The 72,089-nt window shown below is 40.4% G+C and overlaps 3 protein-coding genes across 4 annotated transcripts in view; all 3 read left to right on the forward strand.

Moving 5' to 3' along the window:
• The first annotated feature begins 4,947 nt into the window (after positions 1-4,947).
• LOC137866237 (alpha-2-macroglobulin-like) lies at positions 4,948-34,747 on the forward strand. Its single transcript, XM_068702053.1, has 36 exons — positions 4,948-5,031; positions 5,171-5,351; positions 5,763-5,919; positions 7,191-7,243; positions 7,636-7,656; positions 10,236-10,401; positions 10,485-10,569; positions 10,658-10,805; positions 11,171-11,288; positions 11,395-11,504; positions 11,587-11,754; positions 14,871-15,098; positions 16,206-16,269; positions 16,374-16,519; positions 17,336-17,485; positions 17,768-17,911; positions 18,010-18,103; positions 18,221-18,398; positions 21,226-21,451; positions 23,113-23,239; positions 23,332-23,453; positions 23,538-23,589; positions 24,357-24,440; positions 24,808-24,984; positions 25,185-25,260; positions 25,719-25,875; positions 27,013-27,087; positions 27,807-27,969; positions 28,058-28,245; positions 30,143-30,355; positions 32,821-32,939; positions 33,062-33,152; positions 33,754-33,822; positions 33,916-34,021; positions 34,126-34,167; positions 34,571-34,747. Exons 1-36 carry the CDS (start codon positions 4,952-4,954, stop codon positions 34,573-34,575), a joined length of 4,383 nt encoding a protein of 1,460 aa, XP_068558154.1. The 5' UTR covers positions 4,948-4,951; the 3' UTR covers positions 34,576-34,747.
• A 3,724-nt stretch (positions 34,748-38,471) lies between these two features.
• On the forward strand, positions 38,472-52,939 carry tbcela (tubulin folding cofactor E-like a). 2 transcript variants are annotated; one of them, XM_068702165.1, is made up of 11 exons: positions 38,472-38,595; positions 39,490-39,685; positions 39,762-39,842; positions 41,279-41,446; positions 41,533-41,672; positions 42,713-42,894; positions 43,242-43,498; positions 46,837-46,963; positions 48,317-48,433; positions 48,817-48,928; positions 49,523-52,939. In XM_068702165.1, coding segments are annotated over exons 2-11 (1,413 nt in total). In that variant the 5' UTR covers positions 38,472-38,595; positions 39,490-39,684; the 3' UTR covers positions 49,751-52,939. The 2 variants fall into 2 exon arrangements, with proteins under 2 accessions (XP_068558266.1, XP_068558355.1); XM_068702254.1 differs by having other exon boundaries at positions 39,784-39,842.
• A 5,427-nt stretch (positions 52,940-58,366) lies between these two features.
• LOC137866424 (ubiquitin carboxyl-terminal hydrolase 2-like) overlaps positions 58,367-72,089 on the forward strand; it is a 28,676-nt gene continuing 14,953 nt past the window's right edge. Inside the window, 3 exon segments of the mRNA XM_068702379.1 lie at positions 58,367-58,625; positions 59,165-59,328; positions 66,650-67,488. Of these exon segments, the coding sequence (XP_068558480.1) occupies positions 66,712-67,488 (777 nt within the window). The 5' untranslated portion in view covers positions 58,367-58,625; positions 59,165-59,328; positions 66,650-66,711.

The following is a 72,089-nucleotide window of genomic DNA, read 5'->3' on the forward strand; positions in this document are numbered from 1 at the left end:
CAAATTTGTCTTTTGTTCTCTTTTATGCTGCGTCTCGAGGTCCTTTAATTCTTTATTAAGGTTTAGTAGTCGTAATTGTTTTTCTTTCTTTGCATAGGCACAGAAAGATATAATTCTCCCCCTGATGACTGCTTTAAAGGCGTCCCATACTATAGCTGAATCAACCTCCCCATTATCATTTTCTTCCAGAAACTTTTTCATTTCCTTTCTCATTTGGGTCTTAAATTGCGGGTTGTTTAAGATACTTGTGTTTAACCTCCACAGTGTTTTCCTACCTTATCGCTAACATGCACCGTGCAGAACAGAGGTGCATGATCAGATAAATCAATACTTCCAATATCACAGCTATGCATTCTATGGCGATCTCTCTTTAGCACAAAGAAATAGTCTATCCTTGAGTATGTATCATGGGGGCATGAGTCAAATGTATAATTACGGCCTGAAGGGTAAAAATCTCTCCATAGATCTAATATGCCCAGTTCTGCCATTAGAACATTCATTTTTCTATGCAACGATGTAGTGGTGACATTTTTTTATGAATCTAGTTTTGGGTTAAGACGGATATTCCAATCTCCACCACATATGACAATTCCTGGGGCCCCTATCATTAAATCAAATGTCTTTCTGTAAAAACAAAAATCACTTCCAGGGGGGGCATAAATGTTACATAAATGTATTGTAACTCCATCTATTATATATCTCCCCTCCTTGTCTGTTACCTTTGAAAGTAATTCAAATGATACTTTTTGTGATATTAAAATTGCTACCCCTCACCTACGGCCTGATTTATAAGATGAATAATATACCCTTGAAAACCCCATTCTCTTCAATTTTTCATGTTTTGATGAGGTGTGTCTCTTGCAAGAGCACAACATTTGCCTTTTCCTTTTTCATTTTTGACAGTATTTGACTTCTCTTAGCTGGGTTTAAAATCCCTTTCACATTAAATGAGATGACCTTAAGGACGTTCTTATTCATTGTTTCAAACATCGATAATCACAGATGCAACCTCTCCCAATATCCCTAATAACATACAAGTTGTATACTGAAAACATCTCTCCCAAGGAACAAACACAGAACAAAGAACGAGAAACAGCTTTTAACAGAACATCACCGGAACGGTTTAGAACAGCCATTTCTGATGTAGAGGCTCGTTTCAAATGAGCCTTAGAGGACTTTATAAAGTCAAAGCCCCCATAAGGGAAAGTCCCACGTCGCGTCAGTGGTGGGGCCCTAAATTGTGGCCGCATGTTAGCCAAAATCCACACAAAAGAAAATAAAATAAACCATGGATAATGAGCTAATTAACAAGTCCCGACTGCTTTAACTAACCAGAAACTAAACTTGTAGGAATAGTTGCCTATTTAGAACACCAGGGCAGTCCTCTGGGCAAACAACCAGAATAAGTATCACTCAGGAGTCCATTACAACTTATCTGCTTTTGTGTGAAGAATCATCAGTGTCCTGTCATGGGGATCGCCTTCTGAATTCATGGAGTTTATCCTTGTATCAAGAGTGGCGGGGTTTTTAGGGTTGTGTCTACCTGGCAGGTAACCGGGAGCCGGATCTCCTCTTGGTCCGGAGCAGCGGAGGACCTCATCACTGTCACTGGAAATCCTCGCGAGGCCATGTCTCTCGTCGCTTCTGCAGCATCCTGGAACAGCCGAGTCCCATTATCGTAGAAGACCCGCATCCTTGCAGGGTACGGTGTCTGAAACTTGATTCGTTTTTCTTTCAGGACTTTTTTGGCTTCGGCGTATTCAGCGTGTTTCTTCAGCACTTTGGGGAGGAAGTCATGGTCAACGTAGAAGCAAGCATTGTCGTAAGAGACTTCTTTTTTCTGCCATGCTCTCCGGAGCACCTCTTCCTTCGTCCGGTAACTCCCGAACTTGACCACTATCGATCGGGGCTTTGCCTGCGGCCCGTTGGGCTTTGGTGCCAGTGCTCGGTGTGACCGTTCTATTCTGAGGTCTCTGTCACGGGGGAGGTCGAGCGCGTTTTTCAGCAGGTTATCCAGAAAGCCAGCCATGTCGGTGCCCTCTTTATCTTCGGGTATTCCGTAAATCCTTAAATTATCCCTACTGCTCGGCCCTCCTGGTCTATCAGCCTGGCTTCCAGATTAGCTTGGCGCTGCATTAGCCGTTTAATTAGCGTTGATGTTGCTTGAAGCACAGTCTCAGTTTCATCTATTCTCTCCTCTGCCTCGTCCAGTCTGTCATTTGCTCTCTTCAATTCGTGTTTAATGTCAGTGAGTTGTACCCTGTTATCTTTTCTGAAGTCCCGAAGTTCATTGAGAATGCTTTGCAGGCTATCTTCGGAGTTATCCTCGCCATGTGCATATGGACCAGGAGAGTTGCCTCGGCTGTCTTGTCCCAGTTCGGGATCATATTCTGTCATGTTTGTGGTCATCCAACTTCTAGTAATAACCCCTTTCTCCATTATTAAACAAAAGTTGCACTGGGATTGACAAAACTACAGTTTTTTGGGGTTATTTCACAAAATCATCAGGGAGCTCGAGAATTAACCTGTCATCCTCTCAGTGGCGGAACCAGACGTCCATGCGATTCAGTTTTTAAAGGCTAAACGCTAACAAACACGGATTAAAGCAGAATACTTCGGTTTTTTAGAGACTTTTAATCTGAAAGTTAAATTTTTCTTTTCATCTGCAGCTTGAAGACTGATTTGTTCCCACTAACATTTTAATTAATTCTCCATTTCATTTAAAGATACATGTATCTTTTGTAGTTTCATGTCTGCTTGTGTATATTTGTGATAAACGAGCATTCATGACTTTTTTCTGTTTTCTGTTGATGAAGCTGGTCGTCCTGTAGGTGGCGCTGTTGTTTTCTCAGCAACACTCTCTTCACTCCAAACCGAACAAAACCTCACTAGTTTCCTGACAAAAAGCTTTTAGTTGTGATCAACTAGACAAACATGGAACTTGTTTTAATGTTGGTTTTTAAGTTGAGGAAAGGTTCTTTAATTAAAAATCACACGCATCACTTTTATCTTTTCTAGCTGTTATTTCTAACACATTTACACTTTTACATCTATTGTTCATCCTCTCATTTGGATTTGTCAAGATTGAAGTCAGTAAAATGCCTTAAATATCTGAGATCATTAAGATGTCTTGAACGTGGAGATATTTAGTAATTGTGGAATACTTAAATTAAGTTTTAATTTTGAGCTTGTGATGCAGTTCTACATATCCTGAGAGGACGGTGGTCAAAATAGCATTTTCTTTTTACAAAATAAAATAACATTTATTTAAGTCGTCATACATACAGATACATGCATGACATTTGACCTCTGCATGCAACCCGTCCTTAACTTTAGGAGCAGCTCAAGCTCACTCATTCAACTTCACATGTGGAATAAAACACTAATAGAGATATAATGTCTTTGATGATTCACTATAAAAAGATCTTCCCTAGGGCCGTCTGTTATCTAGAGACAGGCCTGCATACAATTAACACAAGAAGTTGCATACAACACCTATATTTTATAAAGTCTTTAGTTTTATTGTTGCCCAATTTTAAACAGTAAGCACATTTGTCACTCACAAAATGTAAGGAGGTCATGACATTAGATTCGCAAAGGAATCATTTGAAAGACTCTCGAAGAGGAACGAGTCAATTCATATCGCAAGCAGGATGGAAACTATCTAGAGACAGGCCTACAATTAATATAAGAAGAAGTTACATACAACGCATATATATACAGTATATATATATATATATATATATATATATATATACGTATATATATATATATATATATATATATACTGTATATATATATATATATATATATATATATATATATATAAGCCAATGCCTGAGTCTTGTGCAAATGCAAAAAATAAAAGTTTAGTCTTATTGTTGCCCAATTTTAAACAGTAAGCACTTTTCTCACTGTGTTGTAACTCATTTTTATCAGTTCACAAATGTTTACTTACTTTATCGTCAGGTTAAGAGCTGTTTGCAGGACAAAAATCAAACATCCCACGCTGGGTAAAGGGCACTGTTGCAAAACTTACGGTAACAGGTCTGATTGATTGAAGAGAATATGTGACGACTGCCCTGTTCTCCTGGCATAAGGATGGATAATATAAACAAGCTCTATATTAATATTTTTTTACGCACTCTGGAACCTTATTTACATATAAAAGTAAATGTCTAAATCATAAATCATGATTTGTTATTATAGATTAAACTACCCAGCAGTTTATAAAGTAATGAAATGAGCTCCATATTTACCAACTGCAATATTTAAGTGGCATTAGCACTAATGAGAAAAACTTACGTTAGCATATGTGACAAAGTAACATTAGCTTATATGAAAAAAGTCACATATGCATATATGTAAACAGTTATGATGACATTGATGACAAATTAACATGAGCACATAACAATAACGAAGTTTGCATATATAAAAACGTAACATTGGGATATATGAAAAAGTCACATTAACATTGATGAAAAACATTATATTAGCTACATACATATGTCATATATATTAAAATTATATTTTTGGGGCAACATTCAGGCAAAAGGATTTGTTGATGGTAACACAGAAGAGGCCCATGTGCCACGGCCCAATTTAACCCCGTGTCCCCAATGCAAAGAACGCACAGAAAAAAATGCTAAAAAGGTCTGTGCAACGTCTTAATTTGAGAAAGTACAACAATATGACAAAATATTTTGTAGAAAAAAAGACATTTTCATCATTATAGGTGGAGTGGGGATCTGATTAAGTCCTTAAAATTGCAGTCTGTCTTATGCTCTATGTTAAACAACACAAAGTCTATGAATGATTGACTCATGGGATACCTGGAATATCAGTGAAGGGTTGCATGATGATGAGTGTGTGGGTGTGGAGCAGGGGCGGGTGTCTTGGAGGCTATTTAAAAGATGCTGACTCAGCTTCCCTAGTATCATCACAGTCAACCATGGGTCTCCCCGGGATTCAGATGTGGACGTGGACTCTTTGTGTTTTCTTCAGCTGTGTGGGTCGAGCATTGGCAGGACCGTAAGTTTACCTGAAACTGTCTCAGAAAAATAATAAGCGTGTTTTTGATTTAATTGAACATGAAACTTTGCTGCCAGTTTTGGAGTTTCTTCCATATCAGATCCAATAAGATCTCTACTGTTTGTTTCTGTGGCTGTAGGCAGTACATGGTGGCCATTCCTGCGACTCTTGAAGCTGGGGCTGAGACCAAATTCTGTGCGAGTCTCCTGCAGCCCAATGAGACTCTGGTCATGACCGTCACTCTGAAGTCTTCAGAGGCGACTACAACCCTCCTTACGCGGACGTCCAACACAGAATTTCATATCTGCACTCAATTTAAGGTGAGCTCTCAAGATTTAATTTAATGAATTGGTTGTCCCAGAATGTTAACAGGCAGTATGGGTTAAAATCACAGAAGCTTAGAAAAAATATGTTAGTGTGAACATGTACAATATATGTTCCATTGGCATAAATGAAACAAGTGACAATAGCTCACATGAAAAAAGTTACGTTACCACATAACACTCAATTTAAAGTGAGCTCTCAAGATTTTATTTATTTGCTCATTTCCACAACATTCATAGAAAATGTGTTGATTAAAATACAACATTAGAACCTCAATGGGATTACGCAACACATATAGTACACACACAGATTTATAAACAAAAGCACACAAAATATTCCTGAATTATTTCTTCAGTAAGAGAGAGTAAGAGGTTCTCACCGTGTTCGTAAAATATGTTTTGTCACAGGTTCCTTTAGGGCAGAATGAAGAAGTGCAGAATTTTGAGGTGGAGGTACGAGGCGACACTTTTTACTCAAAAGAAGTCCGGAAAGTCCTGATCAAAGTTTATCATCCAAAGACATTCGTCCAAACAGATAAACCAATCTACCTCCCTGGACAAACAGGTAACCTTGAGTTGATGATCTATGATGTTGTATACAATATGGTACTATACTGTAATATAGACAGATTTCCCTTTAATAATAATTGGGATGTGAGTGCAACACAGGGTAGAAAATAATGCACCTTGCTTGTTTGGAGTTAAATGAATGCAGCAGTCATCCTTACTTTCCTGAAACTTTTTGTATTTTATGTCACATGTCAACATTAACTCTCACAGGTAGTGAGAAATTAATAGTGTGTGCTCTCAAGATTTGATTAATTAGCTTAATTCATTGAAAATGTGTTGATTAAAATACAGAGAAATTAATTGTGTGTGCCCCAGAATTTCAACAGGCAGTATGGATTAAAATCACAGATTAAAAACGAAATATTAGCGTGGAAAACTATTGTGAGCATGTGTGAAAAAAATAAACATTAGCTAATATGAAAAAAGGTACATTAGCATAGATGTAAAAAGTCACAATAGCTCATAGAAAAACAATAGAAAAAAGTTGCGTTAGCATATATGTAAACAGTAATGTTAGCATACATGAAGAAATAACATTAGCACATGTGAAAAAAGGTTAAGTTAATATATATAAATAATATTTCCATTCATAAAAAATGTGTACCTCAGCATTTATGAAAAAGTAGCATTAGCTTATATTAAGCATATAAGTTAAAGTAACATTAGCTCATATGGAGAACTTGATGCTAGTATGTATGAAAAATCAACATTAGTTCATAAGATAAAAGTTAGGTTAGCATGTATGTAAAATAACTTTAGCTTTTATGGAAACAATTAGGTTAGCATATATGAAAAAAGTTACGTTAGCTTATATGAAATGTTCGCTGTTTTATTGCTGCACCAGTTAAGATATCATATTAGTTATGTTACACTTTTTGCAATATTAATATAAAATTGTAACTTAGTATAGTATCTTACTTTTAGATTGATGTTTTTCATCATCACCAGTTTCTGTACAAAACAATCCATCACCAATTTAGTTTAAAATCCAAGACTGTGACCAGGTTATTAGATACTGATAACTAATAATGAGCTGAAAGGGAGGTTTTCCACTCATTAAATTTGCAATATTTGCAGTTTTATGGCAGACAACAGAGGGAATAACGTAAATGCTAATAGCTAATGATTCTCGCTTTTACTAACTTGTGAATTCAACAGTAATGATATCATTTCTGAGCAGTTTTACTAGCCTGTTAGGATGTTTAACACTGCTGTAAAAGAGCTGCAAAAGCTTCATGTTGAATAATCTCTCTTTATTCCTCTCAGTGCATTTCAGAGTCATCACACTGGACTCCAAATTGAGACCTGCCAACGGGCTGGTGAGAGTTTACACAGTCTTTCTTTTCTTTAGATCTCATTCACAAAACCAGTGTTAGTGATACTGTTAGATAACGGTGCAGGTTTTAAAGTTATGTAATGAAGTGATCGACATCGATGTGCTGTGGGTCAATAGTACAGCCACGGCCCTTTAGGTAAAACTGAATGACAGAGACTTTGAGGAGTTTTTATGTTAATGTAGTCCCACGTTTTATATTTACAAATCATGAATAAAGAGCTGAAGATTGTGTTTGCAGTAAATCTATGTGGATTGGGAAACACCACTGATTTCTTATTGAAAAATGTTGTGCAGTTTTTTTACATTCAGCTGAATTCATATGGACTCTGATGCAAACCAGCTTTAACAAATCTCCATTTTATTTTTATTTTGCAGTACAATATCATCGAAATTGAGGTAAGACTAATAGGAAAATATCCACACTTTAATACACAATATATTAGATTTAAAAGTTGTTGTTTTTAACTTTGATCTGTAAATGAATACCTTAAAGCAAGATGGTCCAGTTCACTTGTTTGTCTTTTAGAAATTCAACATGTTGATTTTCATAAAAACACCAACTGCTTTATAATCTGTGATGTCAACATGTGAGAGTAAATCCAAAACTCTACGAGGTGTTTGACAGAAAACATTTTTTTTTGAAAATCCTCTTTTACAGTCTGCATTTTCTTTCTTACTTGTAATTGACTGTTAACCTTCTTAAATCAAGTTCATTTAGTTTATCAAGTTTAACGTCACTGCATGAACTAGACAAGGTAATGACAGCTAGTAAGTGGACCTTAAGTTAAGATGTCTTTGTCCAAATACATTAAACTTGATTTAAAAAGGATTTGATATTAATAATATTATATATACTTTTTTTTTGCAGGAATTTCTCTTTGCATATTTGCAAAAGACAGAATACACTGATATCAATATATTTGTAACTGGGCACTAATATTAGGCTAGTAGTTTCAAATAGTTAATTAAAGCTGCAAGCAGCATTGATCGGGTCCTCGCAACTTCACGCACGTCGAGGGTACTGGCAGGACTCTGGTTGACGCGGCAATGCATTTCTGTGACCATCATACACTGCGTGCACAAGTTAAACGGTATTTCCTGCGTCAACCAGCAGCGTAGCAAGATCATGTCGCCAGGTCTTAAGTCTCAAATGTTTTGAGTGTACCTCCGATACAATCATAAATGTAAGCCTGTTAAGACCATTAAGAAAATGAATGTGCGTGAATTTGCTTCAGTGTTTGAAACATAACAGACTGTCAGTTTACTGGGATGGGGTTCAACTCCCTGCAGTGTCCTGCTGATTGTATTTGGACTTGCATGAAAGTTAACAGAACAGTAGTGTCATTTGCTTTTACTTGAACACTTTAATTTAACACTGTTTTCATTTTAAGCTCTTCTGTAACTTTAGATTATAGTGTGAAGCATTCATTGTAACACTTAACCTGATCCTCATGTAGAAGCTCTGGACTGATCATTTATACTAATGCCCACTGACATGGTTTGAGAACCACTGTTGTCTAACTTTTGCTCTCCAAGCATCTTAGTTTGCACATATTTAGATCAGAGATGTCTTTTTCTCATAGTGTGCCCACAAACCCTTTTAATAAGTTCAGTGTTTGGGCCGCTGTAATTATAGAATCCTGCTTAGGTTCGTGCTTATCAGTAGGTTGCGCTATGACTATTAGTTAATATTGGTATGCAGAAGTCCTAAAGTCATGACAGTAATCAAGCATGTCAAGTTTGGGATAGTTTTGACAAAGTACAGTTGAGTTACAACAGCTTGATGGATGATGGCGAACCATGTAAAATGGCCGCCACACCACATCCACGTTGTTTGATGAAACCTAATGCTTTCAGTAACTTTTAATCACAAAGGTCTTTAAATTGTTCTGACCAAATTCTAAGTTGATCTGGTTAATTCCCTTGGAGGAGTTCACAGTACAGCACCTGGAAATTGCAAAAATAACACGAGAAATTCATACAAAATTAAAAATGGCTGACTTCCAGTTGGGTTAAGACCCCTAAGACTTTTTTTATGTGATACATATGCTTACCAAATTTTATGTGAAACGTACTGCGAGGGCTTCATCGTCAAAATATTCTAGGGGGGCGCTATTGAGCCGACTTGCCACTCTGAAGCATTAAACTCACATCAGATAACTACATTCAGGATTTTAAATGTGTGACAAGTTTGATTATGTTTTGAGCATTTTTAGCCCCTCAAAAACACCTTCGTTTTTCATAGCGAAGAATGCGTCGCCACGGCAATGGCCTTTCACGAAACATCAAAAGCTTCATGAACTGGCATTATGAACTTCTTACATTTGTGTTAAACTAATTTGATGTTGATACTGACCGAATCTGAAGTCAATCGGAGGAATTTGTTAAAGCATGGCGCCTTGAAACGGTCAAAAAACGTCATCAAATTCAAAATGGCTGACTTCCTGTTTGGTTTAGTGAATAACTCCAAGAGGATTTTTTGTACGTCCATCACGTTACACATACCTACCAAATTTCATAGAGCTAGGTGAAACCCAATGTTGGGGCTACTCAATAGGGGGCGCTATCAAGCCAATATTTCATACCGCAGCTGGACACCCCAATCAGACAGCAATTTTCGCAAAAACTGACTTGCGTGCCAAATTTCCAAACATTCCCAGTATCCCAAGCACCTTTTTGCGATGAAACTGGCAAAGTAATAATAAACATTAGAATAACAATAGGTCCTCCGCTCCGACTACGTCGGTGCTCGGGCCCTAAATAGTAGGAAAACAAAGAGTACACATGCTGTGCGTTCCAATACCTTTACTACCAGTATGTTAGAAGACGTAAAAGTGTGATTTGAAATGCAAAATACAACTTTACACCAAACTTATGGCCTAGTTTCTTCTGCCATCTCATTGAAGGAGAAGAAGAAATGAGGTCCTTATGTTTGTCATAAATTTATGTTCTTCACATTTACTTTTATTTGACAGGATGTTGACGACAACCGGATTGGACAATGGCTGAATCAAACGTCCAACAGTAAGATATTGCAGCTTTCATACGACTTGAACTCTGAGGCCCGTCAAGGGATGTACCAAGTTATTGTGGCAATCGGGTCGGAAAAAATTCATCACAACTTCAAGGTGGAGAAATACGGTAAGTTCCTTCTTTTTTTTTACTTTCCATTTCAATCCATTTGTAATGAAGCAAGAATGCTAATAAACACATTTTGTCCCCAGTTTTGCCTAAATTTGACGTAAAGATAAATGCATCTGCTGAAGTAAGTATCGATCAGGAGGAAATCAAAGCTGAAGTATGTGCAATGTAAGTAAGCGCTCTTTTGCGCGTTACACTCTTAAATAATTCTAAAACTGGTCCAGTTTGGTGAGTGAATGAATGTCCTTCTCATCAGGTACACATTCGGACAAGCTGTTCCAGGCAGTGTTGAAGTTGAGATGTGCCGACTTCTAAATTACTACTATAGGAGGACTCCAATCGACCCTGAAGATCCGCAGGGAATCCCTGACGTGGTCGCCCCATGCCACAAGGAGACAAAGCAGGTACGGTTGCTATGGCTACAGTCTCATCTCTGCTATAAAAAAGGTGCATATAAGGGTTGACCCAGACAGCAGTCTTCAGCTCTTAAAAAGTGAAGTCAATGGTGAAGTTTCTTAAAGCCTGCATGGTTTAAATAAGCTTCAGGTGGTTCCTCAGGTGTCGTTGCTGGGGCCCCTGGACATTTGTGTGAAAGTGTGTGAGTGTATTTACATGTGTTGCATGTGTTTAGTATGCATACATCAACTTTTAAACATACAGTTTAAAAGTTGATATATTAAGGAGTAACAAGGGTGTTAAAAGGGGTAAGTTTGAAATGCCCCTTTGTTTTATTTCATTGTATTTGATCTTATTTCATTGCTCGTTCTAGACGGACAAAGCAGGCTGCGCCACGTTTATCTTCACAATGTCAACTTTCACAAGAATTTCGCAAAAGGCGCTGCGAGATGACCTGCGGATCCGGGCCAAAGTGGAAGAGGAGGGCACAGGCAAGTCATATAATATTCTATATCATATTTATATGTGGAAAAGAGAGAGAGATTTACACTGCCGTGTTATGAAACAGTTGTTGTAACGTGGAGGCTTCTTATACAGGTATTTCACGCGAACAAGAGCAGAGAATAAGGATTTCATATGTCGTTGGTAAGCTGTCCTTCACCGACACGCCCAAGATTTATGACGAAGGCTCAAACGTGGAGGGAAAAGTAAGAGCATGTGGCCTTCACTTCTTTGTCAGGATTTTAGACGCGGTGTATTCTCTGTGATACGACTCTGTGCTTCCAACAGATTCAAGCGGTTCATTACAACAACACGCCCATTGCCGACATGCCGCTGTACCTGTTCGAGGGTGAAAGCTGGTCAACACGCCGGCTGCAGAATCTCACGACCAACAGCGATGGAGTCGCCACTTTCTCATTCAGCACGACTGAACTTAAAGGGGACATCCAACTCCGCGTAAGTAAGAAGTAGCACTACACTGGTTTCTCAATATGTCGGACGGTGCCGTCATCGTAGCAAGTAGCCGTATTGGAAATGTTTGCAGTGCCAATAGAGAGGCAAAGTCCCGCCCCTTCCGGTGTTATCAATGAGACCTAATTCTGGAAAGAAAATATGAATGGTAGTCAACAGCGAAAGAAATATATGTTATTGATCCAGTTTGAATTCGGCCATTAACTACACATAGGATGTTTGTCAATTTAAAAGATAATTTTGATTGTCAAGAAAGTCTCAGTTTGTCGTAGTAACATTTAGTTTCGTGTGAAACCACTCAGTGAGCAACATCTTCAACTATGTATGTCCCCAACTAACATGGCCGTTAGCTTGGCTTACTAGCTAGCTAGCTAACTTAGCTATGTTCCAAATGTGACGTTTTCAGCATTACATTACAGTCATTTAGCAGACACTTTTATCCAAAGCGACTTACAATAAGTACATTCGACATAGGTATTCAAGAGAACTACTAGTCATCAGAAGTCATAAGTGCATCTCCTTTTCCAAACAAACATCTATCTAAGAGCATGAAGCTGAGCATAACTCAGAGCCAAAGTACAGTGCAGAAACAAACAAAAACAGTAAGTGCAAAAAGTAATACAAATACAATAAGTGCAACAAGCTAGTATGAATACAATAAGTGCTAAGTGGAAGGCTCATGGTAGCACTTCCTGAAGAGGTGGGTTTTCAGCCTGCGCCGAAAGATGGGCAGCGACTCTGCTGTCCTGACGTCAGTGGAGTTCATTCCACCACTGTGGGGCCAGGACAGAAAACAGCCGTGACCGGGTCGATCGGCCACAGGGACCTCTGAGCGAGGGGGCAACCAATCGCCCCGAGGCAGCAGAGCGAAGTGGTCGGGCAGGGGTGTAGGGCTTGACCATGGCCTGGAGATAGGAAGGAGCTGTTCCTTTTACTGCCCTGTAGGCTAGAGTCTTAAACTGGATGCGAGCTCTTACAGGTAGCCAGTGTAGAGAACGGAGAATGGAAGTTGTATGGGAGAACTTGGGGCGATTGAACACCAGGCGAGCTGCAGCTTTCTGGACAAGCTCCAGAGGTCTGACTCTCCAACGCCGGGGCTCCGGCGAGTAGTGAGTTGCAGTAGTCCAGGCGGGAGATGACAAGAGCCTGGATGAGCACCTGCACCGTCTCGTCAGTGAGGAAGGGCGAATCCTCCTGATGTTGTAGAGCAGGAATCTGCAAGAGAGTGTAACGGATGAAATGTTTGCTGAGAATGACAGTTGGTCATCCAGGGTCACACCCAAGTTCCTCGCAGTCCGAGTCGGCGTCACCACGGTATCATCAATGGTGATGGACAGGTCCCGGTGCGGGCAACCCTTCCCCGGGAGGAACAGTAGCTCGGTTTTGTCCAAGTTGAGCTTGAGGTGGCAGCGATGCGTGTCTCCACTTGGGTGTCACCGGAGGAAATGACAAGACCAGCTGGGTGTCATCGGCATAACAATGGTAAGAGAAGTCATGCGAGCGAATAACAGAGCCCAGAGATGTTGTGTAGAGCGAGAAGAAAAGAGGGCCCAGGACCGAACCTTGTGGAACCCCTGTTGTCAGCATGCGTGGTTTCGACACTGCCCCCCTCCACGAGTGCAAGGACTCCTACAGGAGGAAGCTGGAGGCCAAACTCCAGCAGAACAATGTGAGGGAGGTGTGGACCGGGATGAAGCAGATTACTGGCTTCAGGGTTGGAGGGAGACAACCAGGGTGCTCCCTGGAGAGGGCAAACAATCTAAACTGTTTCTTCAATAAGTTTAGTTCACAGCCCCCATCTGTCTCCTCCACACACCTCACCTCATAAACACCTCTGCTGCCATCTGGCCTCAACGACTTCCGACCAGTTGCCCTCACATCTCATGTGATGAAGGTGCTGGAGAGGCTCACCTCCGACCGCAGGTGAAATCCACTAGACCCTCTGCAATTTGCATACCAGCCTCATGTGTTAGTGGACGACGCCATCATCTACCTGCTGCATTGAGCTCAGTCGCACCTGGATGGAACCGGTGTCTCTGTGAGAATCAGTTTCTTTGATTTTTCCAGTGCATTCAACACCATCCAACCAGTGCTGCTGAGTGAGAAGATGCGGGTGGTGGGGGTTAACAAGTCCACCGTCTCCTGGATCACTGACTACCTCACAGGCAGACCACAGTTTGTCCGACTGGGCCGTGTGCTGTCTGACACGGTGGTCAGTGGTACTGGAGCCCCACAGGGAACTGTTCTGTCTCCCTTCCTCTTCACCTTGTACACCACTACAATACTCCAATACAACACGGGGTCATGCCATCCGCAGAAGTTCTCTGATGACTCTGCAGTGGTCGGTGTATAAGGGACGAACGGGAAGAGGAGTACAGGGCGGTAGTGGAGGACTTTGTGGAGTGGGCCAGTAGAAATCACCTGCTTCTGAACGTGACTAAGACCAGAGAGATTGTGGTCGACTTCAGGAGGAAGACGACGGCTCCAAAACCGCTGAGAGTTCTGGGAGAGGACGTGGACATGGTGGAGGAGTACAAGGTCCTGGGTGTCTCCATCGACAGCAGACTGAGCTGGAAGGCCAACATCAACGCTGTGGAGCCGGAGACACCAACAGACCTAATAAACTGGTTAAGAAGGCTGGCTCCATCATTGGCTGCAAACTGGACAGTCTGGAAAAGGTGGTGGAGAGGAGGACACTGAAGAAACTATTATCCATATTGGATAACCCGGATCACCCTCTCCACCACCTACTGCAGGGACAGCAGAGCACTTTCTCCAACAGACTGATCCAGCTCCGCTGTCACAAGGACAGATACCGGAGATCCAAATGTAACGTTATCTTACTTTAATCTCTTGACGTGCAAAATTATCTTTTAGATCGATAAACATCATACGTGTAATTTATGAACAATTCAAACAGGATCAAATAATTGTTTGTCTCTCACCATTGACTACCATTGCTATTTTTCCAGAAACTAGGTCCCATGGTGGTCAAACGGGAGGGGCTTGACTTATCTCTAAACCTTAACATTCACTTTGTTTGTAAAAACTTTCTTCTGCCTCTATGAGCTCCTTTACAGAGTTTCTTTTCTGCTATCTAGGTCAGCAGCTTGCCGACATATGGCTACCCCGGTTACAGAACGCCGTACTACGAGGCTGGAGATCACACCGTGTCGTTGGTCCGACCTTCAACTCCACACACTCAAACAGTCAGCTCCCTGAAGGTGAAGCAGAATAATAACCCACTTCCATGTGACACAGAAGAAGAATTCACCATCCAATACGTTGTGGTAGGAGAAGCCCAGGGCTCCGTGGATGTGATGTATCTGGTGAGTGAAATATGAGAGACAATGGGGGGAAGATGGTTTTACAATGACTTTTAACATCTGATAACTGACATCTGGCTCAAAGAAAACACACTTATGCCCTTTTGATACCAGGTTTCTGAACGCATCTCTACCTTCTGATAACATAAAACACGAAAGTCTCTCACTAGAGCTAGTTTGTCCCTACCCGGGCTTCCGTAGAAACATGGCGGTGCAAAGATGGCGGTGTTAGGGTTTCAACTCTCTCGCAGACAAAGGGTGGCCGCATGTCTCCTACTGCTGCATCTTTTGTCAGCAGAGCAGAGCCAAAAAATCAGCTGGTCCAAGTTAAAATCAAATCAAAAGAATTAATTAGTACAGAAGCTAAGCAATTACAAACTGAAGTACACTATTAATAACAAAACAAACATATTAATTTCATGAAAGTGACGCCCCGTCCGGGCCACGAGACAGATACGTATATCTTCATCATGGTCAGGAGAAGGTCTGAATCTCTCCTGGGATTTGCAGTTCTTTGTCTCCCAAGAGTCACATTCCTCAGCCTATCGATCTGCTCCACGATTGGCTGAAGTCTAATGGCTCTTGACCCATTGTCCTGGGCAGACACATCAGTCAACTACGTATACTTCCCCCGCATGTTCACACCTTCTGACGTTCCTCAAACCCCCCTCACAGACACTCAATATACATTCAATGCATGAAATGACCACACTCCCTGGTTCAAAACTTCTACAAGCAAACATATTATATAATAATTATACCTTTGGCTTAAACCTTAAGTAAACATTGACATAAAATATCCACCACTAGCAGTGCTTCAAAACATATTAGGAATGCTTCTAAACTTTAAATTCCTCACAGTGGACTCTGTAGAAGACCACGTCCGCTCCCTTTGAAGATATAAATGGCTCTTTCTAAGCTAAATAATACATAACAATTGTTAGTTTCAGGTGATTAGACAACTGATTAAAACACAGTTATGACTATTGTTTTCCATTGCTGCCAATTAATCCCCCTAAATGTTACTCACTGTTTTGTCCTTTAATAACAGCAGACAGCTGAAATCTACCGTTAAATTAGTTTCTTTCTACATTATTCATTGTTTTGCAGGCCTTATCCCGAGGAGTCATCGTCATGCAAGGAGTTCAACGGGTCGTCGTGCAAGAAAATTCAGGTGAGCAAAAAATAAAATTACCCTTTATAGCTAGCAAATAATTCTGTTTTATTGTTGAATGGAGGGGATGGTGGTTCATATATGAGTTGGTTTGTTTGTTTCAGTGAATGAGGGCGAGGTGTCCTTTAAGCTGATGGTGTCTGCTCACATGGCTCCATACATCCAAGTTGTGGCATACGCCATCCTCCCCAGTGAGAATGTGATCGCCAACAATGCAGACTTCCCCGTCGAGAAATGTTTCGGTCACAAGGTCAGTGTGAGCTCAAGATGTCACCGTGCTCTTCAATCAAACCGTATATTAAATATATATCAAATGTAATATGGGAAATGTAGATTTAGTGATAAACTTGAATAAATGCAGTAGTTTGAAGGAGATGTTTTCACATGAATATAAAATAGATATTAGAAATGATTTATTCCTAGCTCTAAACAGATTATAATACATCATGAAAACTACTCATGACAAGATATTGTTTCAGTAAAAATACAATCTTTTATTTCCTTATCATGTGAATTGCCTGTTTTCTGCACAAAAAAAAACGTTAGTTGACGATAACAATGTAAAAAGATATAATTAAAAATATTTGACAGTTTACATTGACTTCAGGATGGCTGAAATCATTCCTCACAGTTGCCATACCAGTGCTTTGCCCTACAAGAAGCATTTATATTGACATTTTAGGAAAAACAAATAAACCGTGATATTGATATTTTGCAGGCGATGCAGGTGCGACTCAATGAAAAGGCCAGTAATTTAGAGTAAAATACACATTTGTGTCATGTTGAAAAGATCATAGCTTGTCAAATACGCATAATTATGAATCCCACTGCTCTTCTTGGTAATACAGTGTAGCTGGTTGTGGCGGAGACAATTGGTTAAGGTTAGTAACTCGACTAGTCAGGGTCGGGATAGCTCATCGGTCAGAACACTGGACCCCCAAAAAGTCAGGTTACGGTACCTCGGCGAGCACGGGCGCCAAATCCTAGCGCTTGAATGCTGCCAGGAAGAGCAGTGAGATTCATGATAACGCCTCATCCACCACTAACTGTGTCTTTTCTGTGTCAGGTGTCCCTGGAGTTCTCTCCGTCCTCGGCCGTCCCAGGAGAGGAGACCACCCTGCAGCTGACGGCCCAGCCCGACTCTCTGTGCGGTGTGAGTGCCATCGACCAGAGCATCCTCATCAAGGAGCCGGGGAAAAGTCTGGACGCAGACAAGGTACCTGCTGGAGTCAAACCACAAATCCATCTGCATTTACTTCATTAACGTCATCAGCTTTTCCTCCTGTCATGGTCAATCTGTCTTCCATTTCTCCCTCTTGTCAGTCGTCCATTATACATTTTGAAAATGGAAAAAGTTTAGATCACATATGTGACGATATGAAGAGTCTGCCTGAAGGATAAAGGCACTGTTTAGACAAATGAAGTTCCCTAATTGTCAGATCTTTAAAGAACAAATGTTTTAATGTTTACAGCTTTGAACCATGCCTTTCCTCTTCAGATATTCAACCTGTTGCCCGTCTCAAAAGTCTCCTACATTCCATATATGGTTGAAGATTCCATGGAATGTTTGCGCGTGAGACCGAGAAGATACATTTTGCCGATGCCCGATGTGCAGACAGAGGACGCTTATACGACTTTTGCGGTACAAACGTGAATGCACAATATCTTTGTATTGTTTGTTGTAGTATGTTTTGCTGTTGCACATTTCAGTTGACGCCTGTATGTTGTTGTATTATCTAGAATGTGGGGATGAAGATGGCAACAAACTTGCTAATCCGAGTGCCTTCGTGCCTCAAGTACAAAGGAAGAGAATTCCACCAGGGCCACAACTATGGTGACTTATTTTGTTTTGTTATTTTGCTCTATTAAGTGACACATTGCTGAATATTTACCAGCATTAAAAACAGGTTTTTCTCTGCTTCTGATGGATTATGTTCTGCTTTTTTTTCAGGTGTTAGTTACAGGTATCACGCTGTTCCCAGCATAGCCAGAATGGACACACCAATGGTTGGTGCTGCAGGTCCCGCAGGTTCCGCAGGTTCCGCAGGTTCCGCGCCTGATAACTCACCAATAGAGACGGTCCGGACTTTCTTCCCTGAGACCTGGATATGGGACCTGGTGGAAGTGGGGTGAGCTTTTTTTGCACCACAGTCCTTCTCTCAGACCTGATGGCTCTGAGGACGCTTAGGAAAATGTATTAGTTCACCAGGGTGCACAGGCCACGCCACCAGAGGTCAGTCTCTACCATAGACACGCATTGGTTTGTGGACTGCAGTTTTGAGACCTTGGGTACATCCCAAGGTCTCTTAATTGTCCTTTCTTCGCTCCTCGTTTGAACCGGAAGTTGTTCTGCTCCGCCATATTGATGGCCGTCCCGATGCTCTTATTTGTGATCGGAGGATGGAGGATCGTGGAGCGAGGAGGGATCTCCGAGGAGCCATGAGCGAGGACACACGAGAACAGTCTTGCAGGAAGTATTTTAACGGCCGAAATGCCCCCTCATTGTTCATCAGTTATGTGATTGGACACTGCAGCCGATCGGACTGACTGGAGTTTCATGCCAGAGTGAAGACGGATCAGATTAAACTGTAGTTTATATTTGATATGTTTTCTGATTCAGTATCTGGTTTAAATAGATGTTCTTTGTAGACTGAACAACAAAAAGACCACAAACAACTTTCTTAATTTATTAGAAAGATTTGTCTTTTCATAACCTGATATTTCCCTCAATAACTTTTATTACGGAAACAATTAAAGTCAAAGAGAGCTGGAGAGACAAAACACTTTTCACATCATTGATCATCATTTCATTCAGTCACGTGAGGCTGATCATTCCTGAGTGTCTGTTTGATGAGTTTTATCATTTAAGTTTAACCTGAAACATGGAGCCTAATAAATTAATTCCAGTGTTCAAGAGAAACCATAATCATATTCTGGGTTAATTAATAATCACGTCACAGTCACAATATCAAAACGTACAAACGCTTTATATAATTAATATAATATAATTATATAAATAAGACAGAAGTCGGTAGAAATCGATCCTGCCCTTATAAACAGAACACAGTTTGTTAAAGAGGCAACAAAGAAAACACCTCTACATTGATGATTACTGTGTGTCTTTATTAGTTATTAGTATTATTAGTTACTATTATTATACTATTATAAGTACAGTGATCATGTGAACAGACACAAAATTATCAAAAGTCTCTCCAGCTGTTAAAGCCGACTGACAGCTGTGATCAGAAACAGCGCTTTAGAGGAAAGGACGTCTCATGTATCTTAAAACATATTTCCTCATTTCCTCTCTCCTCGCATGGTTTCCTTGCGTCTCTCCATGCATCCCTGATGGGAGGGACTAAGACACAAGGAAATGACGCAAGTGAGGGAAACGGGGATGCAATTAAGAGACTTGGGACCCCTTGAGTTCGGCATTTTGGCCGTCGCTATCTTGTTTTTTTTGCAAGCAGAAGTGACATGAGAGGGTGGAGCTTAAGTACAACTGAACGCTGAGAACACAGACATTTTTAGGCGACCAAAATATTACAATTAACTTTCATAAGGTAAAAAAAAACACTGTGAAAGAGTTAAAGTTGTAAGACGAAAACACCGACAACTTCCAGACCGGACGACGCAGTGGTAGAGACCTGTCAATCACAAGGTAGTCCCGCCTTAAAGCATATCGTGCTTTATAGAGATTGAGACCATAAACTCATGTTTACAATGTTTACTGAGGGAATAAATCAACTTCTGGTTCTGCCGAGTGAAGCCAATACATTTGTTAAAGCTGCATTCTCTCTAGTGTCCATCAGGGGGCGACTCCTCTGGTTGTATAGAAGTCTAGTCTAAAATGACTCTACTTCTCTCTTGATTTATTACCTCAGTAAACATTGTAAACATGAGTTTATCGTCTCAATCTCTAGTTTATTTATTTATTTATTGATGGCTCCATCGTCACCCCCTCCACCCAGGTCTGCAACCTCGGTATCATCCTCGACCCCACCCTCTCTTTCCTACCCCACGCCAACCACATCACCAAAACTGCCTTCTTTCACCTCAGGAACATTGCACGCCTCCGGCCCTCCCTGTCCTCTGCCACCACCGAAATTCTCATCCATGCCCTCATAACCTCCAGACTCGACTACTGCAACAGCATCCTTTACGGCTCTCCCAACAAGATCCTCAATAAACTCCAATATGTTCAGAACTCTGACGCTCGACTGCTCACCTCCACCCGCCACTATGAACACATCCTTCGCAGCCTCCACTGGCTCCCGGTCAAATACAGAAAAGACTTTAAAGTGCTACTCACCACCTATAAAGCCCTAAACAACCTGGCCCCTCCCTAACTTTCAGACCTCCTCCCCCTTCACGCCCCAACCCGTTGCCTCAGGTCCGCCGGTGCAAACACTCTGAAGACCAAAGGACCAGGAGCCGGACCTGGGGTGACAGGGCCTTCTCAGCTGCTGCACCCCCCTCTGGAACACCCTCCCCATCCACATCCGTGAGGCTCCCTCCCTATCATCATTCAAACAAGCCCTCAAAACTCACCTCTTCAAACTCGCCTTCACCTGCTAACCCCTGCACCCTACCCTCCACCACATGACTCATTCCACACAGCTTCTCCAGTTTTCTTTTTTTACCAAAATGTTTTGTTTGTTGAGGCTTCAAAGGGTCCACAAACCAATGAGAAACGTCACGACAACTACGTTTTTCTATACAGTCCAAGGGGAAAACTTTGGTGAACTTGCTGGTGTATATCCCCTCATTAAGTGTTTCAAATATTGCCAGAATTTCTTCAGTAACAACAAACCCTGTTTTACTGCATTTTTTGAGTTTCGGTCATTCTGAGCTCTCGATAATGCAGCATATTAAACAATTTCACATTTACACATTGTTTTTAGGTCACAGTAAGTATAATATAATGTGTCTGTGTGTGTGTGTCTGCTGTATCAGAGGCTCTGGAACGAAGGACATGTCCCTCACCGTCCCAGACACCATCACCACCTGGGAGACGGAGGCCTTCTGTCTGTCCCCTCAGGGTTTCGGCCTGGCCCCCCGTAAAGAGATCACCGTCTTCCAGCCCTTCTTCCTGGAGCTCAGCCTGCCCTACTCCATCATACGGGGGGAGCACTTTGAACTGAAGGCGACCATCTTCAACTACTTGAGCAGCTGCATCATGGTAACCAAGGTTTTCATGTGGACTTGCATGCTAACATGCCAATGTTTAGCGGCTGTAATGTTCACTGAGCTTATTCCTCGATTATACAAGATCAAGACAAGAAGTATCTGTAACAAAATATAAATAAAGGTCAAAACATAGACTATGGACCTCTTAAGCTCAAGTGCCCCCTTTTTTGGGGGCTGTGGAGAAAGCTTAGCATATACCGTCGAAAGAAATGCACTTATCACAAACGAATATAATGATGTTGCACATCAACAGCAACAGCAGAACCTGGGCTACAATAATATGTAAGCCCTTTTTACATGCTCCAAACAGAACTCAAACACCAACTAAATGTATTACCAAATATCAAAATCCATATAGCGCCACCTAGGCAACCCACTCGCCACATTTCTGGCTCTACTGCTGTGGTACTCTATGCAATACACACATACGATATCCCAAAAGAAAGCAGACACTCTACAGATTCCGGACATATATATGTATCAAATCCAGCTACAACAAAGCATCAGCGAGATACTACTACTAGTCTCATGTCAATGTGTCCTGGAGGAAGACACTTAACCCCAACATTGACGGCGCCCTGCTGATTCTGATTGGCTAACAGTGCTGTCAACCTCATTTTGGTCAGTATAGCTAAATTCTATTGGCTCTAACGCTTCAAATGAGGTGTCAATCAATGAAATCGACCAATGGGTTGCTGAGATAGAGCCCTGGGTATTCACAGGGGGCTGACATCGAGAAAAACTCCAGTACGCAGAGAGACACAGAGAGGGTTCAGAGAGGATTCTGGCTTTCAAAATAAAGCCAAAACTGCTGTATTTGAATGTATTGAACACCATTAGTGATAAACTTCACAAGTGAAATATAAAGTTTGGTACATGAGAAAATTCAAATGGCACAGATGGTGCCAAATTGACCATTTTGGAGACCTCGCCTGAACTCTCTGTACTAAAACCTCTCTAATTTTGTTCTGCTTCACCTTATCAAAGTTACATCATTACATCATCATTACAAAGAGATAATAATCCTGAAAGTGCTTTTTTCTTTTTTAGGCAAACCTGAAACTTTTTAATTTGTGCTGTGTGCCATCTTCTTTTACTCTTAACCAGTAACATATATACTGATATGTACACATCTGAACAAATCACACACAAGTGTTCCCTTTATTATAACACCAAAATTATTCAGATAGACCTTGTGGTTGCAGAGATAAACTCTTTTTAGTATGGGTATGCAATTTTCGAGCAGAGGCCTAAAAAATAGGTCAGTTTTTGAAAGATTAAGAATATATCCATCAAATCTGACCTCTTTCTCTATTAACTTTGTTTTATCTGAATACTTCCCTCTTAATAGAGGAACCACACAGGACCGTTCACTACTCCTCCGCTCTGCTACACCTTTATGAGAGACGGAACAACAAAACTGAAGAGAACACAGATAATTCGTTTCTGAATTGTGTTTATACGCCGACAATCTCTTTTATATTTCTGACCCAAATTAATCCAAAGTTTTGGATATACAACAGACTTTTGGGTTATGATAATAAAAAGCAAAGGGGCAATGCTAGTCTGACATACAACGGTGGTTAGAGTGGTGATATGTTGTCAAGATATTGTTAAAATAATATTAAAATATATATTGTCTCTCTTGACCAGGTCTCCGTGACTCCGGCCCCCTCCTTAGACTACACCCTCACCCCCCTCTCCGGTGACAAGTACACTGCCTGTTTGTGCGGCAGTGAGCGCAGGACCGTGAGCTGGACCATGGCCCCCTCAGCCTTAGGTGAGAGTCAGGTTTTCATCCACACTGGCGTTACAGGCTGTGGGATCCACCTCAGAGACGAAATGATTCGACACTCCTGGATCTGTTTTTAGGAGTTGTGAACATGACGGTGGCCGCCGAGGCCGTGGCATCCCATGCTTCTTGTGACAACGAGATTGTGAGCGTGCCGCAGAGAGGTCGCATCGACGTGGTCACACGGTCTCTCATCGTGAAGGTCGGTACTTTAAAACAAGATGACAAAGTCAAAGTTCTACCGTCTTATTGAATGGAAAGTCTCAATGATTTAGTTTCCTCTCAGGCTGAAGGAATTGAGATGTCAAAGACCTACAACTGGCTGCTCTGCCCGAAAGGTCAGTGTGTTTTACACCAAACATCACAGTTTATCACACTGTTTTAGAGCAGATTAATTTAATGCAGTTATTTAAAGTTACTGTGAGGAACTTCTAACTGGTCCTGAACCAGTCTCAGTTTAGTCCTATCAGACCTCCATCAGTAAAGAGACCATCAGAGAGAAGATGGTCCTCTTCTATAAAGTTATTGTTAATGCTGGTCATCGGTGCCACCGGGTCGGATCCTGGTGAAACCAGATGAAATCATGCAGGTTCACCGTGGACAGACCCAGATCCTCCAGCAGAGACCGGTCCACCGTGGACAGACCCAGATCCTCCAGCAGAGACCGGTCCACCGTGGACAGACCCAGATCCAGAGCTCCGGAGGGAGGAGGAGAGCTCAGCTCCCGGCAGCAGCAGAAGCAGCATCTCCTCCTCCTCCTCCTTCAGGAGCTTCTCCTGAGAGAGCTTCTCCTCTCTGGGAGCCAACACCGACACCACGCTGGTGGAGACCCAGGACGTATTGCTGGACCCCCTGGAGGGGTAGACTGTCAGACCCTGCTGCAGTAAATGAGAGGTTTTCTAAAGGGAGTCTGGTGTTCAGAGACACTACCACTTTAGTCCACAGGGACCAACAGAATCAACACAAAGTTAAAGTTCCTCACAGCAGCTTTAAATCCATGTTATCAACCATCTAGCATCTTGTTTCAGTTCATGATCCTCTAACCATCCGTTGAATGTGAATGACGTCTTTGTTTTACTGCTGATCTGTTTGTTCTCTGCCACAGGAGAGACTCTGACAGAGGAAGTAGACCTACAGCTCCCTGGGGACGTGATTGTTGGATCAGCCCGTGCTTCAGTATCAGTCCTGGGTAAACTAATCAATCCATTTTGGTTGAGTTTTGCTGTTAACCAAACAAATCGTTGTGCTTTCAATGATCAACTTGAGATTTAAGGCGAGCTTTAGTAGATACATTTAAAAAACAGCTTTGTGTTGTTTTTATCAGCACTAAACAGAAAACACAATCGTATTTAGTAAACTGGAGGAAATAATGCAAATATGAACATTTTAAAGAAACAGTACCAAACTAATTAACTAAATTTAATGCAAAGTGTATTTCTAATAAGCTTCATTCTGGCAAAATAACAACATGTTTTTTACACTTTGATTATTTGTGTCTTTAGTAAACCAGAGCTCAGGTCAGTCACATGTTCGGTCTTTTTCTTTTTTGTGTGCAGGTGACATTCTGGGCCGAGCCCTGAACAACCTGGATGGGCTGCTGAGGATGCCGTACGGATGTGGAGAGCAGAACATGGCGCTCCTCGCCCCCAACATCTACATCCTCCAGTACCTGAGAAACACTCAGCAGCTCACCTCAGCCATCACCGACAAGGCCACCAAGTTCCTGACCAGCGGTGAGTCTAGCTAAAACAACACATTTAAGACCTTAATTATGAGAAGTGTACCCACAGTCTGGTGCTGGATGCACCCTGGTGGTGACCTTTGGTTGCCTCTTTTCTTTCCCCATAACTTCCTGTCATCAAAGCATTCAAGACTTCTTATAGACATTTACTTTAAAACATGAACTCAATAAATATCAATGTGTGTGATGCAGGCTACCAAAGACAGCTGAACTACAAGCACCATGATGGAGCTTACAGCACGTTTGGATCAGGAAGGGGGAACACCTGGTGAGAACAGTGATGATGTCATACAGTTTAGCTTTTCAGGGCTTGACATTAACCCTCTGAACCCCAGAAACCCGTCGGCGGGAGTGAAAAGCATGTTTTTCTTTATACAATCGTGGAAACTGCAGCTTTTATCAGAGCCAAAAACAACAACATGGCAACGGCCGTAATCCAAAATGGCGACGGCAAAATCGTTGAACTCGAGGGTTCGAAACATCAGTCGCCATGACCACGTTCACTTCTTATACAGTTTGTGCTTTACTGTCGAGTCCTGCTTTCATACTGAGAGAGAGGAGATGATGAGATTCCACTTCATCAGCATGTTTTTGTGATGAAATGTGACGTTACGCTTTCCTAAAACCCTGTTGTCCCTCGTGAGAAGTTCTTCAACGTGCTACATGAACACAAGCATGTACATGATGTCTTATTTAATCGTTTTAATGTCTCAATTTCTTCCTCAGGCTAACTGCGTTTGTTGTGCGATCGTTTGCCAAAGCCCAGTCCTTCATCTACATCGACCCGATAAAGATGGAAGAGTCCGTGAATTGGCTGAAAAATAAACAACGAGAGAGCGGATGTTTCGAACAGTCAGGAAAACTCTTCAACAACAGAATGAAGGTAGATAAAGTTGTCACCGTCCCAAAAATCATTTTAACAGCTCTGAAGTCAGTAAAGCATCAAAAATACTAAATGTTATGCTTTTACTTTGTTTTAGTAAGTTTGTGTTTTTCTTCATAAAAATACAAAATTCAAAGGATTAGGAAATAAAAGATTGTACTTTTATTGATAAATAAATCTCTTCATTATTATTATTAATGATGTATAATAATGTGTTTAGAGCTCGTGTTATGAAGTTAAACATCATAATTCATCTCTAATATCTATTTTATATTCATGTGAAAACATCTCCTTCAAACTACTGGATTTATTCAAGTTTATCACTAAAACTACATTTTACAGATTACACATGAACACATCACGATAACGTTATAATTCACCTTCAGCCAGTTCTCATGTTCACTGAGTGAATGTAACTGAAGTGAACCTCCGTCCGTTAGCGGTGCTGCTAACGTTACTAGCTCTCCTCTTGATTAGTTGTTAACAATGAATTATGATCAGAGATCAGAGACTAGAACCACATGTTCTAATGAATACTGGAGGAGAGCCATTGTCAGGAGAACTTTATTTACACTGTGATGGTTAACGTTAAACTTTATTTATACTGTGATGGTTAACATTAAAACTTTATTTACACTGTGATGGTTAACGTTAAATCTTCATTTACACTCTGATGGTTAACGGTAAAACTTTATTTACGCTCTGATGGTTGATGTCAAAACTTTCTTTACACTCTGATGGTTAACGTGTGACTGTGGCTAAGTGGAGAGCAGGGCTGCCTTTCAATCAGAGGGTCGGAGGTTCGATCCCCGGCTCCTGCTCTACTAGTCTCATGTCAATGTGTCCTTGAGCAAGACACTTAACTCCAAAATTGCTCCCGTAGCTGCGTCTACGGTGTGTAGATAGATACTGAATTGTAAGTCGCTTTGGATAAAAGCGTCTGCTAAATCACTGTAATGTAAACTTTATTTACGCTCTGATGGTTAATGGTAAACTTTATTTACACTCTGATGGTTAACATACGGATCACAGACCAACAACGGTCCATTACTCCTCTACTGGTTACCAGTGATCAAAGTCTCGTTGTTGGATGTTTGCTGATGATCTTTGTGTCTGCATCATGTTTCCTCTCTTTAGGGCGGTGTGTCTGATGAAGTGACTCTCACTGCTTACATCACTGCTGCCTTCTTGGAGATGAATACATCCGTAGAAGTGAGTAGAAACAACTAATGCACCACGAATAATATCATAACTTTAAATAAGAATTTTCCTTTGTAATGATTTTTACTCAAACCAAGAACATTACACAGACAAGAAAGAAAGAAACAGAAAGTTATGTTGATCAACGTTCTGTCCGGTTAGTTAGTTAGTTACTGTTATGTAGTGTTGATGGGTAATAATGATAATAATTATATTGATTGAAAAAAAACAACAACTAATTAGCCAGCTGTTCAACTAGAGCTGAAATACTGATTAATAACTATACATTAGTTTTTCTGCTTGCGTATTTTTACTTCCTTAACACTCACGGTGCCTCTAAACTTTTCTACTGTTGTTGAATTAATTTTTCTTCTGATTTAAAACAAAACAGATTTGGAAAGTTTTGTCCACATTCCCAAATGATTCTGTGATGCCTTCCACCATTTAACCGTCCTCCTCCCAACGTATTTAACATTCAAGGACTTCCTACTAAATAAACAGAATCTGGTTGTGTCATTCTAGGCCTCATTTGATATTTTTAATATGTATTGGTTGTGGTATTAATCCGTCAGGTCGGTGTTAATTAATACTTGACTCCTGACTTTTTTTTCCATTAACTGAAGTTCTTTGTTTTGCTGAAAGTATGAATTTGTTCACACAAAATAGAATAAACTCTCTGTGAGTAGAACAATAAAACGAGTCCTGAGATGGTTATTTATGATCTGTTCTAGAACCCTGAAGTGAAGAAGAGCCTGTTGTGCCTCAAAGAGTCTATGGATGACCTCAGTAACACCTACATCACGGCTCTGATGGCATACGTCTTCACCCTGGCAGGAGACATGGAGGCCAGAGGTTACCTTCTGAAGCACCTGGACTCGGTCTCAATACAACAAGGTGAGAAGGGATCCTCCTGAAGGAAATCCCTCTGTCTTCATCACTGTGAATGGAGCTTCACCTTGTCTGTTTTTACGTCTGTTTTTAGGAGGTTTCCTCCACTGGTCTCAGACATCAACAGAGACGTCGGCCTCTCTGTCCGTGGAGATCAGCTCCTACGTGCTGCTGGCTAAACTCAGCGCCTCTCCGACGGCTGAAGACTTCGGCTACGCCACGCGCATCGTCAGGTGGCTGACGACCCAGCAGAACTACTACGGAGGCTTCTCCTCCACGCAGGTAGGATAAAAACACCTGTAGAGAGGTGAAGCCCCGCCCCTTCAGGTGCACCACCACAGGACCTTATTTTGACAGTGTGCTGCTACTGCCTGAAAACGTCGCAATATATATATATATATATATATATATATATATATATATATATATATATATATATATATATATATATATATATATATACGCGCCAATATTACCAGTAGTATCATTGAGGTTCAATTGAGATATTGCTTCTCTCTTTTCTGCATTTTAGATTCATACTCTTGGATAGAAGCTTGTATTTGTGACGGACAGTCTTGAACTTGAGAGCAGCTGTTGCTTCATAGAAACACATAGTTGACAGCGCAGTGTGTCACTGTTTACCACGGTGATTGGGGCGAATGACATACCTTTTGAAATGAGATCTGTATTCGAGATATATATCTTTGGATATTACATTTCTGTATTTGTGATGGAAAGACTTGAACTTAACATTTGTTAACATGAACCTCATTCTGAGCTTAATGTTAAGATAGAATTACGCCATGGGGCTTTTATTTTGAAAGGGTGGGACTGGGTGGGTGAGAGAGGGGGAGAGGAGACAGAATCATAATGTGACTGAATTGACTGAATATCTCCAAGTCATGTATGTGTGTGTGTGTCTCAGTGTTTCTGTGTGTTTAACGGCACTAATGAGCTCATATCAAACACCTGTGTGCTTGGGTGCATGTGTGTCACTTGTTGCCATGGTGATTGGAGCATCTGTGTGTTAGAGGCTAATTAAGAGAGATTATAGTAAACAGGGATCATCAACAAAACTACATGTCAAACCTCTGCCCCCTATACCACAAACATGAGTCCAATCAACAAAATATGGGTATCATGAGAGAGATAAGACTCTGCCGAACGCGCTGATGTGGGTTTTATCTTTGTGTTGTTCAAAATGTGAGCTCCAGAGCAAAACTGGTACTGTCTGCTTTCTTTGAGAAGTTAGTGGTCAGATTTAACATGGAGTCTAATGAAGCAGTTGGTTGGAGTTCATGTCGCTCTACGGATCCTTGAGCCAATTGTGTAAGTCTGTTGGATTCCATAGACACATGACTGCGACCAGCACAACATTTCCAAGCTTTTTGGCCAAAAATTCTGTATTGAGAGTAAACATTGTGGGACTCGGCGCAATTTGTTTGTAAAAATCACAGAATACTTTTCATGCTCTGCTCCACTCTGACCATGATGTCATCACTCTAGCACTTAAAAAGCCGTGCAATACACACCCATTATAAAATTTGAAACAAACCCAAAATTTTCTTGAAACTTAATCTGTGACTTCATGAAAACTGTGCTAGCTATCAAAATGCCCATTTGGCTCAATAAAGTCAAGCGTTTTGTCTATGTGTTAAACTTTGAATAATTTTTCTACGTTAAGGTATGGCTGCTCAATATAGGCCCAAACTTAAGTGTTTATTCATGCTAAAACCCCATTCAAGTCAATGGATCGATTTTGCTTCATTGTTCGCAATTTTCAGGAAAACTGCTGGGCGAATCTCTGAGAAACGTCATAGCACACCATTCCTGTTCAGGCCGCACGTTTCGATGTATTTTTATGCGCAGGTGTTGGCAACGCTGTGTGAGGAGAAGCGTGACAAACTTTTAGGCGGAAGATGGGAAATAAGAAGAAGAAGCCTGCAGGATTATAGTCAGTGTGCTTTGGCACAGGCAGTTTTACTGCCTTTGTGCCACAAAGCCACACTGAAAAATGATTTGATCCAGTTTGAATTTCCTCAACCCAACTATTAGAGAGACCTGAACTTGGTAAAAGTGAACTCCTACATATGAAAGCTGCTGCATGTAGAAACAAAAGTAAAAATACATTCAAGCACATGAAGTACATTGTTGTTTTGTGTGTGTGTGTGTGTTGTAGGACACAGTGGTGGCTCTTCAGGCTCTGGCTCTCTACTCCACGCTGGTGTTCAGTCCCGGTGGTTCGAGCACAGTGAAGGTCCAGTCTCCCAGCGGCCAGCTGACGTTTGACGTGGACCAGAACAACAAGCTGCTCTACCAGGAGAAGCTGCTGCAGGATGTGACAGGAAAGTTCAGCCTAGAGGTGCAGGGCAGTGCATGCGCTGTGATGCAGGTCAGTGGTTCACTGCAGGATGTACGTGCACCCCCACAAACACTGATAATACGACCTAATGTCAGCAGCCCAGTAGCTGAAAGAGCCATACCTCTAATTCACCTCCACCTGCACTATGCTTTGTTTAAAAGAAAGGGTATAATCTGACTATTTCAATTATTATAAAAGGATTTTGTTAAATACATTGGAAAATACTGAAACATATAGAAATTTAGGAAATATACATTTAAATATTTATGTTAAATTTAACTGCATTTATTATTCCACCTAGATGTAGCAGATCACATTGCGCAACATGTTATTTTAATTTGTAAAAAAGGATAATTAGCTTCATGTAGTGTGGTCCAGATTGCTAACTATTTTTAAAAAAACGACTAATCTTAAAGAGCTGAAATAGAGAGTCCTCTTGTTTTATCTCCAGTTGGCTTTAGTTAACGTTTAAAAATTAACCGTGCACCCATATTATATATTATATAATATTTCACCAAGGTGGGAGGTTAAGTAAGGTTCAGATATAAATAACAATATGTCATCTGCATAAAGTGAGACATTATGACCTAAACCCACACGGCAAATACCTTTTGATGCCGACATGTTTTTCCAAAGTAATAGCCAGTGGCTCCCCATTGCCCGGGCAAAGTATCGTTGTCTTGAAACCATAGAAATGAAATAGGAGTAGAAGGGACATTCCTATTTACCGTATTTTTCGGACTATAAGGCGCACCGGATTATAAGGCGCACTGTGAATTAACGTGTCTATGTTCACACATAAGCCGCACCGGATTATAAGGCGCATTAAGCAAAACAACACAGTCCGGTAAATCAAACTTTATTCAACTCAGTTGTAACAACAAATACCGGTACAGAAAAATACACTCACTTATCGATTCATTCCTTTTCCACAAATCCATCGAATTCTTTATCTTCAGTGTCTGAGTGAAACAGCTGTGCGATTTCGGCATCAAGAATGCCCAAATCCCTCTCGTCATTTTCCGAGTCAGTCTTGTTGCTGTTATCGGTACTTGGCTGTTCAGTGATGATTCCAGCTTTCATGAAAGCTCGGACGACAGTTGCGACCGACACCTCAGCCCACGCATCAGCAATCCATTGGCAGATAGTGGCGTAACTAGCCCGGCGTTGTCTCCCTGTCTTAGTAAAGGTGTGTTCCCCTTCTGTCATCCAATACTAAATACTGTTCTCTGATTGGTTTATTGTAACTAACGCATACTCCGGGCGCGGGCTGCCTTACATGAATGCACTTTTAGTTTAGACATTACATTCCTGTTACGGGCCCGATCAGGTAGTGACACAGCGTACCGTAATGCTCCGAATATCCATTGAGCGGAGCGGCTTCGTTGCTTACCAAAGTCGTACTTACACATTTCGACAGATTTTTGAGCGCATTGTACCACATAAAATCGATCAATAAGCACAACAAGTAACCATACATAAGGCGCACTGTCAATTTTTGAGAAAATTTAAGGATTTTAAGTGCGCCTTATAGTCCGAAAAATACGGTAAATCAACGTAGCAGGATGGTCAGAGCGGCCGCCATTGCTATTGCGCCGTTGCCATTACGGCCGTTGTAACGGGCTAACTTCTGTCTACATTAAACCGACTTACTACAAATCACGGAGTGGAGTAGAAACGTTCGGAAGCGTAGAGAGAAGATTCAATGTTTAATATTTAACAACTTAATGCTTCTTCCACACACTCTTGTCACAGTGTAAGGAAGCACATTGCTAACTTTGTTCAGGTCATTTTCTGTTACCAGTGTAGCATTAAAGCATGGTGGAATTAGCAAGCTAGCTAGATAACTAGTGGACAACTTGCTAGTTAGCTAGCTTTCTAATTCTACCATGCTTTAATGCTACACTGGTAACAGAAAAAAGAGCCGAACAGTGGACTGGATCTAACGGTTCCTCCACCTCACTCCCCATCGTTTGGAGAAGGACAAGCTAACTAGGTAACTAGCCAGCCATCTGTCTCCGGTTACCATAGCAACTAACGTGTCAAATAACCACATAAAACAGTTACATTTCTGTTCTACTCATATTTTATTTCTATGCTTTTAACCTAGGAGAAACGGCAGATATTCGATTTTCTTTAGCAGTATGTGATTTATTTTGAATTCTTAACGGGGGAACAGACCCTGTTGGTTTTCGTTCACCTGAAAAAGATGCAAATATAAGGTTAGGGTCTTCTACTGTATTGTACATTTTTACTTTCATATAGATCAGATATAAATTGTTTCACGTACATTTATATGCTCAATTTACACGTTCAAAAGTAACCCAATCAATGCTTAAATGTAGCAACGTAAAACTAGCATGTGAAAATGGGACCCCCTTGAAAACAAGACTGTTCCTCTCAAACATCTGAAGCATCATGAATTTAAACAATCTTGAGTAAAAGACATTCTTGTTTATGAATGTTAAACCTCCCCTTGTGTACCTCTTTCTCAGATTTCGAATCACTATAACATCCCAATTCCTGCTGATGTCACCACTCTCAGAGTCGAGGTCACACCAGAGGCCACCTGCCCCAGCCAAAGACCCAAACTCACTCTGAGGATCACGGCCCAGTAAGTAGTCCCAGCAAGCAGATCCACGTGAACTCAGTAACCATTGGTAGATGTGCGTGGGAGAAATGTTAATAACTTGGTAGCAGATTAACATCACAGTTTTTATTCTGCTTGTATTATAGGTATAGTGGAAAGGAGATCAGTACAAACATGGTGATCCTGGATATCAAAATGCTCTCTGGGTTTGTCCCAGACCCAGAGTCTTTGAGTGCGGTGAGTTTATTACATTAACTTTCACCTTTAGGCTTCATCCACACTGCTACGTTTTCCTTTTAAAATGGCGTTTTAAAACAAAAATGCTCTCTGTCCAGACCACAGACTGTATATGAGAAGTGGACGTAGTCGTTGTGACATCACTCATTGGTTTGTGGATGTTTTAAGGGGCTCCAGTTTGGCATTTAGGCCGTCACCATCTTGGTTTTTTTGCAACCAGTGAACAGGAAGTGACCATATCTGGACTGAATCACAATACAGCCCCGCCCTAAAGCATAACCTGCTTTATGGTCTATTTGACTCTAAATGGACCATAATTTACAAAATTATGTATAATTGTAGAAAGTCAGAATTCACGCTTCGTCAGGACAAGACGACAAGGAAATCACTTTTAAATGCTTGTTTTCTGAATGGAGTTTGGATCGATCTGTGCTAGGCTATGCTAACATTGTAGCTGCTCCATCAACACTCAAAATAGCATCATCTAAATCCATCTTTTTTACAAGGAAAACGTAGTCGTGTGGATGTCGCCCTAGTAGAAATAGAAAGGTTTTCACCTGTTCTTGATGAAGCGTCTGGCTGACTTGTCGTCTCATCGCAGCTCAAAGGCGCCCTGCTGGTGGATCGAGTGGAACACAACGGGGATCACGTCCTGGTCTACATAACGGAGGTGAGGAGGAATTCACAGCCAGGAAACAAGACTCAACGCTCTCCAAGATTTTGTGACTCACGGTGTTGTCTTGTTTTTTTTCTTTCTCAACAGTTACTGAAGGAGGTACCCATCAACTACAGATTGGAGCTCATTCAGGAACTCCCTGTGCAGAACCTGAAGCCAGCCGTGGTCAAGATTTACGACTACTACCAGCCGAGTAAGACCTGAAGAACAGATATCAGAATACTGATTCCTAGTAGTACATGTGTTCACTGTGATGGACTGTTAATCAATCTCTTCTTCTTCTTTCTTTTCTCTCAGGTGACCAGGATGACACGGAATACATCTACCCCTGTGTTACAGGTAACAATCTGTCACAACATGCAGAAGCATTGTTATGGTTTTTATATACAAAAACTAATTTAATAACCAAAAACATTTTCATTGCAACCTCAAAAAGTATGTTTAGTTTACTTATTTTTGCACAATTTAAACAATAACAAAAATAAATAAACAAACATAACAGAGATAAATAATACCACAGTGGAGGAAGAGGCAAAAAAGGCCAACTGGGCTTATTTGAAGCCTCCACTTATATAATATTAGAATTTCACAATATTACAGATAACATAAAATGAATATGCATAAGATATGATTACTTAAGATGCTTTTACAAGATATGAAATATGCACAACATTTTGGGAATCAATAGATTCTTATAATTGTCACAGTGAATGATGGTTTGTTTATTTTTATGTTTTTGCAGCTTGAAGTGTGAAGTAGAGTTAGCCGTCGAGCGGTCGCTGATTCCAGTAAAAGATACGTGTTGTGTTCCTGAACACCGCGTCTACAAACAGTCAACACATATTTTTGTCCTTTTGTAGCTGTGTAACTATTGTATGAAGTGAAATGCATGACGGACAATAAAGTAATGTGATGTGAATGTGGCTCCTAAAACTGTCTTTTGTTGAACTTTTTCTACTGTTTCATATCATCCCAAAAAGAAAACTTTTATATTGTCCAATTAAATCCTGGTATCTCCCCCATAAACACACAGAAATACTGCAAAAAGCAGTTAAGTGGTAAACAAATGCCATAATGTGTGATTATTCTTAAACCACGTTGATGCAGACCAAAAATAAAATGAGAGGTTTTCTAAAGGGACTACACTACCACTTTTGTCCACAGGGACCGCCAGAAACAACAAAAAAGAAAAGATCCTAACTTTAATACCCTGAAAAAAATTAAATCAAATAAGACAAAAGCTGCAGTTTGTCACAAGAACAAAAAGTGAGTTTGCACAGAATCATTTGCATAAAGCTACGTGGCATGTCTTGAACTCGTTTGTCTCCCTTTCCACACAAGCAAACGTCATCTTGACGTTTAGTAGATTTACAATCGCCCCTTACAGAAGGTCACAGTGACTGCTAAACAAGGAACATCTGAGATAGCAAGTGTGAAGAGACTTCACACAGGAGCCACAGACTTCACGGAGCCTTGTATGTTAAACCATAAGAACTGATCATTCTAAAAGTTATTTTTCTCCAACAGTTCTTTAATTAAAAATCACACGCATCACTTTTATCTTTTCTTTTCATTTACACTTTTACATCTATTGTTCATCCTCTCATCTGCATTTGTCCAGATTTAAGGCAGTAAAATGCCTTAAATATCTGAGATCATTAAAATGTCTTGAACATGGAGATATTTAGTTATTGTGGAATACTTAAATTAAGTTTTAACGTAGACCGACCGGTAAATTGAGAGCTTCGCCTTCCGGCTGAGCTCCCTCTTCACCAGGACGGTCCGGTGCAGCGCCTGCTTTACTGCAGCCACACCGATCTGCCTGTCGAGCTTCCGCTCCATCTTACCCTCACTCGTGAACAAGACCCCGAGATACTTGAAATCCTTCGCTTGAGGTAGGGACTCCGTCCCCACCTGGAGGGAGGAAACCACCAGTTTCCGGCAGAGCACCGTGGCCTCAGAATTGGAGGTGCTAACTCTCATCCCCGCCGCTTCATACTCGGCTGATAACCACCCCAGTGAATACTGGAGGTCACGATCCGAGGAGGCCAACGGGACCACATCATCTGCAAACAGCAGAGAGGCGATCCCGAGACCCCCGAACCTGACGTTCTCCACCACCCGGCTGCACCTAGATATCCTGTCCATGAAAGTCACGAACAGGACCGGTGACAAAGGGCAGCCCTGGCGGAGGCCAACACCCACCGGGAAAGTGTCTGACTTATTGTCGAGAATACGGACACAGCTCCTACTGCAGTCGTACAGAGACCGGATGGCCCGTTGTAAAGGGTTTGGCAATCCCCACAAGAACCCCAGAGGGACTCGGTCGAAACCCTTCTCCAAGTCCACAAAGCACATATAGACTGGTTGGGCAAACTCCCAGAACCCCTCCAGTAGTCTTGCGAGGGTAAAGTGCTGGTCCACTGGTCCACGGCCAGGACGGAATCCGCACTGTTTTTCTTGAATCCGAGGTTCGACAAACGGTTGGAGCCTCCTTTCCAGCACCCTGGCATAAGCCTTCCCCGGGAGGCTGAGTAGTGTGACACCCCGATAATTCGAGCACACTCTCCGGTCCCCCTTTTTGAAAATGGGAACCACCACGGTCTGCCAGTCCATGGGCACTGATCCCGACCCCCATGCGACATTGAAGAGGTGTGTCAGCCAAGACAGCCCAACAATGACCAGCGCCTTCAGCATCTCAGCAGGCTTGTGAGTATCCACACTCCCGCCCGGCGCCTCTCACCCTGGGCAACTCCAGAAAAGGACAAAGTCCAACCCCTCTCCAGGACCTTGGTTCCAGAACCAGTGCTGCGTGTGGAGGTGAGTCCAACTATATTTAGCTGGTACCGCTCCACCTCCTGCACCAGCTCCGGCTCTTTCCCTGCTAGCGAGGTGACGTTCCACGTCCCTAGAGCTAGTCTATGCTGCTCAGGTCCAGTCGTCACATTCATGTAGGTACATGCAAGACATTTGATCTCTACATGTAACTTGTCCTTTGATGATTCACTGTAAATAAATTCTGCATTTATTTTCACTGTTAAAACGTTGAGTTCAGACCAGAAATGAATAGATGAATCATTATTTCTGGTTGCAGCATTTAAAACACTATCTGTATCTTATCAGTTAGAAAAAGTACATTTAACTGATCTTAAACTGTGTTTGTGCAAAATATTAACCTTTTCATTTTATACAAACCCAACAGTAAATGTTCTATCTCTGCAAAGATTAAATACGCACAGAATCACCTGGAGGATCCAAAGAGCACCTGAATGTGATTGTTTTTACAATTCTAACTTGTTTTTTATTTAATAAATGTCAATTCATACAAAAGCATGTTATTATAGTGTAATTATTATTTATGATCTATACTATTTATTTAAATAATGTGAGTACAACTACAGAACCAACGCTGACATATTACTCTACAATTATCTAAAAAATGAATAATGTAAAATGGTTGAAAACCCTTTTCTGCACAAACAAAATCTGCAAAGTGAATCAACTATTTGTTCTACATTTGACTCTTTCCAGGGTTCACGTCTCCTCGTGGTCCGGTCACAGATCTCAGGGTTCCCGTCTCCTTGTGGTCCGGTCACAGATCTCAGGGTTCCCGTCTCCTCGTGGTCCGGTCACAGATCTCAGGGTTCACGTCTCCTCGTGGTCCGCTCACAGATCTCAGGGTTCACGTCTCCTCGTGGTCCGGTCACAGATCTCAGGGTTCACGTCTCCTTGTGGTCCGGTCACAGATCTCAGGGTTCACGTCTCCTCGTGGTCCGGTCACAGATCTCAGGATTCACGTCTCCTTGTGGTCCGGTCACAGATCTCAGGGTTCACATCTCCTTGTGGTCCTGTCACAGCTCTCACTCTGGGATTCACATTCAAGCACAAGTTTAAAGATTAAAGTTCAACTCGTTGTCTCACTTCAACAGAAACAATAATCAGATTCATACTTTGACACAAGTGATTCTCAAAGCGAATGCAGATTCAAAGTATTATATATTTTTCTGTAATAAATGAAGTAATTTAGCCAAATATTGTTGATTGTTATTATGGTTAAATAAATATAAATTATGCTTCTTTTGTCTTCAGCAAACAGGTTTATGACCGCTGACAAATACAGATTGAAGCAGAATATTTCATTAGATAAAATCCTATTTTTATTTCATCTATCTCTTTTTTTCAATACATTTTTACTTATGGAACTTTTTGACTGTCTGGAGTTACTGAAAATGTTTTAATCACACAAGTCAGAAACAATCTATAAGCAGCAAATCTAATTATATAAAACCCCACAAATAGTATTATGCTAATAATATTAGTATTAGCATTAATCGGCCAAAATATATATATATATATATATATATATATATATATATATATATATATATATATAATACACATTCTTTAATATTCATACACAGTATAAAATTATCCAGTACGTGTGTTGTTATGATTTTAGTTACGTTTTATTTTATTAGATATATAGAATATGTTGTTTCTTTTCATAAGTAAATAAATAAATATTATGTCAAAATAAGGAAGAAAACATCGGTAATCGTGACGTCATCGTCTCAGTTTTATTTTTATTTTTGTTCCATTTGATAGAACGACACGTGGTGTAACTTTACAGGAAGTAGATAAATAAATAAAAAAGGAGAGAAAAAAAACAACAACTAACAAGCGACGTCACTTCCGGGATGTATGTGAGAGCAAAATGACAGCTGGTTTGTTTTCATCAACAAGGGGAATTAAAAGTAGACATCAAAGGTAGGTGCACCGACGCCCTCGTGTTCGATTAGGTGTTGACACGCGCCCTCGGCGTGTTGTCACGAGCTGATGATGATTGAATATGTGTTATTATATCGCTGCCATCTGTGATCCATCGAGCTGCTGCAGCTGTCTGCTGTCAACAACCTGCAGTCTGCACCAGTTATACACCGATTATACAACGTTTAATTTAGTGATGTCATTATCTTTAAAAATCTAGCTAAACGCTTTTTAGTAAAAAAAAGCCAGACTCCGTTTATAAATATGTATATTTTTAATATTTTGATCGTTGACTTACATCTAATATAAAACACGTTCCTCATCAACGAGCGTTACACGAGACTTCGGCGTTAATGTCACAGAAGAAGAATCGCTCACATCAGTTAACGTCGACTTTAATAATCACTTCTCACCACTGACGGACCTCTACCGCTCCTCGTGCACGGACACAACGTTTAAATTGTGTCCAAATAAGTGTTGATTTGTCAAAAACGTGAAAGCCGAATTGAGCAGTCCTCTGCGCAGAATCACAGGACGTCTGGTTGTGTTAAATGTAACATGTGTATATTTACTAATAACAGAGAATAGTGAAGTTAAGACTTTTTAAAACGGGGTTTGGCAGAGATGAGCTGGTAAACATCAATCTGTTATAATAATTATTAAAAGAGAACTTCATGCTTAATGTATCAGCATCATGTTTTATAGAGTGTGAGATGATTTATGATAAATAAAGACACATCAGAACCACTTTGATCTCTTTAATTAAACGTATCTTCTCTATTCAAATGCCTGACTGACTGGTTCAACATCATCACTGACTGTGATGTATTGATGTTGGTTGTGATGTCACACGTGTTGTTGTCTTATTGATAAGAGTCATGTGATTGTATTCAGGAGGTCAGTGAAGCAGAGATAGCGTCTGGTATCTGCTCTACTGACGCTGGTTCGTCTTTGGCCGACCGGTCCACGGTGTCATGTGGTGAGCAGACCTCCCATCCTCCCTGAACTGGTCTGTTCAGAGCAAACCGGACCAAAGAGGGAGCAGCTCTGTTCTTCTGGAGACATCTGACAGCCAAGCAGCCACTCTGGAGTGAGACGCCACACAATGACTAATAATAATAATAATAATAATAATAATACATGTTTGTTATCCGAAATTAATAAAGTGACTCCTGACTCCTCTGACAGGCCGTCAGTACAAACACAAGAGAAGACTGGTGAGAGCGGTCCAGTCCAGGTCTCTTCAGGTAAGAACCAAGAGGAACATGACTTCATTAACCTAAAATATGACAGAACCAAGAGGAACATGACTTCATTAACCTAAAATATGACAGAACCAAGAGGAACATGACTTCATTATCCTAAAATATGACAGAACCACGAAGAACATGACTTCATTATCCTAAAATATGACAGAACCACGAGGAACATGACTTCATTATCCTAAAATATGACAGAACCAAGAGGAACATGACTTCATTATCCTAAAATATGACAGAACCACGAGGAACATGACTTCATTATCCTAAAATATGACAGAACCACGAGGAACATGACTTCATTAACCTAAAATATGACAGAACCACGAGGAACATGACTTCATTAGCCTAAAATATGACAGAACCACGAGGAACATGACTTCATTAACCTAAAATATGACAGAACCATGAGGAACATGACTTCATTATCCTAAAATATGACAGAACCAAGAGGAACATGACTTCATTAACCTAAAATATGACAGAACCAAGAGGAACATGACTTCATTCACCTAAAATATGACAGAACCACGAGGAACATGACTTCATTATCCTAAAATATGACAGAACCACGAGGAACATGACTTCATTATCCTAAAATATGACAGAACCAAGAGGAACATGACTTCATTATCCTAAAATATGACAGAACCAAGAGGAACATGACTTCATTCACCTAAAATATGACAGAACCAAGAGGAACATGACTTCTGACAGGACTGAGGGTCAATATGTATTAAAATAACACGACTTTAGATGTGATGTGTGCTCAGAACGTTTTCTTTAAATAAATAATCCAGAAGCGTTGATTATTATTAATATTACTATTATTATTACTGAGAGGGGCCACACTCAACAACACACATTTCTTTTCATACTTAACCATATATGTTTTTATATATGATATTATAATATATATAATATATTATAATATAATGTACTGCAGCTTATCTTTGTCAAATAAGATAGTGTAACGGGGTCATTTATTTTTTATTTCAGCTAAACCACTTCATAATTCATGTTTCCCTGCAGCAGATTCCACAGCCAGGCTCCACCCACCAAGCGTTTAAACACACTGACACTCGTGTTTATAGAAACATAAACGATGACTAAAGTGTAGAAGTTCAACATGAACGTCGTGTTTGTGGTTTTAAAGAGGACGGTGTCTGTGGTTTGAAGATAACGAGCTGAAGACGCCTGCTCCTGTTTTTCCTGTTCACTCTCAGACCGAACCGTCCTCATGAATATATATACACACATATATATATATATATATATATATATATATATGTGTACATATATAAATATACACATATATATACATATATACATATATATAATCAGTTATTAATAGTTTATTTATTTATTTATTATGTATTTATTAATAAGGTTATTGGTTCATCTTGGTGTGCGTCTCTCCTCAGCCGTCCAGCAGGAGGCCGTCATGGAGCCTCCAGAGGACTCAGCCGGTCGTTCCTTCGTGGAGGTTCTGAGTGAGAAGTACAGCCCGGAGAACTTCCCCCTCCGCAGGGGGCCCGGTATGGGAGTGGTGGTGGTCCCCACCGTGGCTCCTCAAGGGTCCCCGATGAAAGGTGAGCTGGAGGTCTCTCTGTTTAACCCCCCCCCCCCCCCCCCCCCCCCCTCTGTTTAACCCTAACCCTCCCCTCCCGTCCTCCAGACCGGCTCAACATGCCCACCATCCTGGTTCTCAACAGCTGTGGGATCATCAGAGCCGGAGACCAGGCGGAGATTGCTGCTTTCTGCGCCCACGTCATCGAGCTGGACCTGTCTCACAACCAGCTGCAGGACTGGAGACAGGTGTCTGTCTGACTCTGTAGCTCATCCTCATCTAAAGGCTTCATGTGTTTACTCATAAACTAACAAGTGTGTTGTGTGTCCAAAGACTGATATTTAATCATATCAATAACTTTATTCATACAGCACCTTAAAAACAGACTTTACAAAGTGTACAATCACTACAGTAAAATAACAATGTTTGTATGTATAACTACATAAATACATATGTATGAATAATAATAATAACTTTATTTAAAGAGCAACTTAATAAACAATTACACAATAACACAAATCAATACAAGTAATAATAAATACATGTATGAATAAATAAATATTAACAATAATAATAACTTTGACAGACAAAACTAAGAAAAGCAATAAAACAACAGAACAAGAACACTAATACAAGAGTAGAATAGATGAAACAATTAAAAACAATAGTAAATACATAGATATACATCAATAATAATCACGGTGGGGGTGACCGTGGCTAAGTGGAGAGCAGGGCAGCCTTTCAATCAGAGGGTCGGTGGTTCGATCTAGTCTTAACCCTGCTAAATGACCGTAACGTAACGTAATAAAAACATATATACAAATACAAATATAAAATAAAATAAACAATAAGAGCAGTATCTGTCATAGAGGTGCATTGTATGATGTTAAACACCCATCAATGAGCATGTTCTTTCATTATAATGAGTAATTCATTTGTAATTATTTTGATGGGTTCTAAGAACCAGTGTCGTGTCCTCGGCTGATTGATTGTTTAGACGTGTGACAAATAAACAAGTCCAGTTTATTTAAAGAACATAAACAGAGGACAGCCACTTCCTCCACACATACTACATACATCACAACCTTTCTCTTCATTGTGTTCAGCAACACCTGCATCAATGACCCCTGATTAGAACACCGTGGCCTCATTCACACCGGCACCACGCCCCCTAGTGGTGGGAGGCTACTAAACAACCAGTAAAGATCTGAGGCCACACTGTCGTCCACAGAGTGAGATCAGTCTGCTCCTGTTCTCTTTAAATTAAAAACATTGTGTCATTTCTCAGATCAGTAAAATCGTGTCCAACATCCCCAACCTGGAGTTCCTGAACCTGAGCTCCAACCCTCTGGCAGGAGGCCGTCTGGAGCCGCCATGTGCTGGAGGCTTTTCTCGAGTCCGCCGCCTCGTCCTCAACAACACCCAGGTGTCCTGGGACACGGTGCTGCTGCTCACCAGAGAGATCACCGAGTAAGAAGAGGCTGCACCGGTCCAGTTCATCTCCAGACTCAACACGTCGTCTTTCAACTTACATTACTTAACGCCTCATTTGCATATTTAAACATAACAGAAAACTTGTCTTAATATATATATACATACATATATATATACGTATATGTATATATATATATATATATATATATATATACGTATATGTATATATATATATATATATATGTATATACGTATATATACGTATATATATATATATATATATATATATATATATATATATATATATATATATATACACATTATATATATATATACATTATATATATATACATATGTATATGGTTCTCCGTGTTGCCCTGCAGGCTGGAGGAGTTGTTCCTGTGCCTTAACGAGTACAGTGGTGTGAGTGCCTCCAGCGTGGCGTGCCCCACCTTGCGGCTGCTCCACATCACCGACAACAGCCTGCAGGACTGGGCCGAGGTCCGGAAGCTGGGCCCCATGTTCCCCGGCCTGGACACGCTGTTCATGGCCAACAACAACCTGGCCTCCATTCAGGACAACGAGGACGTCCTGAGGAGGCTCTTCCCCAAACTACGCAGCATCAGCCTGAGCAACTCAGGTCTGTGCATCGCTGTGGTATAAAACACGGCAGTTTAACGGCTACGTCCACACGACTACATCCACACACGACTACATCCACACGGCTATGTCCACACGGCAACGTCCACACCGCTACGTCCACAAGACTACGTCCACACGGCTACGTCCACACGATTACGTCCACACGGCTATGTCCACACGGCAACATCCACACAACTACATCCACACGACTACGTCCACACACGACTACATCCACACGACTACGTCCACACGACTACATCCACACAACTACATCCACACGACTACGTCCACACACGACTATGTCCACACGACTACATCCACACGACTACATCCACACACGACTACGTCCACACACAACTACATCCACACGACTACGTCCACACGGCTACATCCACACGACTATATCCACACACGACTACATCCACACACGACTACATCCACATGACTACATCCACACGACTACATCCAAACGACTACATCCACACGACTACATCCACACACGACTACATCCACACGACTACATCCACACGACTACATCCACACGACTACATCCGGCTACATCCACACGACTACATCCACACGACTACATCCACACTGCTACGTCCACACGACTATGTCCACACGACTACATCCACACGACTACATCCCCACAGCTACATCCACATGGCAACGTCCACACGACTACGTCCACACAGCAACGTCCACACGACTACGTCCACACGACTACATCCACACAACTACATCCACACATGACTACGTCCACACGACTACATCCACACGGCTACATCCACACTGCTACATCCACACGACTACGTCCACACGACTACATCCATACGACTACATCCACACACGACTACGTCCACACGACTACATCCACACGGCTACATCCACACTGCTACATCCACACGACTACATCCACACGGCTACATCCACACGGCTACATCCACACGACTACATCCACACGACTACGTCCACACACGACTACATCCACACGACTACATCCACATGGCTACATCCACACTACTACGTCCACACGACTACATCCACACACGACTACATCCACATGGCTACATCCACACTGCTACATCCACACGACTATATCCACACGACTACATCCACACACGACTACATCCACACGGCTACATCTACATGGCTACATCCCCACACGGCTACATCCAGACGACTACATCCACACGACTACATCCACACAACTATGGGTCCATTGTATTCATTCAGATTAACTTTTTAACTGAATAGAACAGTCCCTGAAATACCACCTCAAAAAACAATCACATGGTAAAAATAATAGCAGTAATAATAGTACTAAGAGTTTAGCTAGTAATGAGTACATATCCAATATACACCTACACCTACATGCACATATACATACATACATACATATATATATATATATATATATATATATATATATATATATATATATATATATATATATATATATATATACTGTATATATACAGTATTAACAAGTGCTACACACCCATACATATATATATCTTCCTACAAGTACACACTTTTACACATGTTCTCAAAAATGAATATTAATAAGAGGGGGGGAATGTAATAATATACAGTATACTATGTGTGTGTATATATATATATATATATATATATATATATATATATATATATATATATATATATACATACAATAATAAAAATAAAATATAATTTAATTAATGGAAACAAAATGAAATAATATATACTATTTATATAATAAAAATAAAATAAAATGGAATTAAATAAATAAATGGAAATAAAGTAAAATAAACCCCTGGTTTTAAACGTATCAGTGTGGATGATGGTTTGATTCTAGGAGGAAGAATTGCTTCAGCTTTAGTGTAACAGCTGATAAAAGTGTCCTAAAAGCTTTGTGTTATTTGTAGCATCGCCACAGATTCCTCAACGCGTCAGCTTTTATCTCAGTAGCTGTTTCTGGTTTCAGCGGTTTTATATTTTTAGATCTCTGTGAAGAGTCGAGAGGACGAAGACAATACGTCTCCTTCACCTGCTCAACAGAAAAACATCAAACGTCATTTAGTTTTAGTTTCAGACTTCAAGACAAAAACTAATTCTGCTGAAATCATTTCAACGCTCTGAAGACAGTAAACCATTAAAAGTTTTAAATGTTATACTTTTACTTTATCGTTATTTATTGTGTTTTTTCTTCATAAAAACACAAAATTCAAAGGATTAGGAAATAAAAGATTGTATTTATATTGATAAATAAATCTCTTCATTATTATTATTAATGATGTATAATGATGTGTTTAGAGCTTGTGTTATGAAGTTAAACATCATAATTCATCTCTAATATCTATTTTATATTCATGTGAAAACATCTCCTTCAAACTACTGGATTTATTCAAGTTTATCACCAAAACTACATTTTACAGATTACAAGTGAACACATCACGATAACGTTATAATTCACCTTCAGCCAGTTCTCATGTTCACTGAGCAGAGCCTGAAGGCATCATAATGTAACTGAAGTGAACCTCCGTTGGTTAGCCGTTAGCGGTGCTGCTAACGTTACTAGCTCTCCTCTTGATTAGTTGTTAACAATGAAACATGATCAGAGATCAGAGACTAGAACCACATGTTCTACTGAATACTGGAGGAGAACCATCGTCAGGAAAACTTTATTTACACTGTGATGGTTAACGTTAAACTTTATTTACACTGTAATGGTTAACGTCAAAACTTCATTTACACTGATGTTAACATTAAAACTTTATTTACACTGTGATGGTTAACTGCAAAGGATTTTTTTTTATTGTTGCTGTAACGAGATCGAGAATCGTGGAATCACATATCACATGAAAATCAATCTTTTCAGGCTTAAAGTATTACGTATTTATTAACGGTTCATTTGTTAGACAGATACAGATACAACATACATAGACAAACTGAAAACAGTGATCCGATTCAAATATCATAGTTTTTACAGCGGATGTTGATTTTGCAACATCCATCCCTAGAAGGGCTTTTATAAAACTAGGAGATTAGAACAGCGAGATACAATAAAGTATAAATTAATAAATAATGTGACCAATCAGCTTCTTGGGAGGAGCTACTGGCAGCTGTGGGCGGGGCTTAAATGTGTGCGAGACAACCCGGAGCCGAGACTGTTAGTTCCAAATAAAGAGGTTAGCGTAGATGCTACATTAGCATCAGTTATATCAGAACTGGAGGGTATATTCAAACTATTTTCTGTCATTTTAATATGAAATGTGTTTATTCTATTATTTCATGTTCCAGCATAGTCAGAACTTAGCTTAGTTGTCCATGAAACGTGACTTCTTGTGTTGTCAGGTCTGAACCAATGGGAGGACATCGAGAAGCTCAACTTCTTCCCCAAGTTGGAGGAGGTGCGGCTGCAGGGAATCCCTCTACTGCAGAGCTACACCAACGCAGAGCGACGCAGCCTCATGATAGCACAGTGAGTCCTCACATGGATAGATAGTTACTTGATCACTTCAGTGAGAGAGCCTCATGATAGCACAGTGAGTCCTCACATGGATAGATAGTTACTTGATCACTTCAGTGAGAGAGCCTCATGATAGCACAGTGAGTCCTCACATGGATAGATAGTTACTTGATCACTTCAGTGAGAGAGGAGTTCAACATCTGAGGGTCACTTCCTCAGATCCTCTGGTTCTTCTCTACCACAAAGCATTACATTACATTACATTACATTACAGTCATTTAGCAGACGCTTTTATCCAAAGCGACTTCCAATAAGTGCATTCAACATTGGTAATCAAAAGAACTACTACTCACCAGAAGTCATAAGTACATTTCCTTTTCCAAACAAGCATCTAAGAGCATGAAGCAGAGCATAACTCAGAGCCAAAGTACAGAAACAAGAAAAACAGTTAGTGCTATAAGTAATACGAATACAATAAGTGCAACAAGCTAGTATAAAAACAATAAGTGCTAAGTGGAAGGCTCAGGGTAGCACTTCCTGAAGAGGTGGGTTTTCAGCCTGCGCCGAAAGATGGGCAGTGACTCCGCTGTCCTGACGTCAGTGGGAAGTTCATTCCACCACTGTGGGGCCAGGACAGAAAACAGACGTGACCGGGTCGATCGGCCGCCAGGACCTCTGAGCGACGGGGCAGCCAATCGCCCCGAGGCAGCAGAGCGAAGTGGTCGGTTGGGGGTGTAAGGCTTGACCATGGCCTGGAGATAGGAAGGAGCTGTTCCTTTCTCTGCCCTGTATTCTAGCACCAGAGTCTTAAACTGGATGAGCTCTTACAGGTAGCCAGTGTAGAGAACGGAGAAAGGAAGTTGTGTGGGAGAAAGCAGAACAAAAGAAACGTTGGTGATGCTGCTTTTTGGGCATTTTGATCCAACAGCCCTCCAGTGGATCTTAGAAGAAGCTGATATATTATATTTTTATTTTTAAACAGAAACTAGAAACCCACCTATTCCGTCTGGCTTTTATTCATAATTTTGTTTTTTATTAGTATTTGTCATTATTTTTTATAATTTTATGCAGTGTCTTATATGTGTTTTTATGCTAGTATTTTAGTATTTATACATATTTTATATCTTTTTTTTATTTTGCTCTAATTTTACAGTTTTTTTTTACTGCTTTACCGTGATCAGTTAACTCTGTGTTGTATTTTATTTATTTATTTTAATGTGCATTAGTCTCTTCTCTCTATCTTCCTCTTGTCAATCATTGTGAAAAGCACTTTTGAATTACATTTGATTGGCTTGAAAGGTGCTAAATAAATAAAACTTTGATTGATTGATTGATTGATAGATTGACAATATTTGTTCCCCTCAGGCTCCCAGTGATATCTCAGCTAAACGGCAGCGTTGTGAGTGATTGTGAGAGAGAGGACGCTGAGAGGTTCTTCATCCGGTACTACGTGGACTACCCCGAGGAGGAGCTGCCTTACAGGTACCCAGAACATCTGGATCTGTTTTGGTGTGAGATGTCAGCCTTCTCTCCAATATAATGGAACCAGATTTCACTCACTGTTGGTGCCCAAAGCGCCAAAAAAACAAACATTTGAAAGACCTGGTTTGTGTGAGGTTTCATAGGAACTATTTTCTTCCTGCCGAACTACATCCACCAACTGTATCACCGCACTGAAGGAAGCGTGAATCTTATCACAGATGAGAGACGAGATAGTTCCATTATATTAGCAAGAAGGCCGATATCTCCAACACTCGGCAGCTCCCACCAAATCAATCTAGACTGATAAGTAACACTACAGGTGAGAGGAACAATGTGTGAACTGTCCCTTTAAGACTGAACACACCTGCTCTTGTCCTCCTCAGGTATCACTCTCTGGTCACCAAGTACGGGAAGCTGGAGCCGCTCGCTGAGATTGACCTCCGGCCTCGCTACCGAGCCCTGGTGGAGGTCCACTGTGAGGACAAAGTGGAACAGGTGAGTTTAGCTTTTCATGAACGTAGAATGACTTGACGACGAAGAGCATATTTAAATATGTGTTTAATAGAGAAATGTTCAATTGGTTCAGTGGCTCATGAGTCCAATCTATCAAACACGTCATGTGACTCCACACTGGGTTTTTAATTCCCTCTTCAATGATGCACCAGAAGGGGTGGAGCTTCATCTCTCTATAGGTTTGCATGACGTTGTTATCACAACTGCTCTCTCAAAGATTCCACATCTGTATTCAGTCAGATGTACAAACGGTGTAAACAAAAAACCTCTCCGAGAACAAACCCTCTCACATCTAGAGACCGTCTGTCACAAGTCACAGAGTTGTTAGTCACAGACTACGCCATTTTACGATCTTTAAGACTAAAGCCGAGACTAAAAGAAACTACATATAATATTAAACAAGATGAGCCACAACTCCAGCAAATCTATTATTATTAAGACTGGGAAGAGATTTAAAATAATGTTTGCAACAATTCTACGTGCAGAATTAAAACATTCCCGGCGTTGACTTATCATATTTATTCCGAGTGTCGTATTTTTGTGCCTAAAACATATAAACTGTTGTGTTTGTGTCAGCTGAGCATCCGTCTGGACCAAACCGTGGCGGAGCTGAAGAAGCAGCTGACCACGGTGGTCCAGCTGTCCACCAGCAGCATGAGGATCTACTACATCGACAAGTGCAGCGCCTTCGGTCCAGAGGAGATGAAGTACAACACGCGGGCGGTCCACTCCTACAGCATCCAGGACGGAGACGAAATACTGGTGGTGCCCAAGACCAAGGGACCCAAGCTGGTGACTAAATGATTGATTAATTGGATTATTTGTTGATTGGTTAACTGACGCCACAAAATAATTGGAAAATGGAGCAGCATCAGAGGCCCACAAGAAAAAAAAGGATGTGAACACCATCATGGTGGACTGCAGTGGGCTGCAGCCATCGTGTCTTTTTTATTTCAGCTTTTTTATTTTGAGGGAGCATCCACTGGAGTTAAGTAGATGAATCTGTCACACTGTAAAACAGACTCGCAGTCAGCTAGCAGCTTTAGCCCCGCTCTACCAGCAAAGCTTCGCTGCAGCTCTGTCTCTTTAGTACCATCATGCACCTGCACAGGCAAAGCATCCAACACCACTACCCCCCCAATTAGCGGTGAGTGAAAGTGGGCACAAGGTGAGGGAAGAGCAGCAGTTGTTGAAGGATAAATTCTGCATGAAACACTGTTAAGTGCTGGGAGCATTTCTGGGTTCATTCTGTCGTACGGTGGTGTGTTTTCTCTGTAGAAGATGCTGCATCACATTCAGATTGTTATACCAACAAAGTCAAACATCAACAAATTAACAATCAGTGTAAAGTGCATCATAGAATATGCAGAGCATAGCTCCTTAAATATAGGAATACTTCACCCACAAAATGACCATTTCTTTATCAATTACTCTCTGTTTACCTTAGAATCCTTGAGGGAAATGTTCTCTCATGCCTCCACAGCGAACGAAGAATCAGAAAACGGGAGTAAAACCCTGATGAATTGCAGTAAATGGAGCTAAATCAAAACATCCATTGACGTGCATCTTCGTCTAAAATCTTGCTATTTAAAAGACTTCCGTCACCACATTCTCTACGAGACAGTAGTTTAGAAAGTGTTTTAAATAGTACAATTCAAAAGAATTACACCACTTTATGACAAAATGGCTTCAGGCGTAGTGATGCAATCCAACAGTGTGTTGATGTTTCCTTCATCCTGTTGTGTGTTTTCTGGACTTGGGAGAAGGCTTGAGACCGGGTACTCTGGGGGGTCCTGTGGGGAGTTTGGGGTACATGAAAAAAGAAGAATCAACAAAAAGAAGAAGAAGAAAAAAAAAGAAAAAAGAAGATTTTTGTGGGAGAGTGATCGATTTTTGGGGACCTCAGAATTTGCTCTATGCAGACGATGTGGTTCTGTTTGCTTGTGACAACCATCATGCACCAGGGCGGATTGTAGTCAAGATCGAAGTGGTTGTGATGAGAGTCTGTACCTAAAACTTTGACTTTGTGGTTTCTCTGCTGGAAAATGGTGGATTGCTCCGTCTGGATTGTGGAGTGAGTCACTGTCCAACGGCGGGTAAAATGGTGGTTTTCGGCATAAAGATGTTGTAACAAACCATCTGAAAGCTTTACGAATCACCGGTCCATCTACATTTCGACCCTCATCTGTGTTCATGAGCTTTTTGGGTAGTGACAGAGAGAATGAGTGGATACAAGTCGCCTAAAGAGAGACACCCGGAGGAAGCTTCGTCATAAAGCAGCCAGCTGATCAGGATCCTCCTGGAACGCCTTCCTTTGCAGAACCAGAACATGCTGGAGGAATTCTATAACTCGTCTGGCCTGTGAACGCCTCGGGAGGAGCTGTAAAATGTCTGGGCTACGTTAGCTTGCTGCACCCTAACCCCAGATGGATGGATGTTTCCTTTATCACTGGTCACAGTGTAAATAAAGTTTTACCGTTAACCATCACAGTGTAAATAAAGTTTTCCTGACGATGGTTCTCCTCCAGTATTCAGTAGAACATGTGGTTCTAGTCTCTGATCTCTGATCATGCTACATTGTAAACAACCAATCAGTGTTTAAACCAACAGGAGGAGAGCTAGTAACGTTAGCAGCACCGCTAACGGCTAACCAACGGAGGTTCACTTCAGTGACATCATGATGCCTTCAGGCTCTGTTCATTTATGTGTTTCTAGTCTCTGATCTCTGATCATGCTACATTGTAAACAACCAATCAATCTTTCTATTTAAAACATAATGTAAGTTCAGGTCTAATTGTATCCATCCATATATTAGCTAAACCCGATCACACAGATAGATTTAATTCATTTGAGCTCATTCTACGTTCGATAAGGTTCAGCTTGTCATCAGCTTGTGTGTTCATGGTCCTTTTAAACTTCATGTACATGGATATATGATTTATTTTACTAGTTTTTGCTGTTATCTATTTCAAATGATTATTCAGGCTTTTAAAAAGATAGCATTAATTTCTTCCAATGCTCCATTTTTATGTAAGTCACATAATTTCATAATTTCTTGAATTACTTACATATGCTCTTGTTTTATGGACCCTTTAAATGCTGAATCAGTGCACCTTCTTTACAGTGTATTCCAGTGTTTTCTGCATCCACCTTTAAACCGCCGACAGTGATCTTCTCCCTTAAGCCACTACAGTATTACACTCCATCCTGCACACAATAACGCCCACCAAAGATAGCTCACTAGGGTTATTTTTATAGTAATGTAGAATATACTCAGTATGTATTATACAGCATCCACCTTGTAGAAGAGGAGCGTTGATATCTGATATTTGGTGCTATTGATTTTTCCCTCTAGCGTCAGCAGAGCAGGAGACTCCAGGCTCCAGATAGATGATATGAAATATAGATATTCACATTTAGTGTTTGGAAACAAATACCTGTTAATAGAAACCTGACAGCTCCGTGTGCTTTTACCCTCCACATGCATCAATATCTCAAGTAGGAAACCATACTTCCCCTTCTTACTGTTATAGATATACTAATGTTTATTTAATAACACATAATACTGCTTTACTTGAACATTAGGAGGCGTGATATCAGACTACGTGTGATGTGGCGTAGCAGCGACACTCAGCAGGTTCATAGATCTACAACACGTGTGTCTTCGTCCTGATTCAATGAATTACAGCCATAGAGTGGAGCACAGACAGAGAGCTGCAGCATTAAGCTCTGTCGTCTCCTTTAAAGGGACAACGTGTCATTGTTTGAGTGGGTGATGTTTTTGATTGTTTTTTGGTATGCATGTAAGTTATTTAATTTAATTAGTTTGAGAGGAAATTGGTCACTTTACCTGCAAAGATATATGGAATAATGAACTTTGTTTTACGTGTAAATGAATTGTTTACCTGTTGAATTCATCCAGGTTTGTATGTTATGATGTTAGTTACTGATTTAATGTGTCACTAAACCTGACTGGACTTCTGGAATAATGAACTTTGTTTCACACTGAGTGTTGATTTAATTTCTCTTTTCCTTTAAAGAACACTATGCTGTCATCTTAGTTATTTATTGCTTTCTGTTTTTTAAAGGGACAGTTCTCCCCTGATCAGAACCACCTGTAGTGTTATTACCTACCTGTTATTACCTACCTGTGTGTTGCCATGGCGTCTTCTCTCCAACATAGTGAGAAAAAATTACATTTAGAAAACTCGACAGCGACGTCCGGACCGGATCCTCCCGATGACCCACAGACCTTTTTGTGAGCTGTTTCATGTAGGAACTATTTTCTTTCAACCACAGTTGAAGTAATAAAATAATGAAGAAAGAACATGAAGATTCAGGACTAATAAAGCAACGAACAAAGAAACTAAATGTTTGTTATTTATTACGAATTTAACAAAAGCTCAGGTAATCTGCTTTATGTGTGTTTGATAGATTGTGATTGGTACATTTTGTGACATCACCGTTTTCTAACCGAGACCCGACAAGAACTCAGACGAAACAACAAAAATACAGAAAGTTCTCTTTTGAAGTAGAAAATATGTTAATTAGGAATCCTGCCGTCGCTCACAGGAAGAAGCTGATTAAGTGGATTTTGTGGACTTTTAACACTTTTTGGCATTTTATGATTTCTTTAAGTCATCGTGTCGTTTTTTCCTCATTCAACACTTTTACAAGGAGACGTTCATCACAACAACTCAACCAGCAGCAGCCTCAATAGACCAGAATGCATCACAACCTGCATATTAAGTGATTACTGACTGCTTGTTGTTGAACTAAATTAATACATTTATGTCACATTCATAATCCAGAGATGAATGTGACATTTATATAAGCACATTTCTGAAAACTGTCTTCAAAGGAATCCTCGGAGGTGTAAAAGATCCTTAAAGAAAATAGGAAATCATTAATTGAAGTAGTTTTAACACCTCCTGACCCATTAATGAACCGGTGCATTATACACAGATCATTAATACGTTGAATGCCAGACATCTGGCAGCACTTCCTGTTTGAATGGAGACCTGTGAGACTAAATGGATACCTGGATATTTCAGTAAATGCACCGCTTGAGTCATCGGCCACCCTCTAAAAGTAGTGCAGCAGAGCTCACGTGGATCTCTGAGGGCTGTTGGACTATTGTGGAACAGGGTTTGGTTTGGACTAAATGTGCAGGAGGTCCAGCTTTCATCCCCACTCATGTAACACCAGACTGTTCAGAACCTGTGGCCATTAAAGCTTCATCCTGTATTGTAGGAGCCGATTAAATGGACCAGAGTGAGTCATCTTTCTTGTATTAGCTTACGTAGAGAAAGTCTCTGAGTGGCCGTGTCCCTCCTCAGCGTGACGCTTTGCTTCATTCACAGCAGATGTTGTTTCACAGACGGTTAACCTGCAGATGATTCTCTGACTCATTCACACTCAGACATCACGGACACGGAGAGTTCTTGGTAATAAGAAACGATCTTAAGCAGGAACATCACAGCATGTAAGCATATAAAATGAAGTTGAAGTTACTACTGTACAAGGAACTTTTATCCTGTTTAATACAAGCTATTTTTATTTACATACTTTCCTTTCCTTACTTTAATCCAGTAGTATTACTTTAGTTTCTATACTATTCAAAAATAATAGCAAAACGTCCCCCATGGGTCAAACCATTGGAATACATACAGGTTCCCATCTTTCCCATTGGCCATGAAAGCAACATTTTCGCATTGAAAAAGCACTGTGTGATGTTTACACTCATCACCATGGTGACGGTGTAGAGGGGGGGCATGTCGCTAACGCTTGGCTGAGGTGGGAACCAATCAGTTAAGAGTAGCTATGTTACCGGACTGACGTCACCCGTTAAAGCGAACATAACCGTTAGTTGATGGCTGAAACTCTTCAACTGCACATGAAAAGGTGGGTTTAGTAGAAGATGTAAGGCTACGTCAGTGTGGTGTTGATTTAAAGCAGGTGACGGTGTAACGTAGTCCTCTATGGAGCGTTAGCGATCACAGCGGCTTTAATAATGCTGTAACAAATAGCTCGTAACTACACCTTTAGGTGGTGGGGGTGGTTAGGACCCGGATGTTCTCCAACCGTGGAGGTGAGTGACTGCAGTCAAGTAGCCTAGCTACCGCGTTGCATGTCGGGAATTTAAGTTAAATAACGTACCTTACACCAAAAAACACACCATTTAACACGTTTTAGAAGTCACAAAACACGACTTGACTTTTAAAAGACAGGTAATTTAACGAGCTAATTATTAAAAAATAAACGGTGGAATGTTTTGGGTGAAAAATAACAGCTGAAAGTCTTGAAGTTGTGTAGTATTTACAGTGAAATGTCTCGTTTACACACTTCAGTTTGCCGGGGTGGTGTCTGAACACAACACAGATAACCTACTGATTAACTTGAGTTAAACCTAACTAGTTGTGACGTTACAGCTAGACTGTCTACTTAGTTAACTAGTCGATGTGCTACATTGCTCTCTAATCCGTCTATTGAGAACCGTAAACTGTCACACGGCAGTGCACCGGTGTTACGGTTTATCAAGGGACCCTGTTAACTGATGTTACCCTGTTAACTGGTGTTACGGTTTATCAAGGGACCCTGTTAACTGGTGTTAAGGTTCATCAAGGGACCCTGTTAACTGGTGTTACGGTTCATCAAGGGACCCTGTTAACTGGTGTTACGGTTCATCAAGGGACCCTGTTAACTGGTGTTACGGTTCATCAAGGGACCCTGTTAACTGTTTTTAACAGCTGACGTGACTACGGCAACCAAGGACGCGTTCGGCTGAAAGTTACCAGTTAACCGGGTCGCTTGATAAACCGTAACACCGGTCGTCGTTGTGTCTCCAGCTCTGGTGTCCCATCTCCTCCCGGTGTCATGTAAAGATGTGACCCCTCACGGACACCGTCTTGCACACATACGTCAACTGGTTTCTTGTGCTGTAACAAAAAATCCACCATTTGTTACTACAGTTTATGTTTGTCATTCACTAGTTTTACAACTATTATAAGATATAACTTTAGTAATTGTTTCCTACTTCATATGTGCAGTAATGTGAACCCAACCATTCAGTCCGATTACATCATATTTTAGTTATTTTTTCTGCCTTCACTGTGTGATTAGTTTTATTCTAGCGGTTTTGTTTTTGACTGATGTCTCTTGTTGTTCTCTCACTCTGCTGCACATTCCCTCACTGTGTTTCTAATAAAAGATATATATATATATATATATATATATATATATATATATATATATATATACATATACATATATATATATATATATATATATATTACTATAGTATACTATATATATAGTAATATAGTAAGATATATATATATATATATATATATATATATATATATATATATATACTGTATAATACTATACTATATTGGAATAAGGGAGATAAGATGGAACTTTATTAATCTCAAAATAAATTATTGTGTCAGAGTTCACAACAACTATTAAAATAGAAAAAATAATAACATAAGATTAAAAGGAAGAGTCAATATAAAGTGGATGAGAAGTAATACACACACACACACACACACACACACACACACACACACACACACACATTGGAATAAGGGAGATAACGTAGGAGGTAAGTCGTATGAAGATGAAATGCAGTTGGTTACAATCAGCTGTGAAATTGAATCACTTTTTCACTTTGATGGGTGGAATGTGACAGACTTGGAAACTTCTCACACCATACTTTACTTTCTGTGAAAGCAGTGTGGTTGACTCATTTAACTTTATATAATTCCATTTAACTTTATATAACTCCTTTTAACTTTATATAACTCCTTTTAACTTATATAACTCCATTTAACTCATATAACTCTAGTTAACTTGTTTAACTCGTTTAACTTGTATAACTCGTATAACTCGTTTAACTTGTATAACTCATATAACTCTATTTAACTCGTATAACTCATATAACTCTATTTAACTCGTTTAACTCGTATAACTCTAGTTAACTTGTTTAACTTGTTTAACTCGTTTAACTCGTATAACTCATATAACTCTAGTTAACTCGTATAACTCTATTTAACTCGTTTAACTCGTATAACTCGTTTAACTCGTATAACTCTAGTTAACTTGTTTAACTCGTATAACTCATATAACTCTAGTTAACTTGTTTAACTTGTATAACTCTAGTTAACTCATATAACTCATATAACTCTATTTAACTTGTTTAACTCGTATAACTTGTTTAACTCATAACTATTTAACTCGTTTAACTTGTATAACTTTATTTAACTCGTATAACTCATATAACTCTATTTAACTTGTATAACTCGTATAACTCATATAACTCTAGTTAACTTGTTTGACTCGTTTAACTCGTATAACTCATATAACTCTAGTTAACTCGTATAACTCATATAACTATTTAACTTGTTTAACTCATATAACTCGTTTAACTCGTATAACTCTAGTTAACTTGTTTAACTCGTTTAACTCATATAACTCATATAACTCTAGTTAACTTGTTTAACTTGTTTAACTCGTATAACTCTAGTTAACTCATATAACTCATATAACTGTATTTAACTTGTTTAACTCGTATAACTCTAGTTAACTCGTATAACTCATATAACTCTAATTAACTTGTTTAACTTGTTTAACTCGTATAACTCATATAACTCTAGTTAACTTGTTTAACTCATATAACTCATATAACTCTAGTTAACTCGTATAACTCACATAACTCTAGTTAACGTTTAACTCGTATAACTCATATAACTCTATTTAACTTGTTTAACTCGTATAACTCATAACTATTTAACTCGTATAACTCATATAACTCTATTTAACTTGTTTAACTCGTATAACTCGTTTAACTCATATAACTCTAGTTAACTTGTTTAACTCGTATAACTCTATTTAACTCGTATAACTCGTTTAACTCGTATAACTCATATAACTCTATTTAACTTGTTTAACTCGTTTAACTCATATAACTCTAGTTAACTTGTTTAACTCGTATAACTATTTAACTCGTATAACTTGTTTAACTCGTATAACTCATATAACTCTAGATAACTTGTTTAAGTTGTTTAACTTGTTTAACTCATATAACTCTAGTTAACTTGTTTAACTTGTTTAACTCGTATAACTCTAGTTAACTTGTTTAACTTGTATAACTCATATAACTCTAGTTAACTTGTTTAACTCGTATAACTCATATAACTAGTTAACTTGTTTAACTTGTTTAACTCGTATAACTCATATAACTCTAGTTAACTTGTTTAACTCGTATAACTCATATAACTCTAGTTAACTTGTTTAACTCGTATAATTCTAGTTAACTTGTTTAACTTGTTTAACTCGTATAACTCTAGTTAACTTGTTTAACTCGTATAACTCATATAACTCCAGTTAACTTGTTTAACTCGTATAACTCTATTTAACTCGTATAAAGGCGTCCATGCTAGTCCTCTCAGAGCTAATTGGAATGCCGCGGCGTGTTGAGCGTCCTGCAGAGGGTCACAGGACGTCTGCTATATTTACCGGCTGTGTAACTGGATCTGTGTTATTCTGGAGCGCTGTGCTCACGCTCGGCTCTCACAGCCTCACTAGTAGCTCCTCACTGCTGTCCGTCCTATCGGCCCGGCCGCTCACAACAACAAGGGTGAGCCTCTGAACTAAACGTCCTCCTTTCCTCCGTCAGGTGAGTGCACACTGTGTGGGCTTATTGGTACGTCTTCCTCAGGAGATGGTGATACAGGAACGAGAGGTTCTAGAAAGTTCTGGATTGTTCCAGAAGAACTGTGAGCAGCTCTGCGGGGCATGTCCTCAGTAAGATAGTGAATATGTATAGATGGTGAAATGTGAGCCACCTTAATGCAGCTGTACGAGATGGAGTCCACCTATCCGCTTTCTCTCTACCTGAGCTTTATATATTTCTGGATGTTGATATCACGAGCTGAAGGACGCACCATTAATCTTTCATGGTGGGACATGAAATCTGGAGAATGTGTTGATCGGCGTGGTCTGACCGTGCTGAGAGAGACAGGTGAAGGACATGTTGATTTCTGAAGGCGACGTGATACTTGTACTGGACATTTGGTCTCCTCAGGGACGGACTTCACTGTCCCACCAGACAGCTTGATATCAGAGTTTCACAATGTTATTGTATACTTTTATATTTTTAGATGAAACATGTGTAATGCTGCTGCTTCACTGTATTGTCCTGTGTGTTTTCCACAGGAGTGATCCGTGTCAGAAAGTGTGTGTGTGTGTGTGTGTGTGTGTGTGTGTGGATGTATGTGTGTGTTGACACCGCGGGGTAGCAACAGTACGATGAGCTGCCCAAGAGCCATTACTGCCTGTGGGGACTGACACACACACACACACCGCTACAACTACAGCAGGTAACTACACACACACACACACACACACACACACACACACACACACACACAGAAGCTGTCCGGTGTGAAGACCTGAAGGCTTGAGGTGTGTCCTCAAGTACATGTTGTTCATAGTGCTTTCATGTTTTTGTGTGTAAGGCAGAGAACCTTCTGTTCTAAAGAGTTCTTCAGTTCTTCATGTGTTAAAGCTGCATTCTCTCTAGTGACCACCAGGGGGCGACTCCTCTGGTTGTATAGAAGTCTAGTCTAAAATGACTCTACTTCTCTCTTGATTTATTCCCTCAGTAAACATTGTAAACATGAGTTTATGGTCTCAATCTCTAGTTTACAGTCTTCTTCAATACAGCATGATGTTCATTTAGTACATTATGGTCCATTTAGAGTCAAACAGACCATAAAGAGGGGATGATTTAGGGGCGGGGCTACACGCTGATTGACAGACACTCATATGGATGATATATACCCTGCTGGGTAAAACATTACCGTTAGACACCAAACCTGACATGCAATGCATCTGATACATGATGCAGCCATGGTGACATATTCAGACTTCTCATGGAGACCAGTTCATCTCGTGGACTTGAGAAAACAAACAGGGTTTTATTGATCCACTTTCCCTTTAAAAGTTGGTTAAAACTAAATCTTTTCTTCCCAAAAATGCCGCTTTTTTTATCTTGACATACTCTAAATGTCCACAGATTACTCCACACAACACAGATGCTACTAACTGCAGCAAAGAAGATTACATTTCAACACTAATAAATACTATTTAACTACAAACTGAATGTGTCTCTTAGGAGGACGTTGATGCTGTTCTCCTGTAGTCCTCCAGGCCCAAGTTGTCCTTCCTTGGAACTTTTATGTGATAAACAGCCTCTTATTTGTCTTTTTAAATGCGTATTACTGCACCTATTTACATTAAAAGTACACAAAAATCAATGTATCTTCATTGATACCTCAGTGTCATCATAACAGTCAGCAGATGTTCCTCAATAAGCCAGTATACATTAGACTGTACTATCTGTGTATAATATATGATATATAATATAATAATCAGTGTTTCCTCACAGTTTAGTCTGTGAATTCAGTCTGGCTTCATGGACACATAGTAAGACATGATCATTGATGAAGACCTGGACCATGTAGAACCTACTCCACCCACGCAGCGTTGATCCATCACAGCTCTGATCAGAGGGACTCAGTCTATTAAATCTACTGTTAATGTGCTCCACCAGCAGCTGGTTGATGGTCCATGAGTAGACGTGAACGTTAATGTGCTCCACCAGCAGCTGGTTGATGCTCCATGAGTAGACGTGAACGTTAATGTGCTCCACCAGCAGCTGGAAGCCTCTTCAGGGTGTCTAACGGCTCAATGAGCTCCACTCAGTGGATACAGAGCTATCATCACTGCTAACCATTCATGCTAAGGAGCTGCTAACATCTGAACATTTAACATTTGACATGAGGAAACATGGACTACGTTTACATGCACCAAATATTCCCGTATTCCGAAAAAGACAAATCTTCCTACTAAGCTGTTTCCATATCTAATAAACGTTAATATTCCTGTTCACATGCCGACGTTCATACTCTAGTTCAAGTAACCGGTGGAGGACTTGTTGGACTCTTTCATTCCTTCAAACAGCTTCTCTGAAGATATTTAATAATATGAGCCTGTTGATGAAGTCCTTCAAGATGTTTCTGCTTCTGTTCTTCTGACATCATCTCTCCTCCAGCTCTACTCACTGGTGACTGGTTGTTGTGTTCAACGCACAGAGAGAGACTCAGTACATGTATATGTATATACATGAGTATATATATATATATATATATACATGTATATATATACTGTATAGTGAATGAGCTACATGTCTACAGAATGGTGGTAGAACCTGAACTGTACCAACATGTCACACAGGTTTGAACTGACCTGTTCCACAATATCAAACAGAATATGATGTTTACATGAAACGTGTCTTATTCAGAATACTTTCATATTCTGAATAATTAGTGTGCATGTAGACGTGGTCATCGTCCATCATCTCTGATGTTTTAATATGTCACTTCTACGTGTCCTCTAGCCTCCTGTTCCTCAGTGTCTCCCAGTAAACGCTGCTTTACCTCCAGCACACACTGGTTAAAGCGTTGAACCAGCATAGAGAAGGTCCTCCTGAAGCTCACATAACTGCTGTATCAGAGCCATGAAGCTGGTGTGGTTGTGACAGACATCAGCAGTCTGTTATCTGCTCACATTTCATGGTAAATATAGCAGCGCTGCTCAGAGAGCCCAGCAGCCCCGCGGTGATGTCACAGCGGTCTTCTAGCAGAGCTCATGAGCTTCTGAGTGAGAGTGTGTACGCTACACAGCAGAGAGGAATAACACTAAACAACACTATTAATAAGGAAAGTTCATATGTACAGCACATTCCAACAACAAGGTAATTCAGTGCTTCACATAAAACCAGTAAACATCAAAACATAAGACAAAGATTTAAAAACAATAAGAACATTCATTGAAACACTAAAACGCAGTGTAATAAATAAGATACAGTAGTAAAATGCAGAAATGTATTAATATCCTTGAATGTGGTTCAGTTAAACGTCTTCAGTCTGGATCTAAAGCAGCTGAGGGTCTCAGCAGACCTGCAGCTTTCTGGGACAGACAATAGATAACAGACAATAGACAACAGACAATAGATAACAGACAATAGACAATAGATAACAGACAATAGACAACAGACAATAGATAACAGACAACAGACAATAGATAACAGACAATAGACAACAGACAATAGATAACAGACAATAGATAACAGACAATAGACAATAGACAACAGACAATAGATAACAGACAATAGATAACAGACAATAGATAACAAACAACAGACAATAGATAACAGACAATAGATAACAGACAACAGACAATAGATAACAGACAATAGATAACAGATAACAGACAACAGACAATAGATAAAAGACAACAGACAATAGATAACAGACAATAGACAATAGATAACAGACAATAGATAACAGACAATAGACAACAGACAATAGATAACAGACAATAGATAACAGACAATAGACAACAGACAATAGACAACAGACAATAGATAACAAACAACAGACAATAGATAACAGACAATAGATAACAGACAACAGACAATAGATAACAGACAATAGATAACAGATAACAGACAATAGATAACAGACAATAGACAACAGACAATAGATAACAGACAATAAACAACAGACAATAGACAACAGACAATAGATAACAGACAACAGACAATAGATAACAGACAATAGATAACAGACAATAGATAACAAACAACAGACAATAGATAACAGACAATAGATAACAGACAACAGACAATAGATAACAGACAATAGATAACAGACAACAGACAATAGATAAAAGACAACAGACAATAGATAACAGACAACAGACAATATATAACAGACAATAGATAACAGACAACAGACACTAGATAACAGACAATAGATAACAGACAACAGACAATAGATAACAGATAACAGACAATAGACAACAGACAATAGATAACAGACAATAGATAACAGACAATAGACAACAGACAATAGACAACAGACAATAGATAACAAACAACAGACAATAGATAACAGACAATAGATAACAGACAACAGACAATAGATAACAGACAATAGATAACAGATAACAGACAATAGATAACAGACAATAGACAACAGACAATAGATAACAGACAATAGATAACAGACAATAAACAACAGACAATAGACAACAGACAATAGATAACAGACAATAGACAACAGACAATAGATAACAGACAATAGATAACAAACAACAGACAATAGATAACAGACAATAGATAACAGACAATAGATAACAGACAACAGACAATAGATAACAGACAACAGACAATAGATAACAGACAACAGACACTAGATAACAGACAATAGATAACAGACAATAGATAACAGACAATAGATAACAGACAATAGATAACAGACAACAGACAATAGATAACAGACAATAGATAACAGACAATAGATAACAGACAACAGACAATAGATAACAGACAACAGACAATAGACAACAGACTATAGATAACAGACAACAGACCATAGATAACAGACAATAGACAATAGATAACACAACAGACAATAGATAACAGACAATAGACAACAGACAATAGATAACAGACAACAGACAATAGATAACAGACAATAGATAACAGACAACAGACACGTTTCACTTTGTTGTGTTTCTCAAGGCGTGTTAACTGGTGAAGAGTCAGTCACACTCTTTTATTGATCAACGGTGTCGTGGTCACTTTGTGCTGCAGGGTGAAGATGAATCTCAGCAGTGGCCTCATAACTGCACCGACTCACTGTTTACTATAGTACACCACTCACACACACACACACACACACACACACACACACACACACACACACACACACACACACATACACACACTCACTCACTCACTCACTCACACACACACACACACTCACACACTGATGTTACATTCATATAATGTCAGCTCGGGGCGGCGGCTTCCTGCGTCATCACACACACACTCCTGAGATCATGTCTGCTCTCTGATTGGTTGGGAGGAGACCGGAGGAGGACGATGTATAAGCTGTGACTCACTGACGCGTTACAACAGATGATACACAGATCACTATCAACAAGAGCATGTGCTCTGTATCTGTAGCTCTTTGACAAAGATATACGTGTCGTACTTTATATTGTACATTTGTTATGTTAAAGATTAATTTGTATTTATGGTGCACGTTATTCCTTACACATGTTATAATACACACAGGTAGACGTCAAGTCTCCAGAGCTTTTATTAAAGTAACGGACCAAAACAATGAGCTAAACGTTGCTAACGTGTTTCATTTAGCTGAAGTCAGCTGATATGTATCTACAGTACGTTCTTATAGTCATTCATGTATTTATATAATGGAGGCATTGAGTTGGTTCTTTGGTTGTTTTCTTGTTGGTTGGTTTTTTGGCTCTTCCAGCTTCAGTTTGTCTTCACTGAGCTCTTGAATCCAGTTCCTCGTAGTAGTGACGCTGTGCTCCTGAGAACTTGTTGTAGCTTTAAAAAGCTGCTCAGTAAGTGAAACCTCATCTGTGCCGCTCTGTGCCAAACACTGCCATCAGCTCAGCTGCTAGAACCTTCTCTTCTGCTGCTGCTGACAGCGTTTCTTCATACGGATTCAGGAGAACATCAACAGAACAATCAGCTCTTTCACTGTAGAATGTGACGTTTTCTGTTTTCCCCTTTGATTCTGTTTGTTTCATCTCATATAGTTTTAATATATAATATATATAATATATTGTCCGGGTTGGTTTGCTAAAGCAACACTGTTAAAGAAGTGGACGTAGTCGTGGTGACGTCACTCGTTGGTTTGTGGACTGATGTTTTGAAGTCTTCAGTTCGGCATTTTGTCTGTCGCCATCTTGTCTTTTATCAACCAGTGAACAGGAAGTGACCATATCTGGACTGAGGAGGAGTGATGTAGAGACCTGTCAATCAGCGTGTAGCCCCGCCCCTAAAGCATCCCCTGCTTTATGGTCTGTTTGACTCTAAATGGAGCATAATGTACTAAATGAACATCATGCTGTATTGAAGAAGACTGTAAACTAGAGATTGAGACCATAAACTCATGTTTACAATGTTTACTGAGGGAATAAATCAAGAGAGAAGTAGAGTAATTTTAGACTAGACTTCTATACAACCAGAGGAGTTGCCCCCTGGTGGACACTAGAGAGAATGCAGCTTTAAGGTGCTGTTAGCCTCTTCCCTGAGAGAGTCCTCAATGTGTTTTATTCTTTGGACAGCAGTGAGTGTTGGCTCTTCTCCAACACTCACTGCCTATCTGCCTACTCCAGATCAGTAAAGCTGAATTATTGATAAACCTGTGTTCACACAGAGAGGCAGAGGGAGAAAGAGAGAGAGAGAGAGAGACAGAGAGACAGAGAGACAGACAGAGAGAGAGAGACAGAGAGACAGAGAGACAGACAGACAGAGAGAGAGAGAGAGAGAGATTAAAGAAATAGGACCTTCCCTCGCTGAACTCAACACCAGATACTTTTATTTATTCAGATGCTGTGAACAAGAGCCTCTCTGTCTCTCTCTCTCTCTCTCTCTCTCTCTCTCTCTCTCTCTCTCTCTCTCTCTCTATGTCTGTCTCTCTCTCTCTGTCTGTCTCTGTCTGTCTCTCTCTGTCTCTGTCTGCCTCCCCAAACAGGAGAAGGGTCGGACTTTAAATCTGAGATGTCAAAATAGCCACAGTAGAGATTCTGCTCCGTATTTATATATTTAGAAATATATAATATAATATATATAATAATATGTATATTATATATTATTACATTATATATATATAAATATATGTTAATATATAATATATATGATAATATATACATTATATATTATTATATATATTATATATTTATATATATAAATATGTTGGAGTTGGTAGGAGCCGGTGGGTCCCAGCGGGGGGGTTTAGAGCTCTTCAGGGTTAGATCACAGCCTACATAGTGGATCAGAATGCTAGCTGAGATCTGCTGCTGTGTGGTCAGCTGTCCTGTAGATAGAAGCAGCATGTCACCAGGTAAACACACAGCCGTGAGATGTGATTAAAATAATCAGTCACAGATTATAGATCCTCATCCACTGCTCCCTAAAGAGAGATCAGAATGAATTCCTCACATCCTCACACCTGATGCTGCTCTTCCTGGTGGAACATCACACTGTTGGTGTAGCACGGGGTTCATTTAGTTTGTTACTCTGCAGCACAATTAGCACAATGCTGTTTGTAGTGGAACCAGCAACATCTGTCAGGAGCTGAGGCATCAGCTACACATGAGCTGAGCTACTTTCTGCTCAAACTTCACAAACAATCCATGATCTGTGTAGGTTAATAGAGTGAAGACACTTACTACTGCGTCATGTGCCACACAGAGACACCCTCAACTGTTTTCACTTTTCACTTTGTAAACTGTGGAAGGTAAAGGAAATGAGATTAGTAGTGAAAGGGTTACAGAGTGATGCGATGCTGCCATAATCCTTTAAACAACTGGACAATCAGTGAAACACGGTGAGCGTAGCATCACTTGCATGATGTTATGCCAAAAAGGTGGAAGTGTTTTAATCAGTGCTGCACATTCCTGAATCATTCTGTGTCTTTAAAGCAGATTAGTGCTCAGTGAAGCAGAGGCCGTTTGCTGTAGTGTACGCATATTGATCCGATTGTTGCCGATGAGCTAATACTCGTGTCTCTCTTTTGCCGTTGGCTGCAGTCGATGCAGTCTTCCAGAGGCTCTCCCTTCTCTGTGGCTGAGAAACAACCAGCATCAGCAGCATGTCCCGCGTCTCCTCCACCGCCAAGCGCTACACCAGCCCCTCCTCCTACACCAGCCACTACAGCTCCTACAGCTCCTCCCTGACGCCGGGCCTCAGCTCCTACAGCGAGCGAGACCGGCTGTCCTCCTACAGGTCGCCCACCTCCACCTCCACCTCCTCCTCAGGTTACTCCTCCTCCAGCTATCTGAGCAGCTCCGCCGCTCGCAGCCGCAACTACAGCACCTCCTCCTCAGACCCAGACCGAGGTCGGACCGTCCCGCGCACCGACATCCTCGGAAGCAGCAGCATCAGCAGCCGGCGGAGCGAGAGCCTCAGCAGAACCCCCGTCAGGAGCTATGGAGGCTCGGGGCTGAGCGGTGGGTCGACCTACACCGGCTACAGTTCCTACTCTCCCTCTTCCTCGGCCCAGTCCAGCTACCTCTCCTCCTCGTCCTCCTCCTCACCGGTGGCCTCCAGCATCGCGCTCAGCCGACGGAAATCCGTGTCCCAGAGTGACTTGAGCAGGGACCTGGCCTCCCTGGGCCTCAGCGATGCCTCCTCTTCTTCCAGCAGTGCCCTGCGGAGCTACCGCAGTCGGGCCAGCGACGTGGCCAACTCCTACAGCACCGGCTCCCGCCCGTGCTACTCGGGCCTGCCGCGGAGCTCCACTCAGGAGGCCCTGTCGCGGAGCTCCACCCAGGAGGCCTTCAGCAGCAGCAGCAGCAGAGCGTTCAGCTCTTCGTCGTGGGAGCCGAGCAGTAACGGGCTGTCCGACTCCTCCACCAGGGACTCCACGGTAAGACAACGTCCTCTGCTCTCACACATGCTTATTGGGGGATTCATGTCCAGGTGTTTCTTCATTTCTTTAGTTTCACACACAAAGAGAAGCCCAACAATGCTTTGAGGCTTCTGAGAGTTCTGTCTTTTACCAAACGAGGGCACTATTGTTCACATTCATTTGGTTTGTTTTACAGTAATATGCCAGGCATTCGCTCTCTCATGCCTTTAACAGTCATTGATCGTAAAAATGACACGCACAAGTTACCTTATTCTTCTCTTGATAAGAATCTTATTCTAAACGGAGGTCATTATTCCAGTAAGTAGCTCCATGGTTATGTGACAAACCTGCATGGACACCTGACCCCTCTCTGACCCATCAGTCAGCTATAGCTTACACCTCTCAGATGAGCCGGGTCTGCAGGCCACCGTCCTCATCTCTAAACTCAGTAAGAATGACCCGAGCATCCACGTCAGAAAGCACAAATGACCCACTTCCTCCTCAGGATTAGTCCAGATAAGCGCTTACATGAGTGGAGGAAGAGGAGGAGGAGAGAGTGGGTGGTAGGAAGGAGGAAGAGTGGAAAAGAGAATTAGTGGAAAGTGCTTTTCACTGGATGTCAGGTAGTTAAAACCAAGAACAAACATCTCTGGATTCACTTTACTATTAAAGGGGCATACAAAATAATTCAGTTGCACACGTTGTTAATCAGATATGCACTTGTTCACATTCCTTCAACAGTTATATTTCTGTGAAGGTTTCGGTCACTACAGTCATTGGAAGGCTCGTTCTCGTAAACGGGAACATAATTGGCTCAGAAGTCATATAGAGAGGTGAAGTCCCGCCTTTTCTGGTGTCCCCCATGAGACCTTATTTCAGAAGAAATGTGTGCAGAAGTCAACTGCGTTAGACATTGAACTGTGCCATGAATTAAACATATGATGTTTCTCAATTTAAGATAATTTTGTACGTCAAGAAAGTTTCAGTTTGTCATAGATTTTTCATAGTATCGTTTACTTTAGTGTGAAACTGCATCAGTGAGCTACATCTCTTGTCTCGCACTATGTACACCAAGCTTGGCTAGCTAGTTAACTTAGCTATGTTCCAAATATAACGTTATCTTACCTTCTAGCTAGCTAACTAAGCTATGTTCCAAATGTAACATTATCTTACCTTCTAGCTAGCTAACTAAGCTATGTTCCAAATGTAATGTTATCTTACCTTCTAGCTAGTTAACTTAGCTATGTTCCAAATATAACGTTATCTTACCTTCTAGCTCGTTAACTTAGCTATGTTCCAAATATAACGTTATCTTACCTTCTAGCTAGCTAACTAAGCTATGTTCCAAATGTAATGTTATCTTACCTTCTAGCTAGTTAACTTAGCTATATTCCAAATGTAACGTTATCTTACCTTCTAGCTAGCTAACTAAACTATGTTCCAAATGTAACGTTATCTTACCTTCTAGCTAGCTAACTTAGCTATGTTCCAAATGTAACGTTATCTTACCTTCTAGCTAGTTAACTTAGCTATATTCCAAATGTAACGTTATCTTACCTTCTAGCTAGCTAACTTAGCTATGTTCCAAATGTAACGTTATCTTACCTTCTAGCTAGTTAACTTAGCTATATTCCAAACATAACGTTATCTTACCTTCTAGCTAGCTAACTTAGCTATGTTCCAAATGTAACGTTATCAACAACAACAACGTGAAAGTTGTTATTATCATTTTTGATCCTTTATTAATGACGAGAATACAAACTTTCAATGTTATCGTTCATCAGTGTGGATGCTCTCATTGTTAATTAAAGGCTTGAACATTTGCTGATTGTAAATCAAATATCTTTGAGTTTTGGACTGTTAAAAACATGAAACATTTTAATATTTTCTGACATTATAAAGACTTAACAGCTAATCAGTAAATAGAGCAAATAATCAGATTGATAATTAAATGACTTGTTAGTTGCAGCACTAATCAACCACGTTAATGACTTACCGTTAAGAAGTAGAACTCAGAGTCGATTCAGCCCCTTTATTCTCACACGATAACAACAAAAGCCAAACAATCTGAACGTATTCTCATTCTGGCGTCTGCTCAGATTGAAAGATTAAAAGACTAACGTGACCTTCACATTAGAAACTCCTGACTCTCCGAGTCAAAGGTGAAGAACTGTTTATTAGGAGGCTTCAAAGATTTAAACCCTGGATAAAACAGGTCTTAGTCGCACGTAAAAAGATGCTGATTTGACTCCTAACAATAACCCATGAGCGTCCACGTGTCAATATCCGCTCAGGTGATGCAGGTTCCTGCAGTGGAATTGACAAGCTTGAACTTGACTTTTATTCCCATTTAAACCCAACAAGCAATCAACACCTCTCCATCATGCAGCGACTGAGAAGTCACCAGCTGCACCGATAATGAGCCCTAAGGTACATTTAATCACCGATAAAGATAAAAGATAAAATCACCCCGTCTGCAGAAAACCAGCCCCATACAGGGTCCTTCTGGCGGGTTAAGGCCTTATTGTGTCACAGATGTTGAAATAATGAAATGTAGAATCAAAATAATATGATCTACACAGTCCAATTAATCGTTGAAAGCCTCTACTCCAAAGTTTAACTCAACATCTTTGGTTTGATTGAAGGTAGAGTTGCCAAATATGTTCGATAAGCTTTCTCCAGTTTCCCTTCGTTCTTCTCACTTTGTTCCAATCTCAAACGTATAATGCGTTCACATTATTTAAAGTTTGTTAGCATCCAGTTGAGTCATACAGAATCACAGTTATATTTTGATTTGAACTCTCCTGAAAATAGCTTATTTTTCTGCAAAGCAAGATAAACTCTCAGAAGCTTACAACACAAAAACACACCAGAAACATAGCAGCTGCTGGTGCCTCATGGTGGTGTTCATCGTGTTCATCGTATGTTTATGATAAAGCCAAGCTGGTTAACGTGACTACTGGTGTTGTTTTTCTCCTGTTTGTCATGCCTGATATTCAAATCAGACCAGCTTTAACCAACCAAGCGTAAAAGAACTCCACAGTTTATAACACCTTGGGTTTTATTTTGGGCCCATTCTCTCTCTATCAGTTGTGACGACATTGCACTCAACAAACTAACTGTCGAGAGCAATCAGGTGGTAAACACACTCTCAGGTTAGTCAAAGGTCTTTGGAAGAGGTACGAGTTTTATTCACCAAACTTTGCTCATTTACACAGACTTCCAGTAGTTTTACTTTCAGTAAAAAAGTCACACACTTAGATAAATAAAGTGATATGAAACACAAAGTGTTAAAACACATCCATTCTTCTACACACACCTGCTGACTGTGTATTACTGCTGTAGTCTCTTTCAGCTCTTTGTGAAGACAATAGAGACCTTCAGCTCACTCTTTTGGTTCTTTGGCTGCTAACAAACAGCCACAGTGAGGACTTTCTAGACTTTCTGTTGAGTCAACAATATTTTTAGACTGTGTGGCCGACAGCTTACAGTTTGATTAAAACAACAAAACGACAGGGAGCTTTACATTTAACATTACACCGAGGCTGCCGTGAAAAGGACCTAGAATACTGATACTGGGATCAAAACAAGGCGTTGTATTCTCTATACTGTGAGTATTGCAGCAGCCCAGGTTTCCTCTTCCCTCCGTTCTTCTAGAGGTTCCCGAAACACGTGATGTCACACGCTAGTGATGTCACACGTTAGTGATACGCTAGTGATGTCATACGGTAGTGATGTCATACGGTAGTGAGTCACACGTTAGTGATGTCATATATTAGTGATACGCTAGTGATGTCATACACTACTGATGTCATACATTAGTGATACGCTAGTGATGTCACACGGTAGTGATGTCATACATTAGTGATGTCACACAGTGATGTCACACGGTAGTGATGTCACACATTAGTGATGTCACACGGTAGTGATGTCACACGGAGTTTGATCACAAGAACAACAGCATCAATGAAACATCATCATTGAGATCATTGATTAGCTCAGAACTTTAGAACTTCTTGTGTTGCTGCTAAAGAAAGAATATTTGTTTACATACAAGAACAATAAAGAAATGTGGATTATTTTCTTCATTATATTCTTTTTTTACAATATAATCAAAAAGAACCAATAAGAATATTGATAAGGAACCAAATCGATAAGTAGTATTGATAAGAGTACTCGTCTCTCTATCTCTACCAGCTCCACCGGCTCATCAGCATCTTTTAAAATCACTTCAATGATTGTGCAGCACACTTCAGACTCAGGTCTGACATCCAGTCGTAGACCTGAGTCTCTCTCCCTCATCCTCTTTAAAACCCTCCCACATACATGTCATCAGAGTCAGCAGGTTAGAGAACGCTATGCACCTCCAGGTCTGACTCAAGTCCTTCAGAGCAACATGTTGGGTTTAAATTTAAACCCTGGAGTGAACAGAGTGTCTAACGGGCCTAATTTATCTGAGATAACCGTCCTCTGGACATCATCGCTCTGCTTTACATCACACTGCTTCACATCAGCTATCACAATACAAACATTGACCTTTTGTTCCGTCTCTCACGTTGAAGTTTCCCACCTCAAGGATTCACACACACACACACACACACACTCACACACACACACAG

The sequence above is a fragment of the Cebidichthys violaceus genome, unplaced genomic scaffold (genome assembly GCF_023349555.1).
Source record: "Cebidichthys violaceus isolate CVI_PGR_0920_01 unplaced genomic scaffold, fCebVio1.0.p SCAF_1, whole genome shotgun sequence".
In the NCBI taxonomy this organism is placed as follows: domain Eukaryota; kingdom Metazoa; phylum Chordata; class Actinopteri; order Perciformes; family Stichaeidae; genus Cebidichthys; species Cebidichthys violaceus.

Coding starts and splice junctions, on each gene's coding strand:
- LOC137866237 (XM_068702053.1), top strand. CDS start 4,952: ATGGGTCTCCCCGGGATTCAGATGTGGACGTGGACTCTTTGTGTTTTC. Junction 11,755..14,870: donor AAGGGGACATCCAACTCCGC/GTAAGTAAGAAG, acceptor TCTGCTATCTAG/GTCAGCAGCTTGCCGACATA. Junction 18,104..18,220: donor CCACCAGGGCCACAACTATG/GTGACTTATTTT, acceptor CTTTTTTTTCAG/GTGTTAGTTACAGGTATCAC.
- tbcela (XM_068702165.1), top strand. Junction 39,843..41,278: donor TCCAGTCCAGGTCTCTTCAG/GTAAGAACCAAG, acceptor GTCTCTCCTCAG/CCGTCCAGCAGGAGGCCGTC. Junction 41,447..41,532: donor TCAAGGGTCCCCGATGAAAG/GTGAGCTGGAGG, acceptor CCCGTCCTCCAG/ACCGGCTCAACATGCCCACC.